The sequence below is a fragment of the Physella acuta genome, unplaced genomic scaffold (assembly GCF_028476545.2).
Source record: "Physella acuta isolate Inbredline_101_S28 unplaced genomic scaffold, ASM2847654v3 ptg000459l, whole genome shotgun sequence".
NCBI lineage: Eukaryota > Metazoa > Mollusca > Gastropoda > Physidae > Physella > Physella acuta.
In genome coordinates, this window is record NW_026731978.1 from 1 (window position 1) to 60,033 (window position 60,033).

Here is a 60,033-nt window from a genome sequence, read left to right on the forward strand (position 1 = left end):
TTAACACACTTTTAAGCGTATCCGATAATTTACCTAAACACGTATTGACAACTTTTTAACACATGCTTTGAAACTTTCAGACCAAGATGAAACAAGCATGGAGGATAACATAGACCATATCCTTGAACACGAACAGTTTATAAAAGTGGGGGACATTAAAAAACCTACAAAACCCGCCCCATCAGCTCAACAACGAAAAGAATCCAAATTAAATACCGAAAGCGCGGATCAATTGAATACGCGAAAATCCGCTTTGACGTTAAGCTCAAACTGCACCAAATCGCACAACCATCTGATCTCGAAGTACAATGTAACAAAACATCGGGAGTCGGACGTGGTTCTTCAATTTGACGACATGTCCATGATGTTCGAGGAAGATGAGCTCATCTCTGATTACACTGATGACGCTGTGCTGTCCAGAAGAAAGCGTAAAGTTGCGAACCCTATCGAGTATAGTGGCACCGGACCAATCGGTATGGTTCACTTTTTAAAAAAATGTCATTTTTTAAAAACTTGTTTTCCCCTCTACAACTAGATCATTGAGTTTTATGAGCCGGCAATACGGCCTATCTCTTGTGTAGCGAAAAGTCGTGTATGTGGCGTTTAATCAATTATACTCATTGAGACTGCATTCTAACGACGACTTGCAAATTAGTCTAATATTGTGTGCTATAAGGGTTAACGTTCACTATTCTTTCATTTGTCATATTCGGGCATAAGTCCATTCGCGATCATATATCAATTGTAGACCATATATATATATAATATGTTTGTTACCAAAATGCAGACAGGTACAAATACAGTCCCATAATAGTTATCGAATATAGCTGATAGGCATACAAATGACCACACTATCAAAGGTGTACATTGTTTCGTTCCGGAATATGATTTGAGAATCAGGGATATATTGTAATACGAGTAGGTCCATTATTGAAACCATTCGGCCTTAGGTTTTTATTCTAGCAAACAGAAAACCGGGTAGTGTCCAGCACACGATTTTTGTTTTAAAAGAAAGTACCTATACAACTTATGAGGTCTGCATATTGAAATAGCTTATTTTTAATCTATCAACTTATTCAAACTTGGCTAGAGGTTTTTGGAAAGCAGACAGCAACTAACTTCGTCATTAACTGATATTATTTTCCTTTGGGTCGTATTTATGTTGGTTTAATAGATATAGCTCGTTTTAGGCGAGCAGTATGTATAGAACATTTTTAACAGATTTTTCTCTCTTGTGCACCACTATATTAAGCTTACGCTGAGGTCAAACTTCAAGGCAATCTTGTAGGCGCGCAAGCGGATCATGATTCCGCAGAAAACAAGGCTTTCAGATCGCACATTGAAGTTGCTGTGAGTAGTGTTATGTAACCAGTTATTGTTTTTTTTAACCCACTATAACTGTAAAATGAAGAACGATTATGAACGAGTTTTTGGTGTTTTTTTTTTAACCTGTAACGTTCTAGCAGATTTATGCATAATTTTAAATATATTAGGTTAGGTTAGGTTTGCCTGTCGTCCCTCTAGGGCAGTCTAGGGTCATAGGCCGCTGACAAGAACTTTTCAGGCATCTCTGTCCTGGGTTAGTCTCTCCGACTGTCCCCAGTTGTATCCAATCTTCTTGGTGTCTTACAACACCTAGAGGCGTGACTTGGAAAAGACATGAAAAATTTAAAATACTTTTTTTTTTAAATAAATAGCTATCGATTAGTGAGTATTAAAACAAAACAAAAATCCAGTTCAAAACGTTGCAGAGTTTCGATCACAATACAAGTGAATTAGATAACACAAAGCAAACACGAAATTCATTTTTATAACCATTACATTTAAAACATAAATTCAACGGTTGTGTAATCTTTTTTTAACTGCACAGCTTATAACTTTAAATGTATGCGCTCGTATTGTCTGTCCATACAGATGATGAAGTTCTTGCAAACACTGCAACCAAACAAAAAATTCTCTGTAGAAGTTATGAGGTTGAGGTAAGTTTAAATATATTCCACATCTAGTTTATATATATATATATATATATATATATATATATATGTGTATATATGTATATGTATATGTATATATATATATATATATATATATATATATATATATATATATATATATATATACATATATATATATATATATATATATATATATATATATAATGATTTCGGTAATGTATCAATCATATAAAGACCTAATCTTTCCTATGCAGAACTACAAAATCTAATCTGATGATACATATATAAGCCTTTCTGTGAGAGTTTAAGCTGTATATTTATCCTTTATTTTGTTGTTCAATGTGCCACTTACTCTTAACACTTGTAAATGGTGTCCTGGCTTTATATAGTTTTTTTTAAAATCCCATCCTCTCCCTAACGTGCAGCGTTATTGCAAGGTGTCGGATGTTAATCATATTGGCTATTCAGTTTTGTTAGCATTTATTGACCACCCTCTAATCATAATAATTGTAACAAATGTTACTAGATTGGGTAATACCCTTTATAGTAATCCAGATTGTCGCTTCTCTACGCCAATAGTTACAGGTTTGATACAATAAAAAAAGAACAACTGCAATATCTTGTCCCCCATTCCGTATTGTATCAACACGTGTCTGTTGCTGTATTTAAATTGAATAAATAGTAAACTTAAAGAAAATGGCACTTTCTAATATAATTAGTTATATTTGACTTGGTGTCATCCTTACCCCTGCCCTGTGACAATGCTGATAAATGTGCAACTATAAAATAAATAAACAACAAATTACTAATGGGGAATTTAATAAAGTCCACTTTCGAACATGAAAGTCTAAGGACTAGGTGAATTCACCTGTTGTTGTGTTACTCTCATTGAAAGGGATAGTGTGGTCAGCACAGATGCCTTTACTTTCCCTATCGTGAGTCAGATATCCATCACAGCTGGGTGGACCCAGGGACATTCTTCTGAGTCGAACCCTGATTCAAACTCGAGCATTTTAGATTTGGGAGACGTGACTGCTAAACCATTCGACAATGCCGTTCTATCAGTTTGACAGTTACAAAAATAACATTTCTGAAAACGTCAAATGTGTAGTAGCTCTGTGCATTTAAAAAACAATTTCTACAATTTGTAATGTCTAGTATTAATAATGTACTTAATACTATTTTTTTCTCATAAATTGTAGGAGTGGCAGCATTATAGCTGAAGTAGATTTAATCTTTGACTTCCCGACTGTTGAAATGGCTAATTCATTGATTGAGATGCAGAAGCAAGGTTCTCTAAACATTAACGGAATAAATTACCGTGTTGAAGATATTCAAATGAAGGCCAGCGGTCAAACAACCACAGGTAGGTTCTAAGATCTCTGGGAACTGTGTACACACAGGTATGGCTCTATTTTGCCTCGAAAGACGATTATTGCATCCACAAAAGTAGAATTGTGGGAGCGCATACCAGGGCATTAGATAAAAGAGATAATGGGTTGCTGATGCATGGTGATTCCTCTCTGGAAACCTACGATCAGTACAAAAATAAGATAGCCTTGCTCTGGATAACCATTCAACAAGAGTAAACACACTATTAAAACCGACTTTTTTTGTGACCTCTGTCCTTTTCTTCACCACAATTTACAAAAAAACAAAATCAGACAAAAAACGCCCAAACACGGAAACGTGGTTCTTACTAAAATTTGGCACTCGAGCACCATATGACTAAACGAGCAGGTAGTATTCTTCTAAACCCACCCCCTCCCACTATTCCACACACCTCTCGTCCTCGGGCACCATGCCCCAACCCCTACAAGTTGCCCAAGCGTCTTTTAACACGTCACGTGTCTTTTTCATTTGGATTTCGTTGCATTTAGACAAGCCGAGTTGAAACTGTAGGGACAGCAACCTATCTATGAGAGAAAACTCCATAATCAACCGGAGTAGACCTCTTAGGCTATATGTTTACCAATTCTAGTTTCCTTTTGGCAGCTCTGGCGACACAGCTGATTCCAAGTCCTGTCCCTGTGTGGAGGGAGGGGGCCTGATGCAAATTCTGGCTTTTCTCAATTAAGAACACGGGCTTTGTTTTTGGAATTTCCACAATTTTTACTTAATGCTTTAATTCAGGGGTCTCCAAACTTTTCAGCCCGAGGGCCGCATTAACTATCAAATATCAGTTCGGGGGTCAAAGTTTCTTCTACGCATATATAATTTATATAGAAATATATACACATTTTAAATGCACTCCCCCCCCCCCCCCCAAGGATAAAAAGTCTGAAAGAAACACTGTCAGGTCTAAGTATGTACTCCTTGAGCAAATTCAAAAACCCACCCGCCATTTTTTGAACTTTTCTCTAAGGGAGTCATTTGCTTGGAATTCAATGGACCTCCATCTGCAGTTCATCTTAGCAACTGGTTACATATGCTTCAAGTGGGTTTTGAAACAGTCTCACTTCTTCTGCCTGTGAATCCTAGTCAGAAAACCGCTACTGAAACTGCAGCTGGAGGTCTTTAATGATCTCGCATGCAAATGTGGGGAACTCAGCTGTTGCTTCAGCCGTGAAGACCTTGCACTGCTGAAAGTACGTCAAGTTGTTGCCCTGTACTAGTTACAAAAACATGGAACAGCTGTCCAGCGACACATCCATTGCAATTGAAAAATAGCGGAACTTTTAACTATTTGAGTCATAATGTTTGCATCAATGTCTGCAACACGGAGGGCAATGGTAATTTATATAGAAAATATATACTTTTAACAATGTCCCCCCCCCCCCCCCCCCCCGAAAATTTCAAGTGCCCCCCTGGAGAAAAAAAGTCTGGAAGAAACACTGAACAAAAAGATCTCCGCGGGCCGGATGAGAGGACCTCGCTGGCCGCATCCGGCCCGTGTGCCGTAGTTTGGAGACTCCTGATTTAATTGGACTACGAAGCCATTCATATACCGTCGAATATTTTCTTACTGTTTTTGTTTTTAGTCTAATATTTTACCACACAGTTGTATGCTGACGAAAACCTTGGGTAGAAAAGTCAATTGTGCCTGTTTTTGTCTTAAATTTGTTAGGATACTAACGCTCCCTGTTTAATTACTACAAATAATCCTATTATTTGTTAGCATTGGTTGTCCTGGTATCGCTGTTTATTTCCCTTTAATAGATCCATTACACATTTAAAAATGAAAACAAAAAACAAAGCGTATTCATTCCTAAATAAGGCACTTAATTAAAAAAAAAGTAGAATCGATTGAACAAGTCTAACGGCAATGATCCAGAAAACTGAAATAACTTCAAAATATTTGTGCTGCAAATGCATTAGTTAAAGTATGTGATTCATTTCTCACCTTCAGTTCCACTCATATGTTACAACTGTATACCTGGACATCAGGTATGTGAACAAGGATCAGCAAACCAGTGGTCCTGCGTGTAAGTATAGAAAGAAACATATATTGAATTGTTAAAGTAGACTAGTTAAGTATAACAAATGTTCAGATAATAAAGATATTATAGCAGTTCGCTTTACAATGTAATTGCCACAATATATTTATAATTATTTTAAATACAAATTCGTTAAAGTCAATACCATCATTTACACTATTAATTATTTTTTTTTACATTTCCTCCACAGTGTTAATTCTAGTAAGTACCATCAAACCAGAAAAACTGTACTCAGTTACTGTAGGCTTATATAATATATTGTCATTAAAACATATTAAACTTTTATAGACATTTATCTATAACTTTGTTGCCTACATTTAGAAAAGTTGCCATATTTTAAACTTTTACAGCTTTCTTCTACTCTTATGGAAGAAGCCAAGGTGATGACACACTACAAAAAGATGCTGAGTTTGCCACCAAAAGAATAGAATTTCCCAATTTATTACCCTGGGATAATCAATTAGTGAGATTCATCTGGGTAGGCTTTTGGCATTTTGTCGCTCTTCGAGAGTGTTAATTATAGGCCAGCATCAATTTACTTTGACAGTTAAAGCTTCACAAAATAATTATTTTTAAATTTGATATTTATCTTTGTTTATCTAAAAATAGTTGAACAGTTATTGAACAAAAATGTATTATTCAGGCAGAAGCAAAATCTTTAAAGAAAAATTATGTATCCAACAAAATAATAATGTTTTAATAAATATGTGTATAAGAGATTTATAGTTTATTCATGTCTATAAGCAGATAAACCTATTGTTTATGATGAATTGTTAGCAGATTTATTTAATTTTTCTTGGAGAATTAAATATAATTATAAACTGTACATTGTTTTTCAGATTTCTGTAAATGGTTTAATTAGTATTGGAGAAGAATTTGCAAGTTATAATCCTGACAGAAACATTTTCCGAAGTAAAAGAGTGATTTATCCTTATTGGACTGACCTGGATAGTGTATCCTCAGATAGAGGGCAGGTGTTTTATCAGGTAAGTCTATTCAGAGTAATTTGTAAAACAATCTTTTTACACGCCAATTAAAAAATGAGTTGTTTTGTGTTGCATTTTTTTAGAAACTACTTTTTTTCCATTTTAGGTGTATACAAGTAGCAGGAGCGATGAGAAAACTAAACATGTACTGAACAGAGCAAGAAATGATGTTGAAAAATACTCAAGTCAATCTTTTACCCCATCTACTGTTGTTGTTGCAACATGGAATGACATCCCCCCATGGCCAGCATCCTCCAGTTCAACTGAGGTTAGCAAAATACTTAAAACTAAGTCATAGTTAAATACCCTTATATGAATGGGATTGTTGGTGAGTTTTTATGCTTAAAACTTGTATCACTTTTATACAAGCACATTTATTTGTATGCATTACAAAATATAAAATTTTTCTTCAACTATAATATAAAGATGTTAATAGATTTTAGTGAAATACTTTACTATTATAGCAACTAATAATTGCTCAAAATTGATATGCAAGATTTTACAACAAAATCATCCACCCACAAACATTATGACTTTTCAAACAGCTTCTAGTAAAATACCATTTATCATTCCTTAAGTAATGTTTTAATTAATTATGTTTAAATATATTAAAAATGTTTGCAGCGAGTTACTTTTCAGTGTATAATTATCACTGATGGCTTCACATCTTATACAATGTTCCTGTATGGACAAGGTGTCATGTCATTAAGCATTGCTAAACAACGAGCAGTGGAAGTTGGATGGGGTCGTGTTAACTTAGACTCCAGATATAACTACTACATTTTTGACCAAGTGACTGGCAATACTGGTGAGTTTTTAATAAGCAACACAAAATAGTTAGTAACCAATATCTTTACTTTTTAACATGTAACATTTGTTGCAATTATGTCAAGGATAGCAGTAAAAGGTGAGTATCATTCAGATGAAGGGTAATTTGCAAAACAATTCACCTAAAGCAAACCATTAGACTTACACAATGTCACATTTATACAGTGGTAATTATGGATGTTCAGCTATATAAAAGCATTGCAATTTAGATGAACGTATGAAGCAAACATTTTTAAATATTAGTATGAACTCATATTTTGATGTATGTGTTACTCTTTCGCAAGCAAATTTTCACAATATTATAATATACAAGTAGGTTATTTAAAAACAATTAATGATCCTGGTAAGTTTTATTTGTATTACTCTTAAACAGCATCTAACACAAAACAATTAATGATCCTGGTAAGTTTTATGTGTATTACTCTTAAACAGCATCTAACACCATTGGTTACAATGTATTTTAAAAGGCAGTGATATTTTGAGGTAATTCAATCACTTTTTATAATTAGCCTCTATGCTCAGCCTTAATAAGAAGAGGCATATTTAAAAAAAATTAAAGCTTTTTAATTTAAAGATTGTGCACATGAGTTACATAATATATAGCTTATCTATATATATAATTCTCTTCTGGGAGACATTAGAAAACAAGCTGCAAGCGCGCCTTACAGTCCCCTCTCTTTCTCTCTATCACTATGACTACCACCCTCACCCCCACCCACACATTGTCTGGTGAGCAGTGTTCACTCTAAATGTTTACAAATCGTAGAGCTGGGTTTAGTTACGGCTATTAGGGGCAGATAATTTAGTTTGATACGATTTTAAACTTAGAGGAGGTAACTAAGAGGAGGCTGCTTTCACGGAGGGGGGGGGGGATGGTAGGGTCGGGGTTTGGGGAAAGGGGGGGTTAGTGTTTTAAAGCAAATATTTTCAGTGGCAGCATTGGTACTGTCGAATTCACAAATTAGGAATTACTGAAAAGTAGAAAATAAAACAACTAAATAGCAGCGTATAATACGCCGCGGGTCGGCTCGTATGTATAAAATGTTATTTTTACTATATAAATTATTTTATAAATATTTTATCCTAATGAACACAAGTATGTAAAATGTGTGTGGTCTTTCCTTTAATTGATGCACCTAGCATCTGACCGAATTTCTAAATTGTTAATCCAGCCCTAGTTTTCAGGTTTTATTATATCTAGAATAGTGATCCTATTTCCACTAGTTAAGTGTAATTTTGGTTGTGTTAATGTTAGAAAAAACATAAACTTAGCTGATCATTATGCTTGCTATATACACATTTTAAAACAACACTTTAATTACAATAATTTCAGTTAACATTTTTAATGGACTTAAAATAGCTTAAGTAATAGATGGTTATATTAAAAGGAACACAAAATATCATTTCAAGCTAGAGTTATCAATAAGTTATGTTCTTCACTAATGTTTTTATTGATTACAGGTTTACCTGGAGCTTGGTTTTACAAAATTGGAGAGAAAGAAAATTTCAGAGAGAAGTGTGTGCAATGGTTTTCTGAAAACATGTGGAGCTATCAATGTAATTATTTTGTGCATAACTATCATGTTTGTGAAAATTTTTAAAGTTGTAGGCTAAACTCTCTAGGAATTTTACCAATGTTATCCTGATAAATTTTGAATTTACCATCTGACTTCTTTGTACCAAGCATAATAGTATGCTATATTTAAAAGACAATACAAATACTGTTAGTTTGGATCTTAAAATACCACACTACACTTGTGATTCAATATAAATTTATGAATAGATTAGCCTGTCTACCCTAATGAGACCTATGCTGCTAACAAAGGCTTTCCTGTCATCTATGTACTGGGCTAGTCTCTCCAACATTTTTCAGATGTATTCAATCTTTTTCTATGTCTTCATTGGTGAGCCTCTTTTTCTTTTGTCTTGTGGATTCCAGATGAAGGCCTGTCTTGTTATGCCGGATACAGGCTTTCTGAGTTTGTGGCAAATCCATCTTCCCTTTAATTTTCCCTTTGTGAATGTGTAGGCCCCGGCATGTAGAAAATATATCAACACTGTTGGTTTTATCTTGCAATTACTGTTGTGTGTGAGAAAGGAAGACCAGGCCATCCAGCTAGTTCCAGAATGTCCACTGTATACCATATTTTTCAATAGAACTATCTAAAAACACAAACTTCCACATAATTTTAGCATAAAATCAAAATTAGTCAACAAGAAAAACCTTCTCATTTCACTGCGGAGGGTTACATTTTATCATGTCTTATTTTATAAAAACTGTCATTAGTTAATGAATGTAATTAACATCTCTGCAGCATTGATGTGGTGGAACAGGGCTATACCTCAGTGTCCATGCAATGAATTTTCTGCCTTGTTTAGTGGGACATGGTTACCTTCCTTTGAACAGTCACAGTGTTATGATATATTTCCCAGTTTTGGACGTTTTGGGAGGGTTAGTATTATTTACTTAAGACAAATATACAATTCTGTGGTTAAGTAGCATTTTTTTACACATTGCTATATCAATTAGTTGATCTGCTATTTTATTTTATTTTATATATATATATATATATATATATATATATATATATATATATATATCTAATATATAAAGCTCAGTTCTGTAACGTGTGGCAAAAAAGTTTGTCGTTGACAGTTCTATGGATTTAAGTGTTAGATTTTTTATCGTGCTCATAGTCTAAATTTACGAGTCAAATAATTACCATTGAAAGTCTTTAAAAACAATTTTCACTCTATTTACTTAGAAGAATAATTTTCAATTATGAAGGCGACATAAAATTTTTAAAAAGTGTATCGACGTTTATAAAATTTCTAAAATTGTGTCGGAAATGTATTGACTGCACAGTTACTTCCCTTTAATAAAAAAAAATTTTTAAGAAGAAAGAATTTACATTTTATTACTTTGTTTTTGGTGTTAAGAAAAAAAATAATTACATAATTAGCGGGGATTGATTAAGTGCAATGTCGTTAGGTATTTTTAACACTGCCTTTTATTTATTCTATACACTGAACATACTGTTCAATATTTTTTTTTTAAATCAATAACATTTAATAAGCCAGGTCCTACAAATCCTATATGTTTATTTCTTTCCATTTACGGATAAGCTTGGAGTATTATCATTTTTGTTCACTAAATTGAAACAGGCGCGTCCGCCGGCGCCCTTGCACGGTTCGATTTGGCACCCTGGGCTATCATGTGAGCGCTATGCTGCATAATTTTGTTTTTAACAGTGCGATAGACTATGGGTAAGAAAGGTTACTATAGTCTTTAAGTGAATCAAATCCGGGCGTCCTCCGGCACCCCGACAGGGTGCTATTTGGCGCCCCGGGCCTTCCGGTGTACGCTATGGTATATACGTTCGCGTGAGTTCAAAAGACTATGAATAAGTTATGTACTATAGTCGTTTACTAAGTTCAATCAGGCGGTGACGTCATGGTGCGTCCTCTGGCGCCCAGACAGGGTGCTATTTGGGGTCCCGGGCCTCCCGTGTTCGGTTTCGCGCCTACGTTCATTAAAGTGAGTGCAAAAGACTATGAATAAGTTGGGGTACTATAGTCGTTTATTAAGCTGAAACAGGCGATTCCGCCCCGGGCTAGACTCTGAGCACTGTGCGTTTATGTTCGCGTTAGTGTTTTCTTTGTGTTTAGGTTGGGTTTGCGTTAGTGGTTGCGTTTTGATTTGGTTCGTTTTTGTTCTTTCTTTTTTCGTTTTCGTTTGTGTTTTATTTTCTTTACGTTTGTGTTTGTATTTGTGTTTGTGGTTGGTTTTGCGTTTGTATTTGGTTTGTTTTCGTTTGTTTTTTCGTTTGTGTTTTTTTCTTTGGGTTTGTGGTTGGTTTTGCATTTGGATTTGGTTTGTTTTCGTTTGCTTTTTCGTTTGTTTTTTTCTTTGTGTTCGTATTGGTGTTTGTGGTTGTGGTTGGGTTAGTTGTTAGGTTTTTGTTTTCGTTTGTATTTGTAATTGTGTTAGCGTTATGTTTGCGTTTTGTTGCTTTGGTTTTGGTTTGGGTGTGCAAAGCCGGGTTTATGATGATTACTAAACACACTGGTAATGGTCTTGAACAAAAAGGTTTTTCACAGAAGCCAGAGCAGGGCCTGGCCGGGACGGCTAGTATATATATATATATATATATATATATATATATATATATATATATATATATATATATATATATATATATATATATATATATATATATATATGTTTTATAATTGTCTTTTTTTGTTTCAAACAGCGATGTTGTTACAGAGGAAATAGTATAGAAAACAGAATGCCTATTGCTGGCAGCTTGCAGGTATCGACACCTTATTTTGGAGACTATTACTCACATGAATTGTTGGACAACCAGCCTAAGAGATGGTGCTGTGATCAATCAGATTTGTGTCAGCTATACTACACTGTCAGACCTCAAGCAGCATGCAGTCCATTCTTCCCGTTTAGAAGTCAGTAATGTCATGATACATTTTAATTATTTTAAACGAAAAAATATAAAAAAGTGCGTTGCCAAATTGGAAGACATCAGTGCCAAATGTGCCAAAAATCATAATTATATTGGAATCTAATTGAGCGTATGCCATTATTACTACCAGTCTGAAATATGTTTATAAATATATATTTGTGTATTTAAACATTTTTGAGAGATAGACATTTTAATTTTATAACAAAACAAATTGTGAATTCTGATATTGCAATGTTCATTTTGTATCTACTTTTATTAACACATGAGATAGCATGTTTGAATGGTAGAGCATATGGCTGGTAACCCGTAAGTCTTGAATTCAAATCCGGATCCTTGAGCTCACCCAACTCTGATGGGTACCTAACTCTTATGATCTCCCAGTTTTATTAGGTACCTAACACATATAAGTACAGGAATAAATAAACAGGGGAGCTTGCACTGTAGTCATTAATGCAGGGCAAATTTACTTCAGCTCAAAAGTTAAAAATTACTATGTGCTTTTTGTTTTAGGTTTTGGTTTTGGAGACCCACATATTGTTACATTAGATCAGTTGACATACATTTTTAATGGACTTGGAGAGTTTCAACTTACTCACATAGTGGGTGTTGCTATTGGTGATACAAACAATACAGATTTTAAAATGCAGGTAGGTAATGCAAAATGAAGGTTTTTTTAATTTACTTCTTTAAAAAAAATGTGAATGGCCTGTAGATGAAGGTACAAGGAGGGACACTTTTTATAAAATCTTTTAAAACATATATAATATTTAAATTGTAACAGAGTCGTACATGCAGAGCTTCAAACAGTAATGGAACTTTGACGGATGCAACAATTTGGTGTGGCCTTGCTTTTCGTACAACTTCTAATGAAACTGTGAGAATCGAAATAGTAGAAGCTCCTGAACCTTGTAAGTAGCCATTACAGGGCATACTTTGTATAGTAAGCCTATACGTTTTAGCTGAAAATTTTTTAAAATTTGCATGATATGTTTGTAACTCTGACAAACTTAAAGAGAATTGTTAAATTAAAGAAAACGAAAACTCAATTCAACTTGTTAAAATCCATTAATAAAATCATAAAATAAATTAGTTGCATCATAATAATTATACCTTTACATTTATAAAGCTTAAAATATAAATATAATATAGTTATAGAACTTTTTGGTATTATTCTTACACACCACAATTGTATTTTGCAGTTTTCTAAACATTGTGTTGAATCCAAACATGTAATCTAAAATACAAAAGATTTCAAAATCATATAAGAAAATAAAAATTATAGTGCTCACAGAAACAAAAGAGCGAAGAAACTTTTTAATTTAGAAGTGACTTACATATGTAATTTATGACTTTTATTTGATGGTTGATGTTATTTTCAAATATTCCTAAGTAGGGAACTGTAAACTTTTGGAATGAATAGCCATTTAAAAATATATACTGCATGTTAACACAGTTTGATCCATTCTTTCATTAACACAATTAATGTATTGTATATTTCAGATATGAGCATATATGCCAACAACCAAGATTTTTCTGTCGGATTTCGAGACAATGCCAATTTTACGGTGAAACAGCAGGGGCTTTACCTTAGAAGATTGAATGACTCTCTTAAAATATCTACCTCTGATAGTAAGTTTGATGTTGTAGGCTTATTGATGCCTGTTTAATGGTGTGTTATTTTATAAAAGTTTGTAGAAATAATAAGATTCACTATTTTTCTTATTTTATTTATAATCATAATATCTATCTTAAATTTACTAAACAAAATTTCAAGATCTTAAATAAAATCTGAATCAAGATTTTTTACACTTCCCTGAGTCGAAAAAAAACTTTGTTTTGCAATTTTGTCCATATGTCTATGTGTTTATGTGTATGTGTGTGTATATCTGTGAACAGGATAACTTGTGTACCGTTACAGCTATGTTGATTAGATTTCATATATAACTATTTTATCAAATGTGTTGATCTGTATCAACTTTTCAGCAATTTCTGATAATCGGAAGTGGAACTTTTATCCTTTAGATTTTTTAAATGCCTATGACTTGAATACTGTTTCAGATAGTTAGGCGAAATTTCACATAGAAGTAAAAAAGATCTCATTCTCTACCTTCTGTCAAATTTTGAGTAATTTCCTTTGACCGGAGATAGTACTTAATGCTATTTCCGATTTCTCACAAAAATGCATATGAATTTATAAAAGTACTAGTATTACGCACTATTATATTCACATTGTTTGCCGTTTACTTAGTGCAGAATTATTTCTTCTTGTTGCCATCCCCCGTAGTGTCGTATAAGAATATTCCAGAAAGTTTAGGGGAGATCACTTCCGCATTTTTAAAAATTACAATGTTTGCATTTGTAGGAATATAAAAAATAATTAAAAAAAAACCACTTTCTTAAAATTATTAAGATATACTCATTTTGATGTACAGGTATAGGTGTAACAATTTCACTGGCAAATAGAATGTTGGAATTTAGTCTTGAAATTGATAGCAAATTTAAAGGAATGCCTCGAGGTCTACTGGGAAATTTTAATGATGATAAATCAGATGAGTTCATCTTCCCCAATGGGACACAACTCTCAAACTCTTCATCTGAAAGGGCAATTTATGCATATGGATTAACATGTAAGTACTAATTCAATAACACAATTATTTGTATTATTTTTTGTTATTATTCTGTTTTCCAAATACTTAGTAAAAAAAGTTATGTTTGATAATGATTTTTTAAAAATATTTTGAAGAAAGTTTAAAATAATTTCAAAACCTTTTTAAAATCAATTTTCTAAAACATTACATATTTTTAAAAAGATATTTTTATCTCTATTATTTTTTTAATACATTTTAAAGAAAAGCAAATTTTTATTCTTTAGGCCCCTATATGATTTATCAAATAAAGAATCTTGTTTGCAAAAAGTTAACTTACTATTCTTTAAATAACTTTGCAGGGGCTATTACCTCCGCAGCTGACAGTTTATTTTTTTATGGATTTGGACAAAGCCCAGCCACATTTACAAATACTAGTTTTGTGCCCATATTTTTGGATGAGGTAAATGCTACTGTCAGGTCTGAGGCTGAGCGAGTTTGTGACAGTTCAACTAACCTCCCATGTATTTTTGACTTTATTGCAACAAGAAATGAACAACTAGCAAAAAGTACCATGGCAGCAGCTTCTTCATTTGAAAAAGAAGTCCAGTCAGTGTGTAAGTTTGTATTTAATTTAGTGGTCAAACAAAATAGAAGTTTGATGTTAAATTATCAAACCAAAGTATTCCTTCAATAAAAATTTTTATTAAAAAAGTAATTTGAATAATTATCACCATAATTTTTCCTTTTTGTTACGTTGCAAAACATTGGGCGTCTGTCAAAGCCTTCCAGTCCCCATGGTCTCCTGCCACTCTATTCAGCTGTTCCCTGTTTCTTCCTACCCTTTCAGCCTTCTTCAGCACACTGTTGCCATATCGTCCTAGGTCAACCATTGCTTCGCTTGCCCTAGGTGTTCCGTTCCAAGGCCTGTCTGGCATCCTTCCTAAGTGTGGGCCCAATATATTGCCATTTCTTATTGTGATTTGCCTTTCTATTGTTTCCTGTTCCTATATCTCCTATAGTTTCTTTTTTTTAAAATTGTTTTAATTGTCTTTGCCAGTTTATTTTGAATTTACTCCTTTTTTTGTACCTATTAATAAAGTCTGGATTGTGTTTGTTGTTACCCCTTATGTTTTCCATGATGCATTTTAACCACAAAATACTATTTAATTTAGTATTTTATATTTAAAATTAATCAAGTGCCATTTGTTACTAGAAATAAAATTTTGTAATAAAATATGTTTCTAATAAAAATTTTGAATTTCTAGCCAACCGTGCACCAGTTATCAATGGTACAAGCAACATTGTGGTCACTGTAAATGAGACCATCACTTTTGAGTTAGTTGGATCGGATGCAGATAATGATAATATCAGTTTTGTAAAAATTGAAGCTCCAGCTGTTGGCTTTAATTATATCTCAATCAATGATAGCTTTATAGCCAATTTTACTCCAAAAAATATAGAAGTTACATCAATTAGGTAACACTTTTATTTTTTTAAAACACCAGTAGTTAATCTTAATATTAAATTTAAAAAAACACCTTTTTATAACCTATTTAAAAACATGTTTGAAATTATTTTTATTTTCTCTTTAAAAAAAATCAACAGTATTGTAGCTACTGACAGCAAAGGTATTTCATCTGAAGTGATTAAGATGAGCATTACCATTTGCAGTGGGTGTAACGGTCATGGCATTTGTAACTTTACAGAGATACTTAACCAAGTTTCACCTTATTTTACTGTAGTTACATGTGAATGTAACCCTGGCTACGATGGTTAGTATAACTTGACAAATTAGTCATTCACTATAAGTATAATTACATTATATTTTTAAATCTCAAAACATATTAATTCAGCTAATTTTATCTTATACTGTATTGTTTTACAACATACCTAATAAATAATTGTCAGGAATTTTGAACAAAATGTATCTTATATACCATGATGTCTTAAATAGATAAACATCCTAGTTATTTAATATATATTTATATATACTATTTAAATAATATAAAATTTTTAAATAATATATGGCTTAATTGAATGACATTGCATGATTTACATTTAAATTGTCACTGCTTTAACTTTGCAGGTGACCACTGCGAGCATGACATGGACGGCTGTGCCAACAATCCATGTCCACAACAAACTACATGCACTGACATGTCTGCTGAGAGTGAATTGGCAACAGGAAAATCTTACTTCTGCAGCAACTGCCCAACTGGTTTTCAGTTAGGTCAAAATGGCACTAAGTGTGAAGGTAGCAGTTTCAAATTTTAGGTTAACTAGCCACTGGTCTTGTCAAAGACTACATTGTATAAAATCAGCTAATTATAATTTCTTTACATTTCTTGAAAATATTTAAAATTAACACCATGCTTATTAAAAAAGCTGGTCATTACCTCTAATTAATAATTACAATTGTATAGTGTTAGTCATACAATTTAGCCTAATTGTTTAAAAAAAATATTATTTGAAAGATAATTTCTTATAATCTTACAGATGTCAATGAGTGCCTAGTTAATGGAACAAATCCATGTGGCTTAAACACATACTGTACCAACACTTTTGGTGGCTATACATGTACATGTGTTGAAGGATTTAGGAAGTCAGGGGATAGGTGTGTGGGTAAGTTTGCAGGTCTACATATTTTACTCTTTTGAATAAAATGTACATGCTTCTTTTAATCCTTTTCTACTCTTTTTTTATGTACAGATATCAATGAATGTATTGAGAATCAACATAACTGTGAACAAGTGTGCATCAATCTGGTGCCTTTATTTAAATGTGATTGTTTAGAGGGGTTCAAAATATCAGGATCTGCTCAAAATAGCTGCACTAGACTAACCCAAATAGGTAACCTACTTTTAAAATATTTTTCATAGTTGTATGTTTCTAGTCCTAAATATATTGCTGATTTCTTTGTGTTGGTTTTAGTACTAGGAAAATTTAATTTTAAATCTTTTAGACCCATGTGCCAACATAAGCAGTCAACCGTGTGAATATGGCTGCACTAATGCCACTGGGGCACCAAAATGTTTCTGCAAAGTTGGGGAAAAGCTGTCTACTAATGGTTATTCATGTGAAGGTAATGCACATTAAATCTTTTCTTCTAATTGAACGTCTGATTCTCTTCGGTACAGTTTTATACTGCAGTTCACTTAAATTGAGAAATCCTTTGCCTTTTATCTTTTGGAACTTTACATTCTTATACATTATGTATTTAAACATAATTTAGTATACAAAGCAGAAGCAATAAATTGAAAACATCAGCATAAAAAGAATGGTTTATATAATAACATAACAGTTTAGTATAAACTTCACTAAACTGAGTAATTTTTATAACTTTGTTTTAGATATTGATGAGTGTGCTGAAAAACTCTGCTCACAAGACTGTACAAACTCAATTGGAAGTTACAGTTGCTCTTGTTTTGATGGCTTCAAAATTAGTGACCAAGACAAATTAAGCTGTGAACGTAAGTCGAAAATAATTAAAAAGTGTTCAGTTCTTTCAGGGCATGGGCTGATGATGATCACCATGGAAACAGCAGGAAATTTTTGGCCATTTTTTTTTTTAGACTTAACTCTTTCAGTTATAACTATATGCTAAATATTATAGTTTGGAAGTAAGCATTTTGGATAATTTTGTTTTCATCACCCAGGGGCTTCAAAATAGTTTCTAACCATAGATTCATTAAAATCGAATTCATTCATTCCCATACCTGCCACAGAAGTTTCACTCAAAAAGCAGCACAATGAAACACAACCCTGGATCAAGTATTTTCATGCTTATTTAAATTCTTGCTAATAACCTCCAACTAACCTCTCCTACAATTCTCTATCATTCACATGATTTTTTATACACAATTGTAACCTTCAGGTAAAACTAAGCAATGAGTGGGTAATTTCAACTCTTTAACTAAATCTCAAAGGTGTTAAACATTCTTCTATCCTAGCATATTCGACTTGTACTAACATTAATTTGCAAAACAATGCAATGTGTGAGTTATAATTGTCTATGCTCAGAATAAAAATAAAAATTTTATATTTCAGCTTGTACTGGTAATAAATATGGAAAGAACTGTGAACAGACTTGTGAATGTAGAGGGCGGTCTACTGCTTGTGACCGCATCAAAGGTTGTATCTGTGAACCAAGCTGGACAGGGACATCCTGTGAGATTGATGTTGATGAATGTTTTTTTAATTTGGACAACTGTAGACCAGACCAGATCTGTACCAACACTAATGGTTCTTTCACTTGCACTTGTCCAAGGGGCTATGATGATGTCAATGGAACGTGCTCAAGTGAGTGTTTTTTGCTTGACTTTTTTTTAATTCAGCATCTGTGTTGACCAAAGCATATTGCACTAAATTATATCTAGATGATGATTATAAAGACATGTTGGTAAAATTTAGGTAAGCCAATTAGAAAAATTGAATGACAAGTCAGTCAAAAATCAGAGTCACATGACCAGACCATGATAGAGAGGAAGCATCAGTCTTGGGGATATCTCAGTTTATGGTAGTTGACTTTTGTGGTGAAATAATTGGTCAGGAAGATCAGAAACATTGATAGACATAGACAGTGATAGGTGTTGGTGGATTTATTTTAGAGTTTCTATTTATACAGATGGCTTTTAAACAAACAAAAGAGATTCTTCCTTCTCTTCTTCTTCTTTGTTCTTAATTTTAAGTGCTGGAAGGGATCGAACTCGAGACTTTGGTTTGGCAACCATGAGCTTTTACCTACTGGACGACCTCTTTCCAACACAATGAAGGATTACGTGTCAACTGGTTATGCGTCGTTAAGGCCATTGTCTCTGATTTCAGCCTGCTTTTCTTTTTGGATTTGCTTCAATAGCCTTTGTCCAACCAAGAACAAACTACAAGGCAAAAGTTGTTTCATTTTTGGAGTTGTCTCTCCTAGAAGAGTGGCTATCCCCAGCTAATGAGCCTCATCTGCCCGAGGGTTCGAACTCGAGACTTTTCGGTTTAGCAACCATGAGCTTTACCGACTCGACCACGTCGACCCCTATGATGCACAATAACAATTCAGCATCATCATTCCTCTGGCCTTAAGATTCTAGTCTGTTTTATGGTGATGTTGTTTGTTGGTTTTCAAAAGGTTTCTAACCCATCCCCATTTACACTTTGTATTACAATGTCTATAAGGTTTTGCCCACTTTTACTTCTGTAATTGGAAATTTCCTCAGGCCACCTGATGTTCATTCAATATTTGATGCAGGTGTCTGTTAACAAAATTATGAAGTTTTTTGTTCTTTGTGTTTTGTTAGCAGAACTAATTTAGCAATGCTGTTAAACAGTCATGTTTTGGAAAGAATAGACAGTGCTCTTGATGCCAAGATTGTGTGGATGGTGTTGAATGAGTGCTGGTGCTGTTTTGAATGTATTAATCTGTTCCCCTTTTCTTGCTCACTACAATTCTTATAAATGTGAAGTAATTTTACCTTTAACATAAGGGGGAGCTACTGTTTGTTTTTATCAGTTATTATCGTAGTATACTTATTTATATTTTAATTAAAGAATATTTTTTAAGCTGTTGTAAAAAAATATTGTTTTTAACACAATAAATAATGTTTTATAAAATTATTTTTTTCCAGATGTTAATGAGTGTTTAAATCCTTTAAATGATTGTGCTAAAACCCTTCATAGTGTTTGTGTGGATAACCCTGGCTCATTTAGTTGCATGTGCAAGGATGGATATATTTTTGTCAACAACACTTGTCAAGGTATATATCTTTATTTCATTAATTGCCTATTCCTAGATATAACCACAGTGTCCCTTTTCTAAAATTAGTTTTAATATTAACATTTTCAGATATTAATGAGTGTAGTACAGAAGTTAATGGCTGTGAACATAACTGTGTCAATATGCTTGGAAGTTACAACTGTGAATGTTTCCCTGGATTTGTTTTAGGTTTAGACAGAAAGAAATGTTCTACAGGTAAGGTTGGGTATTTTTAAAAATCTTAATGTAAACCTCAGTAGGTTCTGTTGGCAGGTACAATCAGATAGTATTCAAGACTTGCAGCTTGAAAATTAGATTTATGTTATTTATGTACTTGTTACTTTTACTGTACAATTCTTTTCTACTAATCTTTCGCATATATTATGTTATTTTTTATATTTAGTAAATACATGATTTCAATGTTTATATTTTCAAATTTATTTTATTCAGATGAAGTTAAATTAACTTATTGTTTTCAGCTTTTGAGGTATGTGCAAATGCAAATCTAAATTGTAGTCATGGATGCACAATTATAAATGGAACAACTCAATGTTTTTGTGAAAGAGGTTACATTCTCATGGATAATCGCATCAACTGCATAGGTAGATCTGTTTTTTATAACTTGAATCATGCTGTAATATGGGTATTAAAATTAAAAATAATTTTTATGCAATTGCTATAAACCCTATTCATTATTAATTAGATACAGTAAACTGCCATTTAACATGTTTTGATCCCTGCCATTATTAAAATAAAACAAATAAACTCCAGTTTCATTCCATTTCAACACTACTATATGCTTTTCCTAACACATGCTAGTATCCCGCTTTAATACCATTACACATTTGTGTCAGTCAGAACCTGTTTGTTAGTTATAATAGCCTGTCAAGTAAAAATTTTGACTTAACATCAACTGAAATTTTATCACCAGTCATAGAAATACAATTGTAAAATGGGCTTAAATTGATTTTCTTTTGTGGACAGATATTAATGAGTGTGAAACATCAGAGAACATGTGCTCTGACAACTGTACAAACTCACCAGGATCTTACAATTGCTCATGTCCTAATGGAAAGAGGCTTCAGAATGATAGACGTACTTGCCAAGGTATACTAGACTGCATATTGAGCAGAAAGTACAGTAAATTGTACAATGTAAAAATAAAATGAAAAATGTACAAATCAATACATTACTTGGTTTTCAGTTTGTGATGATTTCCATTGGGGCTATAACTGTGAAAATACCTGCAGCTGCAACCCTGTAGGCACCTCAAAATGTGACCCAGTAAATGGATGTATTTGCATGAAAGGCTTTACAGGAATTACATGCTATGATGATATTAATGAATGCAGCAATGCGACAATTTGCCCACAAAATTCTGTTTGCAATAACACAGTTGGATCATACCACTGCAGATGTCAGGTTGGGTTCAGGCTTGAAAACAACTCCTGTGTTAGTAAGTAGAAATGACAGTCAAAAAAGTTGTTAAAATATAAATCATTTAGAAAAATTACTTTTCATAAATTTACACAGGTTAGGTGAATGTTTTAAATAACAGCTCATATATTCCTAATGGTTTGTTGCAAACTATTTATCTTCCATGTTTTCTTCAACAACAATGCTCATGTCCTATCTATAAGGCATTGATTCAAATCAACTGGACAGACATCTATCAAATCATATATTTAATAATTTATTTAGGTCTTTTAATTTATGATCAACATTAGTAAGGTAAAAGCACTATTATATTTTATTTGATTATAAGCATCATGTCAATTGCTATTTATTTTAGATATTAATGAATGTATCACATCAAGACCTTGTGACCATATTTGTAATGACACCTATGGTAGCTACACCTGCTCTTGTCACAGAGGGTTTCAATCTGTTGGTGATAAATGCATAGGTCAGTATTACATATCAAATGCAAGCAGCACGGTAAAAATTAAACTCTAAAATGTTTAAAAGTGTTTTGATTAAATATAATTCATCAATAATCAACTAAACTATATTTTGAAAATAGATATTGATGAGTGCAGTAATTCAACACTGAACACTTGTGAACAAATCTGTAGAAACACTCAAGGTGGCTATGCATGTGACTGTAATGAGGGTTTCGTTCTTAATGTTACAACAAGAACAACATGCAATGGTAAGTAAATATTTCAATAAGTGAAATAAGTGTTAATCCCTTCCAGCCCAACTTTTTGTGATTGCAGAGAAAAAAAAAATCTATTGAGTTTCACTTATTATGTAGTATCAGTGTTATTTTCTTTTATAAACAAAACTTATATAGTTGTGCACAAGTTTATTTATGCTAACATTAGACTTACTTAATCATAATTTAATGCTGTCACAGAAAAAAGACAATAATAACAATCTAAAATCATATTTAAAAAAAAAATACTTTCAGCTTGTGATGCAAGTTATTTTGGAAAAGACTGTGCCAACCAATGTAAATGTAATATGACCAACACAGTTGATTGTAATGATGTTACAGGGTTTTGTACTTGTAAGGCTGGATGGAGTAATGACACATGTAATACAGGTACACACAAATCAGCACTTATAAAATGTGATTAGAAATGTGTCATTTTAAGCTCTAAAAATATTAAAATTCGATACAGGAAATGAAAATACTTGTATTTTATTACAGCTTGTGATGAAACACATTTTGGAAACAACTGCTCCAACACTTGCAGCTGTAATATGACAAACACATTAGACTGTGATCATGTGACAGGAGCTTGTACATGTAAACCAGGCTGGAGTGGGGATACATGTAATAAAGGTAATCATACATTCAGTTATTATAGATTCTGGTAAAAAAATACTTTAATAGGAGTTGACTTATAAGTTTGAAAAGGATGGCTTGGCATAGCAGTAGAGAACTAGTCTGCTATACCATAAGTCTCGAGTTCAAATCTGGGTTCAAGTCACCTGAGTTCATTAAGCTCTGATTGGTACCAAATTTATGGTAGGAAAAGTAAAGAATGCTGGGCATAGTGCTGACAACACTATCCCTTAATATGCAGAGTTTGAAGAAACAAGTAAACTCTACTTCACTTGCCCCATGGAATGTCATGTTTGAAAAGGGAACTTTAATTTTAAAAGCTGAATACTAAAGAAATAAAAGAACCAATACACATCGCATTTTCAGAGTGTGATGCAACTCACTATGGTGAAAACTGTTCCTACGCATGCAGCTGTAATATGACAAACACACATGAATGTGATGATGCAACAGGAGCTTGCACGTGTAACCCAGGATGGAGCGGGAATGACTGCAATGCAGGTGAGAAAATAAATAGTAATTTTTTTTTTCAGGTAATGCAATTTTAAAATTTCTAACACATTTTATTTGTTAAATGCTATCCCATCCCCCCCCCCCCCCCCAACCCCCCACAGCTCACAACCAGTCATTTTTTTTATCCTATTAATATTGCTTGATTAGCATTGGTATAATTAAAGTCATTTGAATCTAACAAACAAGTTTTATGCTGTATGACTTTGCATTTAGTGCAAATCATAAGTTTTTTGCACCATTTAATAAGTAATAAAACAGATAGTGTATTGTATTTACCTCACTGCAGCTACCATTTGTATTTATCTGTTACCATTTGATGATCATTGATTCACTTATGTTTAATATTAACTTGCAAACATTTGTAAAAACAAACACTCTCTGCAAATTAACAGCTTGTGATACAACCCACTATGGTACAAACTGTACACAAATATGTCAATGTGTTGAGGCAAACACTGCTGACTGTAGTGACATAAATGGAACTTGCACATGTAAACTTGGTTGGACTGGCACCAAATGTGACACAGACATTGATGAATGTGGGAACACAAGTTACTGTCCAGACCCACATGATTCTTGTTACAATGTAAATGGCACTGCCCAATGTAGATGTGATGAGGGATTTGTGCTGTCAAATCTTACTTGTCAAGGTATTTTACAATTTCAGCCAAACTTTTCTTGTGGCTTCTTGTTCACTAACTTAGTTCCAACTAATATGAAACAAGTGGCTTTTACTATAACATTTTTTCATACAGTGTTGATAGCTCTGTATGTTTTTTTGGCCTGCAAGCTGTTAAAAAAATATATTTTTATATATAAAACAAAATCTTATTGATATATTGATGTTGCATATTGCTTCAATACCAAACACTCCTAAGAAAAAAATTCATCCACATCAACAGCTTGTGATACAACACATTATGGTACAAACTGCTCCACACAATGTCAGTGTGTCATAGCAAACACTGCTGACTGTAATGACACAAATGGAGCTTGCACTTGCAAACAAGGCTGGAATGGAATCTTTTGTCAAACAGACATTGATGAATGTCTAAATTCAAGTTACTGTCCAGACCCACATGATTATTGTTACAATCTAAATGGCAGTGCTGAATGTAGATGTGATGTAGGGTTTACAAAACCAAGTTCTAGTGCACTTTGTCAAGGTACTTCAGCCAACTTTTCTTTTGGCCTCTTGTCCACTAACATTTTACCACTTTGAGCAAAGCATGCACTTGTAAAACTTTCTAATATTTAATATTTTTTTTTTGCAATCTAATGATCTAATCTTTTACTATATAAAAAATCTGACACCAAAAATGTTAACCAATAACTAGCTTTAGTAGTAATTTATCTAACACTGTAGATTGTTGAAAACTAAAACATGCAGACTCTTTGTGACCATGCTAATCATTATTATTAACTTTAACACGTTACTAATGTACTGAGACTTGCACACAAAGATTTTTTGTTGTTGCTAAAATCATTTTAATGTTTTAATTACAAATATATAGGGTCTATACGAACTGTAAAGCAAAGACTACTTAACTAAGTACATTTATATATCACATAAATTATCACAGTATTTAATGTATAACTAAAACAACAAGTGTTGATATTTTTAATATTTACATAATTGACGGCTGTGGTCTAGGCTACTCTAGGCTAACAGAACGTACACACTAGAAACTAACAGGTGCTTATCAATTGTTTTTTTTAAGCACAACTCCACAAACATAGTGTGAGAAAGAAATATAAAAAATTACAAGTTTAAAAAAAAATGTTTGAATTTTACACATTACATACTGTTAAAAATAAATTTTAAGAAGATTGTATTTTTAAAACCAGGACAGAAAAAATATGAAAAAAGCTTTACATTAATGTGTCTGACAATACACATTTCTACTTTAAAAATAGACAAATGTTTCCACATAAACAGCAACAAAATGCAACTTTTCTACCTGTATGGCAAAACCAGTTAAATTTTCTCTGCTTCTGAAATAATAGTGTGTACACTGTCTAACTACTTTTCATTACATGTCAGTTTGCAATGGGACACATTATGGTGTCAACTGCTCACTTCCATGTGGCTGTGTACTGAGCAACACAATTGACTGTAATGAGACAGATGGGTCTTGTAGATGTAAAACTGGTTGGACTGGCACCAAATGTGACACAGACATTAATGAATGTGGGAACACAAGTTACTGTCCAGACCCACATGATTCTTGTTACAATCTAAATGGCACTGCTGAATGTAGATGTGATGTAGGGTTTACAAAACCAAGTTCTAGTGCACTTTGCCAAGGTACTTGAGCCAACTTTGCTTATGGCTTTTTGTCCACTAATGTGGTCCTAACTTAAATACTGCATTAAGCTGTATATAATAATTGGCTTCACTAACAAGAAGGAAGATTTTTCATACTTGATTTATGGCATTTCTAATGTAAATAAAACATCATTTCTCCAAATCAACAGCCTGTGATGCTACACATTATGGTACAAACTGTTCAAATACTTGTCTCTGTATTGTGGCAAACACTGCTGATTGTAATGACACCTTTGGAACTTGCACATGTAAAACTGGTTGGACTGGAACCAACTGTGATCTAGATATTGATGAGTGCAGCAACTCTAGTTATTGTGGCCAACATGAAGAATGTCACAATTTGAATGGTTCTGCTGAATGCAGATGTGTGTCAGGATATCAGAAACTCACACCTGGTGCTCTGTGCCAAGGTAGTTGTTCAGACAATTTCTTACTTTTTGTTTATAAAATGTTTTCTAAATGAATTGAATCTGTGGTGTACATTTGTTTTGTCGTAAATATAATTTGTTGAGATTTTATTCTCTACATATGCCTACATTATTCAGATGCATTAGCTGTCATGTACGTTGTTGCAGATGTTATGCAACTTTTCTACCTGTATACCTAAATGAGTTTAATTTTCTTTGCTTCTGAAATAATAGTGTGTACACTGTCTAACTACTTTTCATTACATGTCAGTTTGCAATGGGACACATTATGGTGTCAACTGCTCACTTCCATGTGGCTGTGTACTGAACAACACAATTGACTGTAATGAGACAGATGGGTCTTGTAGATGTAAAACTGGTTGGACTGGCACCAAATGTGACACAGACATTAATGAATGTCTAAATACAAGTTACTGTCCAGACCCACATGATTCTTGTTACAATCTAAATGGCACTGCCCAATGTAGATGTGATGATGGATTTGTCTTTTCTGCTCTTAATTCATCATGTCAAGGTATTTGAGTCATTTATTTCATGTGGCTTCTTGTTGACTAACATAGTTCTAACTCTTGTAGCACAAGCAGTTTTTGTTGCACTGTAAAAAAAAACAACACTTGTATACTTGTAATTTATTGATTTGTCTAATAGCAAAGAATTCTCCATACATTTACTAAATAATATCACTAACTCAAACTTTTATTTGCTTAGTAAAAACACAAATGTGTCTTGTTATTATTTTGATTAATCTATAGCAATTATTAACTAATATATTTTAAAAAAAAACCCAATGAAACCTTAAGTTAAAAATAATATATTTTGTTTATCTAATCAAAACCACATTGTAACAGTACAACTCTGAAATAATAAAACAATGTATTCATTGCAAACTATGCTAAGAAATCCTTTAATGTTTACACATCAACAGCTTGTGATACAACACATTATGGTACAAACTGCTCCACACAATGTCAGTGTGTCATAGCAAACACTGCTGACTGTAATGACACAAATGGAGCTTGCATTTGCAAACAGGGCTGGAATGGATTCTTTTGTCAAACAGACATTGATGAATGTCTAAATTCAAGTTACTGTCCAGACCCACATGATTATTGTTACAATTTAAATGGCAGTGCTGAATGTAGATGTGATGTAGGGTTTACAAAACCAAGTTCTAGTGCACTTTGTCAAGGTACTTCAGCCAACTTTTTTTTTGGCTTCTTGGCCACTAACATTTTACCACTTTGAGCAAAGCATGCACTTGTAAAACTTTCTAATATTTTTTTTTTTTGCAATTTAATGATTTAATCTTTTACTGTATAAAAAATCTGACAACAAAAATGTTAACCAATAACTAGCTTTGGTAGTAATTTATCTAACACTATAGATTGTTAAAAACTAAAACAAGCAGACTCATTTTGACCATGCAAATCATTATTATTAACTTTAACACCTTACTAATGTACTGAGACTTGCACACCAAGAATTTTATTTTTTATTTTTGCTAAAATCATTTAAAATGTTTAATTACAAACATATAGGGCCTATATGAATTGTACATTTATATATCATATAAAGGATCACAGTATTTAATGTTTAACTATAACAAGTGTAGATATTTTTAATATTTACATAATTGAAGGCTGTAGTCTGTCTAGGCTGCTCTAGGCTAACAGAACTTACACACTAGATACTAACAGGTGCTTATCAAAAGTTTGTTTTTAAGCACAATTCCACAAACATAGTGTGAGAAAAAATTATAAATAATTACAAGTTTTAAAAAAAATATTTCAATTTTACACTTTAAACATGTGATAATTTTACTAAGATGGTATTTTTAAAATCAGGACAGATAAAATATGAAATAAGCTTTACATTAATGTGTCTGATAATACACATGTCTACTTTGAAAATAGACAAATGTTTCCACATAAACAGCAACAAAATGCAACTTTCCTACCTGTATGGCAAAACCAGTTAAATTTTCTTTGCTTCTGAAATAATAGTGTGTACACTCTCTAACTACTTTTCATTACACATCAGTTTGCAATGGGACACATTATGGTGTCAACTGCTCACTTCGATGTGGCTGTGTACTGAGCAACACAATTGACTGTAATGAGACAGACGGGTCTTGTAGATGTAAAACTGGTTGGACTGGCACCAAATGTGACACAGACATTGATGAATGTGGGAACACAAGTTACTGTCCAGACCCACATGATTCTTGTTACAATCTAAATGGCACTGCTGAATGTAGATGTGATGTAGGGTTTACAAAACCAAGTTCTAGTGCACTTTGCCAAGGTACTTCAGCCAACTTTTCATCTGGCTTCTTGTCCACTAATGTTGTCCTAACTAAAGTACTGCATTAAGCTGTATAAAATAATTGGCTTCACTAACAAGAAGGAAGATTTTTCATACTTGATTGACGGCATTTCTAATGTAGATAAAAAATCCTTTCTCCAAATCAACAGCTTGTGATGCTACACATTATGGTACAAACTGTTCAAGTACTTGTCTCTGTATTGTGGCAAACACTGCTGATTGTAACGACACCTTTGGAACTTGCACATGTAAAACTGGTTGGACTGGAACCAACTGTGATCTAGATATTGATGAGTGCAGCAACTCTAGTTATTGTGGCCAACATGAAGAATGTCACAATTTGAATGGTTCTGCTGAATGCAGATGTGTGTCAGGATATCAGAAACTCACACCTGGTGCTCTGTGCCAAGGTAGTTGTTCAGACAATTTCTTTCTTCTTGTTTATAAAATGTTTTCTAAATGAATTGAATCTGTGGTGTACATTTGTTTTGTCGTAAATATAATTTGTTGAGATTTTATTCTCTACATATGCCTACATTATTCAGATGCATTAGCTCTCATGTACGTTGTTGCAGATGTTATGCAACTTTTCTACCTGTATACCTAAATGAGTTTAATTTTCTTTGCTTCTGAAATAATAGTGTGTACACTGTCTAACTACTTTTCATTACATGTCAGTTTGCAATGGGACACATTATGGTGTCAACTGCTCACTTCCATGTGGCTGTGTACTGAACAACACAATTGACTGTAATGAGACAGATGGGTCTTGTAGATGTAAAACTGGTTGGACTGGCACCAAATGTGACACAGACATTAATGAATGTCTAAATACAAGTTACTGTCCAGACCCACATGATTCTTGTTACAATCTAAATGGCACTGCCCAATGTAGATGTGATGATGGATTTGTCTTTTCTGCTCTTAATTCATCATGTCAAGGTATTTGAGTCATTTATTTCATGTGGCTTCTTGTTGACTAACATAGTTCTAACTCTTGTAGCACAAGCAGTTTTTGTTGCACTGTAAAAAAAAACAACACTTGTATACTTGTAATTTATTGATTTGTCTAATAGCAAAGAATTCTCCATACATTTACTAAATAATATCACTAACTCAAACTTTTATTTGCTTAGTAAAAACACAAATGTGTCTTGTTATTATTTTGATTAATCTATAGCAATTATTAACTAATATATTTTAAAAAAAAACCCAATGAAACCTTAAGTTAAAAATAATATATTTTGTTTATCTAATCAAAACCACATTGTAACAGTACAACTCTGAAATAATAAAACAATGTATTCATTGCAAACTATGCTAAGAAATCCTTTAATGTTTACACATCAACAGCTTGTGATACAACACATTATGGTACAAACTGCTCCACACAATGTCAGTGTGTCATAGCAAACACTGCTGACTGTAATGACACAAATGGAGCTTGCATTTGCAAACAGGGCTGGAATGGATTCTTTTGTCAAACAGACATTGATGAATGTCTAAATTCAAGTTACTGTCCAGACCCACATGATTATTGTTACAATTTAAATGGCAGTGCTGAATGTAGATGTGATGTAGGGTTTACAAAACCAAGTTCTAGTGCACTTTGTCAAGGTACTTCAGCCAACTTTTTTTTTGGCTTCTTGGCCACTAACATTTTACCACTTTGAGCAAAGCATGCACTTGTAAAACTTTCTAATATTTTTTTTTTTGCAATTTAATGATTTAATCTTTTACTGTATAAAAAATCTGACAACAAAAATGTTAACCAATAACTAGCTTTGGTAGTAATTTATCTAACACTATAGATTGTTAAAAACTAAAACAAGCAGACTCATTTTGACCATGCAAATCATTATTATTAACTTTAACACCTTACTAATGTACTGAGACTTGCACACCAAGAATTTTATTTTTTATTTTTGCTAAAATCATTTAAAATGTTTAATTACAAACATATAGGGCCTATATGAATTGTACATTTATATATCATATAAAGGATCACAGTATTTAATGTTTAACTATAACAAGTGTAGATATTTTTAATATTTACATAATTGAAGGCTGTAGTCTGTCTAGGCTGCTCTAGGCTAACAGAACTTACACACTAGATACTAACAGGTGCTTATCAAAAGTTTGTTTTTAAGCACAATTCCACAAACATAGTGTGAGAAAAAATTATAAATAATTACAAGTTTTAAAAAAAATATTTCAATTTTACACTTTAAACATGTGATAATTTTACTAAGATGGTATTTTTAAAATCAGGACAGATAAAATATGAAATAAGCTTTACATTAATGTGTCTGATAATACACATGTCTACTTTGAAAATAGACAAATGTTTCCACATAAACAGCAACAAAATGCAACTTTCCTACCTGTATGGCAAAACCAGTTAAATTTTCTTTGCTTCTGAAATAATAGTGTGTACACTCTCTAACTACTTTTCATTACACATCAGTTTGCAATGGGACACATTATGGTGTCAACTGCTCACTTCCATGTGGCTGTGTACTGAGCAACACAATTGACTGTAATGAGACAGACGGGTCTTGTAGATGTAAAACTGGTTGGACTGGCACCAAATGTGACACAGACATTGATGAATGTGGGAACACAAGTTACTGTCCAGACCCACATGATTCTTGTTACAATCTAAATGGCACTGCTGAATGTAGATGTGATGTAGGGTTTACAAAACCAAGTTCTAGTGCACTTTGCCAAGGTACTTCAGCCAACTTTTCATCTGGCTTCTTGTCCACTAATGTTGTCCTAACTAAAGTACTGCATTAAGCTGTATAAAATAATTGGCTTCACTAACAAGAAGGAAGATTTTTCATACTTGATTGACGGCATTTCTAATGTAGATAAAAAATCCTTTCTCCAAATCAACAGCTTGTGATGCTACACATTATGGTACAAACTGTTCAAGTACTTGTCTCTGTATTGTGGCAAACACTGCTGATTGTAACGACACCTTTGGAACTTGCACATGTAAAACTGGTTGGACTGGAACCAACTGTGATCTAGATATTGATGAGTGCAGCAACTCTAGTTATTGTGGCCAACATGAAGAATGTCACAATTTGAATGGTTCTGCTGAATGCAGATGTGTGTCAGGATATCAGAAACTCACACCTGGTGCTCTGTGCCAAGGTAGTTGTTCAGACAATTTCTTTCTTCTTGTTTATAAAATGTTTTCTAAATGAATTGAATCTGTGGTGTACATTTGTTTTGTCGTAAATATAATTTGTTGAGATTTTATTCTCTACATATGCCTACATTATTCAGATGCATTAGCTGTCATGTACGTTGTTGCAGATGTTATGCAACTTTTCTACCTGTATACCTAAATGAGTTTAATTTTCTTTGCTTCTGAAATAATAGTGTGTACACTGTCTAACTACTTTTCATTACATGTCAGTTTGCAATGGGACACATTATGGTGTCAACTGCTCACTTCCATGTAGCTGTGTACTGAACAACACAATTGACTGTAATGAGACAGATGGGTCTTGTAGATGTAAAACTGGTTGGACTGGCACCAAATGTGACACAGACATTGATGAATGTCTAAATACAAGTTACTGTCCAGACCCACATGATTCTTGTTACAATCTAAATGGCACTGCCCAATGTAGATGTGATGATGGATTTGTCTTTTCTGCTCTTAATTCATCATGTCAAGGTATTTGAGTCATTTATTTCATGTGGCTTCTTGTTGACTAACATAGTTCTAACTCTTGTAGCACAAGCAGTTTTTGTTGCACTGTAAAAAAAAACAACACTTGTATACTTGTAATTTATTGATTTGTCTAATAGCAAAGAATTCTCCATACATTTACTAAATAATATCACTAACTCAAACTTTTATTTGCTTAGTAAAAACACAAATGTGTCTTGTTATTATTTTGATTAATCTATAGCAATTATTAACTAATATATTTTTTAAAAAAACCCAATGAAACCTTAAGTTAAAAATAATATATTTTGTTTATCTAATCAAAACCACATTGTAACAGTACAACTCTGAAATAATAAAACAATGTATTCATTGCAAACTATGCTAAGAAATCCTTTAATGTTTACACATCAACAGCTTGTGATACAACACATTATGGTACAAACTGCTCCACACAATGTCAGTGTGTCATAGCAAACACTGCTGACTGTAATGACACAAATGGAGCTTGCATTTGCAAACAGGGCTGGAATGGATTCTTTTGTCAAACAGACATTGATGAATGTCTAAATTCAAGTTACTGTCCAGACCCACATGATTATTGTTACAATTTAAATGGCAGTGCTGAATGTAGATGTGATGTAGGGTTTACAAAACCAAGTTCTAGTGCACTTTGTCAAGGTACTTCAGCCAACTTTTTTTTTGGCTTCTTGGCCACTAACATTTTACCACTTTGAGCAAAGCATGCACTTGTAAAACTTTCTAATATTTTTTTTTTTTTGCAATTTAATGATTTAATCTTTTACTGTATAAAAAATCTGACAACAAAAATGTTAACCAATAACTAGCTTTGGTAGTAATTTATTTAACACTATAGATTGTTAAAAACTAAAACAAGCAGACTCATTTTGACCATGCAAATCATTATTATTAACTTTAACACCTTACTAATGTACTGAGACTTGCACACCAAGAATTTTATTTTTTATTTTTGCTAAAATCATTTAAAATGTTTAATTACAAACATATAGGGCCTATATGAATTGTACATTTATATATCATATAAAGGATCACAGTATTTAATGTTTAACTATAACAAGTGTAGATATTTTTAATATTTACATAATTGAAGGCTGTAGTCTGTCTAGGCTGCTCTAGGCTAACAGAACTTACACACTAGATACTAACAGGTGCTTATCAAAAGTTTGTTTTTAAGCACAATTCCACAAACATAGTGTGAGAAAAAATTATAAATAATTACAAGTTTTAAAAAAAATATTTCAATTTTACACTTTAAACATGTGATAATTTTACTAAGATGGTATTTTTAAAATCAGGACAGATAAAATATGAAATAAGCTTTACATTAATGTGTCTGATAATACACATGTCTACTTTAAAAATAGACAAATGTTTCCACATAAACAGCAACAAAATGCAACTTTCCTACCTGTATGGCAAAACCAGTTAAATTTTCTTTGCTTCTGAAATAATAGTGTGTACACTGTCTAACTACTTTTCATTACACATCAGTTTGCAATGGGACACATTATGGTGTCAACTGCTCACTTCCATGTGGCTGTGTACTGAGCAACACAATTGACTGTAATGAGACAGACGGGTCTTGTAGATGTAAAATTGGTTGGACTGGCACCAAATGTGACACAGACATTAATGAATGTCTAAACACAAGTTACTGTCCAGACCCACATGATTCTTGTTACAATCTAAATGGCACTGCTGAATGTAGATGTGATGTAGGGTTTACAAAACCAAGTTCTAGTGCACTTTGCCAAGGTACTTCAGCCAACTTTTCATCTGGCTTTTTGTCCAATAATGTTGTTCTAACTAAAGTACTGCATTAAGCTGTATACAATTATTGGCTTCACTAACAAGAAGAAAAATTTTTAATACTTGATTCACAGCATTTCTAATGTAGATAAAACATCCTTTCTCCAAATCAACAGCTTGTGATGCTACACATTATGGTACAAACTGTTCAAATACTTGTCTCTGTATTGTGGCAAACACTGCTGATTGTAATGACACCATTGGAACTTGCACATGTAAAACTGGTTGGACTGGCACCAAATGTGACACAGACATTGATGAATGTGGGGACACAAGTTACTGTCCAGACCCACATGATTCTTGTTACAATCTAAATGGCAGTGCTGAATGTAGATGTGATGTAGGGTTTACAAAACCAAGTTCTAGTGCACTTTGCCAAGGTACTTCAGCCAACTTTTCATCTGGCTTCTTGTACACTAATGTTGTTCTAACTAAAGTACTGCATTAAGCTGTATACAATTATTGGCTTCACTAACAAGAAGGAAGATTTTTCATACTTGATTCACAGCATTTCTAATGTAGATTAAAATCCTTTCTCCAAATCAACAGCTTGTGATGCTACCCATTATGGTACAAATTGTTCAAATACTTGTCTCTGTATTGTGGCAAACACTGCTGATTGTAATGACACCATTGGAACTTGCACATGTAAAACTGGTTGGACTGGAACCAACTGTGATCTAGATATTAATGAGTGCAGCAACTCTAGTTATTGTGGCCAACATGAAGAATGTCACAATTTGAATGGTTCTGCTGAATGCAGATGTGTGTCAGGATATCAGAAACTCACACCTGGTGCTCTGTGCCAAGGTAGTTGTTCAGACAATTTCTTTCTTCTTGTTTATAAAATGTTGTCTAAATGAATTGAATCTGTGGTGAACATTTATGTTTTGTAGTAAACATATTTTGTTCAGATTTCAGTCTCTACATATGCGTACATTATTCAGATGCAATAGCTGTCATGTACATTGTTGAAGATGTTATGCAACTTTTCTACCTTTATGCTTAAAACAGTTACATTTTCTTTGCTTCTTAAATATGAGTATGAACACTGTCTAACTACTTTTCATTACATGTCAGTTTGCAATGGGACACATTATGGTGTCAACTGCTCACTTCCATGTGGCTGTGTACTAAACAACACAGTTGACTGTAATGAGACAGATGGGTCTTGTAGATGTAAAACTGGTTGGACTGGCACCAAATGTGACACAGACATTGATGAATGTGGGGACACAAGTTACTGTCCAGACCCACATGATTCTTGTTACAATCTAAATGGCAGTGCTGAATGTAGATGTGATGTAGGGTTCACAAAACCAAGTTCTAGTGCACTTTGCCAAGGTACTTCAGCAAACTTTTCATCTGGCTTCTTGTCCACTAATGTTGTCCTAACTAAAGTACTGCATTAAGCTGTATATAATTATTGGCTTCACTAACAAGAAGGAAGATTTTTCATACTTGATTTATGGCATTTCTAATGTAAAAAAAAAACATCCTTTCTCCAAATCAACAGCTTGTGATGCTACCCATTATGGTACAAACTGTTCAAATACTTGTCTCTGTATTGTGGCAAACACTGCTGATTGTAATGACACCATTGGAACTTGCACATGTAAACCTGGTTGGACTGGAACCAACTGTGATCTAGATATTAATGAGTGCAGCAACTCTAGTTATTGTGGCCAACATGAAGAATGTCACAATTTGAATGGTTCTGCTGAATGCAGATGTGTGTCAGGATATCAGAAACTCACACCTGGTGCTCTGTGCCAAGGTAGTTGTTCAGACAATTTCTTTCTTCTTGTTTATAAAATGTTTTCTAAATGAATTGAATCTGTGGTGTACATTTATATTTTGTAGTAAATATAATTTGTTCAGATTTTATTCTCTACAAATGCGTACATTATTCAGATGCATTAGCTGTCATGTACATTGTTGCAGATGTTATGCAACTTTTCTACCTGTGTACCTAAACCAATTTAATTTTCTTTGCTTCTGAAATAATAGTGTGTACACTGTCTAACTACTTTTCATTACATGTCAGTTTGCAATGGGACACATTATGGTGTCAACTGCTCACTTCCATGTAGCTGTGTACTGAACAACACAATTGACTTTTCTGATGGCTTCTTGTTAACTTATATTATTTTAACTGGGGTAACCTGTTATTTTTTTATGATTTTCTAATAGCATTGCAACCATGGTCTTATTTATCTTTGTTAATGTGTACATGTTCTGGGGGAAAAATAAAGCTATATTAAAAATTAAAAATAAATAAAAATATATAAAAAATAACTTTTGGCAGGCTTGTTTTCTAGACATGTATAGTATACACATCATTACTACACTATATGGCTAGGTGGTTGAAATCATTTATGGAAGAAATATCAGTAACAGAGTATGTATATGCCTAATGAATGATACATTTATAAGTGAAAAATATTTTTTCCAAATTTATTTTGTGAGGATTTAATAACCTTAAATGAGCCAAAATAAAATACATTTTTCAGTTTGTGATGCAAATCATTATGGATCAAACTGCAACAAAACTTGCAGCTGTAATATGACAAACACAGTTGACTGTGATGATGTGTCAGGTGATTGTACATGTAAACCAGGATGGAGTGGAGCCAATTGTAATACAGGTAAACATTTGCTATCAAAAATTGTTGTCCACAAATGATTTCAGAATGTTTAAGCTTCATTTTCATACCACCCATTTATAACCATAGCTTCAGAAAAAGAAACACCATCTCATACATCTAAAACCTGATTGTAAAGCCTAGAACATTTACATATCAAAAATCCTAATTAAACTATATTTTACGAGCCGACCCGCTGCATATCATACGCCCCTATTTAGTTGTTTTTCTCTACTTTTCAGTAATTTATAATTTGTGAATTCGACAGTACCAATGCTGCCATTGAAAATATTTGCTTAAAAACACTACCCCTCCCCACCCACGTGAAAGCAGCCTCCTCTTAGTTACCTCCTCTAAGTTTAAAATCGTTTCAAACTAAATTATCTGCCCCTAATAGCCGTCACCAAACCCGTCTCTATGATTGTAAAATGTAAACAGAGTGAACACCGCTCACCAGATCATGTGGGGGTGGGGTGGGGGTGATAGTGATAGAGAGAAATAGATCGGACTGCAAGGAGGCGCTTGCAGCTTGTTTTCTAACTGATCCCAGAAGAGAATTATATATATAGATAGATAGATGTACCTTGGTCATTTAAGTTAAAAATAATTTATAACCCATCATTACTACACTGTATGGCTAGGTTGTTAATTAAAACCATTTATGGAAGAAATGTCAGTAACAGAGTATGTATATGCCTAATAAATGCTAAATGTATAATTGAAATTTTTTTTTTCCAAATTGATTTTGTGATGATTTAATAACCTTAAATGAGCTAAAATAAAATACATTTTTCAGTTTGTGATGCAAATCATTATGGATCAAACTGCAACAAAACTTGCAGCTGTAATATGACAAACACAGTTGACTGTGATGATGTGTCAGGAGATTGTACATGTAAACCAGGATGGAGTGGAGCCAATTGTAATACAGGTAAACATTTGCTATCAAAAATTGTTGTCCACAAATGATTTCAGATTGTTTAAGCTTAATTTTAATACCACCCATTTATAACCATGGCTTCAGAAAATGAAACACCATCTCATACATCTGAAACAAGATAGCAAAGCTTAGAACTTTTACATATAAAAAATGCTAATTAAACTATATTTTATGTACCTTGGTCATTTAAATTAAAAATAATTTATAACCCATCATTACTACACTGTATGGCTAGGTGGTTAATTAAAACCATTTATGGAAGAAATGTCAGTAACAGAGTATGTATATGCTTAATAAATGCTAAATGTATAATTGAATTTTTTTTTTCCAAATTGATTTTGTGACGATTTAATAACCTTAAATGAGCCAAAATAAAATACATTTTTCAGTTTGTGATGCAAATCATTATGGATCAAACTGCAACAAAACTTGCAGCTGTAATATGACAAACACAGTTGACTGTGATGATGTGTCAGGTGATTGTACATGTAAACCAGGATGGAGTGGAGCCAATTGTAATACAGGTAAACATTTGCTATCAAAAATTGTTGTCCACAAATGATTTCAGATTGTTTAAGCTTAATTTTAATACCACCCATTTATAACCATGGCTTCAGAAAAAGAAACACCATCTCATACATCTGAAACAAGATTGCAAAGCTTAGAACTTTTACATATAAAAAATGCTAATTAAACTATATTTTATGTACCTTGGTCATTTAAATTAAAAATAATTTATAACCCATCATTACTACACTGTATGGCTAGGTGGTTAATTAAAACCATTTATGGAAGAAATGTCAGTAACAGAGTATGTATATGCTTAATAAATGCTAAATGTATAATTGAAATTTTTTTTTTCCAAATTGATTTTGTGACGATTTAATAACCTTAAATGACCCAAAATAAAATACATTTTTCAGTTTGTGATGCAAATCATTATGGATCAAACTGCAACAAAACTTGCAGCTGTAATATGACAAACACAGTTGACTGTGATGATGTGTCAGGTGATTGTACATGTAAACCAGGATGGAGTGGAGCCAATTGTAATACAGGTAAACATTTGCTATCAAAAATTGTTGTCCACAAATGATTTCAGATTGTTTAAGCTTAATTTTAATACCACCCATTTATAACCATGGCTTCAGAAAAAAGAAACACCATCTCATACATCTGAAACAAGATAGCAAAGCTTAGAACTTTTACATATAAAAAATGCTAATTAAACTATATTTTATGTACCTTGGTCATTTAAATTAAAAATAATTTATAACCCATCATTACTACACTGTATGGCTAGGTGGTTAATTAAAACCATTTATGGAAGAAATGTCAGTAACAGAGTATGTATATGCTTAATAAATGCTAAATGTATAATTGAATTTTTTTTTTTCCAAATTGATTTTGTGACGATTTAATAACCTTAAATGACCCAAAATAAAATACATTTTTCAGTTTGTGATGCAAATCATTATGGATCAAACTGCAACAAAACTTGCAGCTGTAATATGACAAACACAGTTGACTGTGATGATGTGTCAGGTGATTGTACATGTAAACCAGGATGGAGTGGAGCAAATTGTAATACAGGTAAACATTTGCTATCAAAAATTGTTGTCCACAAATGATTTCAGATTGTTTAAGCTTAATTTTAATACCACCCATTTATAACCTGCCCTTATAAAAAATAAAGACCTTCTCGGAATTAACTCTAAAAAAAAACAATAAAGCTTAGGGCTTTTCAATATAAAAATGCTTAATTCAACTATAATTGATGTATCTTAGTCATTTACATTTTTTAAAATATGCACTATAGCAGAGTTTGTTTATGCCTAATGAATGATTAATTATTAATTCAAAACATTTCTTTTTCTAATATTAAAGTATGAAAATTTAAAGGTATTCAATAAGTAAAAAATGAACTATTTCAGTTTGTGATACAACTCATTTTGGAGCAAACTGCAACAACACCTGCAGCTGTAATATGACAAACACAGTTGATTGTGATGATGTTTCAGGTGCTTGTACATGTAAAACAGGATGGAATGGGCCCATGTGCAATTCTGGTAATAATTTATTATTTATAATTATGTTGTACATAAATGATATCAAACTGTTTAAGAATAATTTTACCCATACGTTAGTATTAGTAAGTCCTCAAAGAAAGAAAATGTATCTCATAAATCCTGAAATAACATCAAGAAGCTTAATGATTTGCCATATAGTAAATGCATACATAAAGTATACTTATTATCAGCTTTCTTAATTAGATCAAATAAAATACAGCTATAGCTTACCTTAAGCTCATTACATGCCTCATGGTTACAATCATCCATGAAACAAATATAAGCAGCACAATATGTATATGAGTGATCAATTGAAACTTGAAATGTATATTTTCAAAGTTTATGTTGTGACAATTTTAAATAATAATTTATTAGTCAACATACATTATATTTTTCAGTTTGTAATGCAACTCATTATGGAGCAAACTGCAGCATCCCATGCAACTGTAATATGACAAACACATTTGACTGTGATGATGTCTCAGGAGCTTGTACATGTAAACCAGGATGGAGTGGAACCATTTGTAATACAGGTCAATGTTTGCTCTCAAAAATTGTTTTCTATAAATGATTTCAGATTATTTAAGCTTAATTTCAAAACCACCCATTTATAATCATGCCCTTAGAAAAAGGAAGACAATCTCATACATCTAAAACAAGATTGCATAGCTTAGAGCTTTTCCATATAAACAAGGCAAATTAAACTATTTATCTTGGTCATTCAAATTAAATTAAATACATAACACTTTATTACCATATTATATAGCTAGGTGGTTAAAATCATTTATGGAAGAAATATCAATAGCAGAGTATGTATACGCTTAATGAATGATACATTTTTAATTGAAACATGTTTATTCCAAATTTATTTTGTGATGATTTATTAACCTTAAATGAGCAAAAGTAAAATACATTTTTCAGTTTGTGATGCAAATCATTATGGATCAAACTGCAACAAAACTTGCAGCTGTAATATAACAAACACAGTTGACTGTGATGATGTGTCAGGTGATTGTACATGTAAACCAGGATGGAGTGGAACCATTTGTAATACAGGTAAACAATTGCTATAAAAAATTTTTGTCCACAAATGATTTCAGATTGTTTAAGCTTAATTTTAATACCACCTATTTATAACCATGGCTTCTGAAAAAGAAACAACATCTCATACATCTAAAACCTGATTGTAAAGCCTAGAACATTTACATATCAAAAATCCTAATTAAACTATATAAATGTACCTTGGTCATTTAAATTAAAAATAATTTATAACCCATCATTACTACACTGTATGGCTAGGTGGTTAATTAAAAATCATTTACAGAAGAAATATCAGTAACAGAGTATGTATATGCCTAATAAATGCTAAATGTATAATTGAAAACTTTTTTTTCCAAATTTTTTTTGTGACGATTTAATAACCTTAAATGAGCCAAAATAAAATACATTTTTCAGTTTGTGATGCAAATCATTATGGATCAAACTGCAACAAAACTTGCAGCTGTAATATGACAAACACAGTTGACTGTAATGATGTCTCAGGTGATTGTACATGTAAACCAGGATGGAGTGGAGCAAATTGTAATACAGGTAATTGTATAGTTTTTTGTTAAAAATGTAAAGTAATTCATTTTAAAAATGTTGACAGAATCCAATCTGTTGATTTCTTTACTTGTCTACTATTATCTGACTTCTATCTTGTACTAGAACAAGGCCAAGCCACTACGATTTGAAAAATATTAAATTAACCTATTAGCCTGCATTATTAGAAATGTTGTGTTTATTTTGCAAGTAAAACTGTAAAAAAAAATACATAGTAATAATTCCTACATTTTTGCTTGTTTTTTTTACATAAAAATTATACATAATTATAACATTTAGCCTGATTAGCATTGCAATAAGAGCATTTTTGAGTACATATCGAATTCCAAACCTCAAAATTTCATAGCCAATCCATTCCCGGTGTTTGGTTAGCTTTACTTTTAATTTCAGTTACATGTAAACATTACTGATGACAAATCTAACGGTGCTGCATCAAACACACTATTGGCAGTGATAACATCAACTGAAATTACACTTGTAAACCCCGTTGGACTGGCCCCAAATGTGACACAGATTTTAATGAATGTGGGAACACAATTTACTGTCCAGACCCACATGATTCTTGTTACAATCTAAATGGCACTGCTGAATGTAGTTTTGATATGGGCTTTGTGCTTTCAAATCTTACTTGTCAAGTTCCTCAGCCACCCTTTCTTCTGGCTTCTTATTGACTAACCGTGCTCTAACATTTATAAAGCATCATGTTGTATTTTTATGGATTCACAAAAAAAACATATTTCAAAAATGATAATCCACTACAACCTTAATTAAAGAAATATATTTTTGGACATAACAACTTTTGATTCAAACCACTAAAAAACTTGCAGCAAAAATTTAAAAATGTGTACCATTTTGTTTTGATTATTTATATTTTATTTATCATTCAAATAATGTGTTATATTAATGTATGCCAAATATTTTGTTTCATCTTTAGCTGAAATTGCAACATACCATGCTAGGATTATCATTAACTACGATTTCCCAGACAATGATACATCTTTAGTAGATAATACAACAGAAAAATATTGGGACCTCAAGAACAAAATTGAAAATCATGTAAGCAGCTGATTAGAAGAATACTTTGGAGAAATAAAATTTCTCTGATTAAATTAGTAAAAGTTTTTAAAATTAGGATGTATAAAGTGTGTATTTAAAAGCATTATCAATTTTTTTAGATGCATTTTTGAATTATGTTTTTTATTGTTTAAAACTTGAGTAATTCATATGTTAAATTTTTTGCTTTTAGCTCAACAATTTAGGTCAGTTATTGGGTCAAGGCAAATTTGTTAGAACCATCGTAATTGGAATCCGGTAAGTAAATCGTTTTCTAATGTGATTATATTTTTTCTACAAACACATGTTATATAATTATACGGTAAGTAAAGTGTTTGGCAACCTGCACCTCAACCTGTTTTTGGTTTCTTATTAATGTAAATGTTCTCTAATTTACAACTCGTATTAAAAAATATCTAAATAAAACAACAATGTATTAAATTGGATGTAGTCTAAAGTTATATAGTAACAGAAATTATTGAGTGCAATGTCCCTAATATTAAGTATATGTAGGGTCATTAGATTTAGTATATAAAAAAAGCTGAAACACAGTATATAGAATGATTATGCCAAAAAATAAACATTAAGAGCCATGTATGTAAAATATGTCAGTGTTAAGTCAAATTCAATTTTCACTTAGACCTATGCATTTTTCTATATAAACATGAGATTATTTTATATGAGTCACTTTTTCTTATATTTGTTCCAAACTATTATACTAATATGTAATGCATTGACGATTCTAATAAGAGTAAATTAATGTGACATTAGTTAGATGGTGAAGCACCATTTTAGACATGTAGAAATATAGGGTAGATGCAATGGATTTCAAATTATTTTGTGATATTTGTGAGTCAGTTTAAGGCACATCAGTTTAGGGGCGTATCTTTATGCCCTATTATCATATATGTTACTTGCACAGCTGGTCAGAGGTATTTGTTAAAGATTGGTGAAATTGTGATCACCTTGTAGGCGTAAGACCATGTTCTAACATCAGTCTTGATTGTTGGCTCAGAGTTGTTAAGCACAGATCTTAACATACAAATGAGATAAAATCATTTTATGGTGACTGGATAATCAAATATAAAATTATTTCTTCTTTTCACAGCAAAGGATCACTGATTGTTGATACAATGATTGAAATGAGTAATAAAACTGAAGAAAACCCAGATATCTATGCAGCAGCTGTTTTATCAGGATATGTAGTGTCAGCTACTTTTGAAATAAATAACAAGACCTACCCTGCTCAGGTAGTCACAACACAAGAATACAACTGTAAGTTTTTATATTATTTTTCTTCTAAACAGGATAAAATACATGTACTTTATTGAAAATATAAATGTTCCACTGTCCTTTACTAAAATAACTTTAAAACTAGAATCTGAAGAAGACAAGCTTAGGCCAGCATTTAAACATGCTCTTTAAAAACTTAATTATTATTTTATGATGGAAACCCAAGCCTGAGTATGCAAGATTTACAATTTCATTAGCAAAAAATTTGTTTTTCAGATACCAAAGACAGTAGTGTGTGTGATATATTCAATGCATTGTCAGGTTGTGAAAACAACTCTGTGTGCATTGTTAGTGAAAATAACCTACCAGTGTGTCCATGTAAGTAGCAACATGATTATTTTTTGGCTTCTTGTTCACACCATTGTTTTAACTGGAGTTACATATTCAGTTTTATGATTTTTTTTTATGGCATGGCAACCATGGTCTCAGTGATCTTCATTAAAATATATTTTGTGGTTTTTGTTCAAAATTCTATAGTCTATATTACTTAATATATACTTTTTGCTCTTGACTCAACTTAATTACTTTGTGTCATTTAAAAACATACATAATTTTTAAACGTCTACTACTTTTTTGCATGTTCTGTATTTTTTAGATAATTCATTGCTGAATTGTAGTCACCATATCTACGCCATTCTCCATTAAAATAATAATGTTTGTGCCCACATTATACATCTGCTTTTTCTTTTGGTTACTCTTTCTATTAATAATCAAGGCCTATATAGTAATTGCTTCAGGTCAAAGGATATGTGTGTTTTCTAAAATGTTATACAAAATGTTCAGTAAGTGTGAATGCTAAAGTATACATGTTCTGTGGAGAAAATGATTTCAGAAATAAAAAAAATTGGCAGGCTTTGTGTTCTAGACATGTGTAAATGTGGTGCTTTAAATGCAATATAATATTAATACAAATAAATTATGTTCTTCAGCTTGTGATGCAACTCATTATGGAGCAAACTGCAGCTTTTCTTGCAGCTGTAATATGACAAACACTCAAGATTGTAATGATGCGACTGGAGCTTGTACATGTAAACCTGGATGGAGTGGGGCTATTTGTAATACAGGTAAAACTAATTGCCCATTCAGTTTTGAAACTGATATATTGATGTATACATTTTTTTTCTACTTATAGGTGTGGTTTAAATAACTTTTAAAAATTAGCCTGGCAAGAAATATCTTAAGTATAAATTAATAGCAGTCTCTTTTTTTATTCCTTTATGTCTGTGATCATGTATTACAACTGAGCTATGTTGAAAATTTTGGAAAAACAATTATTATAATATACAAAGAAATAACTGAATTATTTCTTAATGTTTTACACATTTAATGTAATCATTTATATGTTTTATTTTATGTGTACTTTTACCATGTTATCTGAAAATTTAACATTAAATTTTCACATTTGTTTAATGTAGTGCCTACTCCACCCTGTCTGAACTTATATCACAGCGTTTTAACCATCATCAACTTGGCTCATATTTATACATATTGTTGTAATTGAAGCAGCACAATTAATACATTTTTTAACTCTTTTAGCCTGCGGTCAAAATATGTATGGAGTAAACTGTTCTAACACCTGTAACTGTGTAGCAACAAACACCCAACAGTGTGATAGATTTACAGGAAAATGTACTTGTAAACCTGGATGGTTTGGTACAAATTGCAGTACTGGTATGTTTAGTAGTTACAGATTTTTATTACATTTCTTTGTTTGAAAATCCTTTGTTTGAAAACATTTTTCCTCCGGCAGAACATGGTGAAAGGTTGTTACATTTGTTAACTGTTGATGTGATTTTTATAAACAAGTGATTTTAAAATATTTTATTTAACAGCTGTGACAGCTGAGGCCAACCATGACCTAACCATTGGTCTGGCTGTTGGCATCCCATTGTTTGTGATCCTGGCTGTGACTGTGGCAGTCATTGTGTGGTGTTGCATCAAGAGGAAATCTGCTAATCAAACACAGGGCAGCACTCCTTCACTAGATCGGTCAGTTGTCAAACACTTTATTCCTGCCTTTTTCTGTAACTATTATAGTTTTTAATGTCAGAAATAAACAACACAATCATGGATTCATTGTGCCCATTACTTAAATCTTTGATTAAATAAGTTGATTCAGTTAACTTTGGTTAACTTATTTAAATCACATTTGAAAGTTTATCAGTATAGAACTATCTCTAACACTATGTTATATTTGCCATTAATTTAAATAACACGTCTTTGAGCATTAAAGAGTTGCAAAGACAAAAGCAATGTTACCGCGAATTGATTTTCTACATTTTAAGAATCTTCTACAAAATTATCATTAGTGTTGAAGGTGTATTTTGAGGATACCAACTTTAAACTTTCACCTTATTGATTTTAATAGCTATTGTGATTTCAACATTATTATGGCGTTCTTAAAAAAAAAATTAATTAAAGCTATTTTAATTAAGATCCATGTAATAAAAGTTTCATTACAGGCATACTCCAAAGACTATGGCATACTTATTATTTGTTGTTATAAATACAATTTCTAAATATTATGTAGATTTTAACAAATATTCTACATAATGTTTATTAGTGAACTAATTATATGCCATTTAGAAGCTCTTAACCTAAAATAGTGAAGCATAAAACTGATACTGATATTTTCTACTCAACAGTGATGCACCATTTAGAAGTATATTCGCCACCCAAATAGCCACCAAAGGCTCGTGGGGCACCCCATCACTGTACTCACCTGATGCTTACTCTGAAGCTGGAACAAGTGAGGGCAGCAGGGATGGTAAACTGATTAGAGGCAAGCGCTCAGGATTCAAAGACTCTGCCTGGTATGATGGTCAAGGGACATCAGCTAGTCGGGACACCATGAAGGAAAGAAATGGTAAGTTATTCTTTTCCTAGCAGTATAGAAACTTAATCTTGTAGAAAACTAGATTGAACAAAGAAGGATTTTAAATGTTAAATTTTAAAATGTATTCTGGTTTTCAATTATTTATTTATTATTATTATTATAATTAGAAAAAAATTTAAAAAATATATGAATTATTGGAAAAGTCTAAATGTATTTAACACTTCAAAAATAACTCAAAGACACATTTGTTTTTAATTAGAGATTTTCAAAACATGTATTTAACATACACTTCTGATTTTTAGTGTTAAATACACAACTAATTTATTTTTCCAGCACCCAAACCTGAAGGCCAGACTGCAAACTTTTCTTGGGAATACATGTTTAAACTTTTGGAACCTCACAAGGATGTAAGTGACAAGTCCCTATTAAACATCTAATTATTGACTGCTACATTTACTTGATGACATAATTGTCTCTTTTTTTATCTTTATTTGTGTGTATGTGGTTGTTTTGAACTACTTTACTACTTTATGCATGCAAGTGTTACTAAAACTGTTAGAATGTGTTTCCAATAATCAGTTGACTAAAAATCTTATGTAGCCTATTTTCCTACTGAAGGTATATCAAATTACTAATTAAATATTTCTTTTTCATAGTTTTTCCTTTAGTTTCTTGACATTGAGCAAATGACACATATTGCTATAGTTTAGAAGTTAGATAAGGATAAATTAATTTGTGATGCTTTTTATTTTCAGTTTGAAATTGTTAGACCTAACTACAGCCCATCACCAAACCCGGCATACGTAGTAAGTTATATATTTTTCTACTGGCATACACATTCCTTTTGCACAATTAATTTACTTAAACTTTTCCAAAATGTAGAGTTCCAACACAAAAATATATCACGCTATAATTTAATGCCTATATAACTTAATATTATGTGCCTATGTTAAAGTATGCTTTGTTTACATCTGTATTTTTCCTTCTCCACAGCCAAAGAACAAGAAGGGCGACTCTAACGCATAACGTTGTTACCTTGTGTTGTTTCACATTCAGCTGTTGAATATGCTGTTGATATCTGGTCATAATCTCATTCCAAAACATTGCAACTGGTTTTGCTAATGTACTTTAACAAATGTATGCATATGTTGATAAAAAAATGGTCTTTTAAAATGAATTTTTTAATGAAGTTGCATTGAAAATTTTGTATGGTGATGCTATAGCTCATGAAAAGGGATGTGAATCTAAGATAGCACTTGAAACCATGATACCTATTGTGGCAATGTCTGTGGTTGATTTGTTGCTGCCTATTATGTTCTTCTAATATTTATTGATGAAATTGGTTGGAAAAGAGGCATGAAAAGACTTCAATTGTGAGTAAACATAAGATATACATTTTTCATAAGGATTTGTTTCATTTACTAGATGTCAGATAAATAGGTTTGCAAATCACTGACTACGTTGAGCTACTATTCATTGATGCCACTAGGTAAAATATTTATTCACATTAATTTTGGTGCCCTAAGAACAGACTAGTTTTGGTGTTCTATTAGGAGGCTATTTTAATAACCTCTTGTCATGCTAAGATTAGTGTCTGAAGCCACACAATAATCATAAAGTCTCACTAGTTGTTTTGTCTTTCAATACTTAAAAACTTAACTGACCTCTGATTGTTTTAAACTATTTTTTTTTCTCTATTTATATTTTATCCATAAAATAAAACTGGTATGAATACATTCGATTCCTTTTTAAAAATATGAAAACAATTTATAAGAAACAGATGAACTCTACTTTATTTGCCCCATGTGTCTTGGGCATAAATGGGAAATGATGATGATTTATATGTAACAGATCTCCACTTTTTATATCTGTGCTTTAATTTAAAAACAAATTAAATGTATTATACTGAGTAAATGTGTTTAAGATTAAATTGTGATCGATTTTTTGGTGATTCACAACAATTGCAAGCACTGCTCTCTATATTGTAATGCATTTACATGTTGATAAGTGTTCAGAAATTCTGTCATTAGTTGATCATCTTCAAATCTTTTTTTCAAAAATGCAAAACATTGTCAACTGTTTGATTTAGAATCTGTTCGACCATATTGTGATTTAAATAATATTTGGCAATAATAATAATTATAAACTTATATCCTGCTTTTTTAAATTTTATTTTCAGGGATTCCTTAATTTAATAGCTAGCCTTAATGATGTGCTTTAGCCTTAGATAATGTGGATTGTTTCTGTTGATGAGTTATTCTTTGTTAAAAAAGATGGTCTTTTTCTGTCTTTTTATAATACAAAGAAGACTACAATTCAAAAATCATTTTGAAGTTAATTTAGGCTATAATATCATCTGTTCATCAACATTTTGTCAATTTGAATATTATTTGTCTTCCATTTGGTTTGTTAATGTTGTAATTTATTTGAAATCCATTATGTTAGCAATATGGCATGATCAAAATTATACATATATATTTTACGTGTACATACATTGCTCATTGAATGTAATAATAAACTATGCAATATATACATATTTATTTTCATTTACATTATTTTCTTTATATTTTTGGAAATATTTATTGAAACTACTTTTGATGTAACAGTGTAACATGTTAATAAATGTAAGTGCTGACTGTGTGATAATAAATGTTTAGTGTATATACATATTTCTATACATTATAGAACTGATATTATGTTTAATCATTTTCTTGGTAATGGAACTTATTACTTTAAAAATTAAAATTGTAAAAAAAAAAAATCCAAAAATACTATTTTTAGATTTTTAGTTATGTTTATAAACTATTTAAACTTGATATAATGTCAACAAAATGATTGTGTTATGTAACATCATATTTTTATATCTAGCTACCACATATGGAAAAAGAAAAAACATATTAACCAACTTGATTTAGTACTTATTTTTTTTGATTTTTCAAATGTAATATCAAAATAAATTTGATTGAAAAAAAAATTAAAATCAATAATTATTACACCTTGTATATTTATAACTAAGTTTATAACTCTTCTTTCCTTATTAATCAATTTTTTTTGGTAAAATTGAAGTTTAGTTCAGTTTATATTTAACATTCATACAAAAGAAATATTTTTGAATATTTGTTTGAAAATTCTAGAATGTGGACTAATAGATTATTACATCTTGTTGGTTTAAGGCCAAAAAATGTTACTTTTGACAAATATTCTACATGTTGCAACTGTTTTTTAAACTGATTTACCAATAAAAGAAGAATTTTAAATTTATTTTTTGTTTAATAATTCTTCTATACACATTTTTTTAAAATAAAGAAGTTTATTTAAAAAAAATGTTAGTATTGATGTCAGTATTTCACGATCAATGGGGTTGTCATTCAAAGTTTGTATTTTTAACCAATTTATTTGGGATACTATTCAGAATCTAACAAGTATGGTATTACTTAAGAAAACTTAGATTGCATGGTATAGTGCTTCATCATTGACCACAATGTCTCCAGCTTTAATATGTCCGTAGTATGTCCCCAAGTCCACCCAGCCCTGTGTGCCCTACTCAAGTATTGGAATGTTAGCAAGGCTGAACATTATGCTAACCTCACTATCCCCTTTTCTTGTTTTTAAATTCTTTTTTTATGAATAACTATCCCCTATAAAACTATTATTAAATATTCTGAAGATATTCAAGTTAATGGATGGTGCGTGTTTTCTTTTTGCACATTTTGAAGTTTTGTAAAAGTAACAAAAGTTATTTGGTTTTAATGTCCATACAGTATATGAAACAATATATAAAGTTATTATTTATTTATTTAAAACATGTGTTTTGCCGGAGTCGTATATATATATATATATATATATATATATATATATATATATATATATATATATATATATATATATATATATATATATATATATATATATATATATATTGATGGGATGAGTGTAACAAATACAGGCCTACTTGTTCTCTTTTTAAGCATTACACAGAGACACAATATTTTGTAACCACTATCCTAAGGTGTTTATTCTTCCACAGAAGAACTTGTTAAGACCTTTGTTGACAAGCATGTGACCCTACTCCAGGAGACCAATCCTAAAGCCCAAGAAGTTGTAATAAATTCACACAATACAGACGTCTTTGATACCGGTGCAGAGTAGGGTTTCTTTCACACATTTTGCTCGGTGTGTTGGGAGTGGGGGCATTAGGAGCCAGGGGGGGGGGGGGGAGCAATTTTTAAAAAATATTAAATTTAATTTTGTTTCTAATTGGTCCAAGGAAGACCTCTGAGGAGACCGTGTTCCACTAAACCCCCCCCCCCCCCCCCGTATCTCTCAAATCGGAGACAAAGTCATTTATAACTAAAATAAGATAATCTTACAACCACATGATCATACCTATTGCTGTATTAGTAAACGTGTATTTTGTACAACCAATGTCATTTTACCAGGCCTATAGTTATGGAATGGACATTGTGCACAACCCATTGTTTCACAAAGTGTAATGTATTCAGTCTAAAATGTTTGAACGGACACAACCAATGAGTAGTTTTGAAAACAAGGATTATGATACCATCGTCTTCTGAATAATTTACAGCACACACAATACTTTTATGTCATGCAGTTGAATAAGCAAATCCTATAGGAATACAAGATTCCGCATTAGACTTAGAGATTAGTTAAGCAGATGAAATAGAGTTCATATTCATGACCTCAGCATATGCAGGAATACAGTGCACAGCACAATGCCCAGCGCCTATACTCTCCACAACGTTCCACTGACTGAAAACCGGATTCGAACTCGAGACTTTGAATAGGAATAGCGCAGGCGATTAAATATTAATAAAAGTTTGTATAGGAATAACGCGGGTAATTAAATATTAATAAGCTAAGATGGGGTGTTTGGATAGCCGAGTAGGATAGGTCCTCATTGATTCCTTTCACTGATCTGTTCACACTCCGTGCACCTAACACGAACCTGTTTATGATGTAATCAATTGTACTCCAAACCAATCAAGCACACTATTCTTAAACTAAGGGTTAACAAAACATGTTCTTTCTTTTCGATATCGGTTACAATCTCTTCGGTGTATGCAAATTATGCATTAATGTTTCTTTTGCGTTTTGTTTTCCAAACTGTCTAATCAGAACCATTATCAGGGTTTCTTACATACGATGTTCTCCGAAGAAAGAGAGGGAGAGGTGGGGAGGGGGGGGGGGCGAACTTGAAATTTCTGATTGGGATACTTGACAATGCAGGCAGCGGACTATTCCTAACGTATACGTTTTCTATATAAATCATGGGTTCTCATGGGGGGTCGCGAAGGGCTTGCTGGGGGGTCGCCAACTGGTAGAATAAACCCTAGCAATGAAAAAAAATATATATTTAGAAGAATTTCTGAAATTCGGCTTTACTAACCACTGGAAACGAAATAGAGAAGAAACAATGCGTACTGTGAAAAGTTGTTCTCAGTTATGAGTCTGTGAAACCTTCAAAACTAAAACGTCATTTTGAGACGAGTCATTCGGATAACGCCAAATAAGATAAGGAGTTGTTTCGTCTGCGTGAAGCTAGCTGTAAACGTTAGAGACTTGATCGAACAGGAAGTTTTCACCAAGAAAACAAAGCGTTAGTGCAAGCATAATATGAAGTCGCATTTAAAAATTGCCAAGCAAAAAAACCTAACACAATACTGAAATAGTCTCATCAACCCTTCTTGTTGAGGATCGTGCAATTAATTCTTGGGTATTACAGTGCAGTAAAGGTGCAACAAATATCTCTGTCTAATAATGCTATGCAGCGGCATATATAAGACATGTCCGTAGATCTTAAAAAAACATATTTTGAATGAAAACAAACTTTCACTATTGTTTGATTTTCAAGTTGATGAATCCGCGCCACGTGTCGTGTTAAATGAAAAACTGCTCAAACAATTTTGGTGTAGTATGTACCGTTCATACACAAACGTGAAATCGATTGCCTTTCGAGTTTTAGTTCCTTTTGCGTCTTCTCCAATTAAAAACAAAACAAAGAAATAAATTAAATGCTCAAAATGACATGAGGTTGACGTTAACAAAAATTTAACCGCGATTGTTAAGACTAGTGAATAGCATGCAATTTCACCCATCAATTATCAAGAATAATTAATATTGAGAGTCTACAAACAAATCGTATTTTAGTGCTTATTAATTTCCTAACTAATTTCGGCTTTTTTAATTCTATGGGGGTCGCTGGTCCCTTATTTTTTTTTATAAAAGAGGGTCGCCAATCGAAAAAGTTTGGGAACCATTGATATAAATGTACGCTACTTTTCTATTGGGAAGGGGGGGGGGGGGGCAGGCGTTGGAAATGGCCGGGGAGGGAGAGTGGAACGGCAATGCCTACCCGGATAGATGAGATAAACACAGACAACAATTTATTTATTTATCAAATGGGCGACAGGCTATTGTTTTATATGCATATCTAGTGGATCGATTTTATTTTTTTAAACACATGTACACACGCACACGCACATACTGTGCGCATATGTATATATATGTATGTATATATATATATATATATATATATATATATATATATATATATATATATATATATATATATCAAGAGCGGGTTTCGATTTTTTAAGGTTTGTTGGCACTAGCTTAAAAAAAGTTATGAGGTGAATATATTTCCATATGTACATCTTCGATACATGGGTAACATTAAGCTATCTCAAATATAATCTAACAACCACAACACCGACGTAATATCCACAACGGTAATAATTGCTAGTTATATTCTTCCCCTCCCCACCCCCTTTAATTTGTTACAGCAACCGTTTAGTTTATCATTTGTTGATTTTCCCATTAAAAATGTATAGTAGCCCCGCCCCTCATTGTTTCTCCACTTAGACGACTCTTCGGGTTACGTATCTTCCAGCACTTTGATCTCCTAGCTACAAGGAGATCGTGCAAGCTTTACTACTTACTAAATAAGTTTTTTTTTTATTTCACTAAGGAGAGTTTGTACTGCACTGATACAACATGCATCTACTTCTGTTTTTGTGGATTTCGTGTAGTCTTCCAGTCTTCTCGACAGGACAGTGCTCAAACACTGCTTTAACATCGTCAGAGTTTAAAGCCTCAGACGTGACGTACAATGGTTGTAACGATACATCAGTAGCATCAACGAATAAACGATCGTTATTAGATTGTGCCTTGTCGTGTCTCAACAGCAAAAAATGCGTGTACTTTACCTACACGAAAACCAACAACACATGCAGAAATTGCAATGCTGAGAACGTGAAAGGTCTAGTCTTTGATGGTGGCAGCGGTACAGTGGGTACTGGTTATACTTTACGTCAAGGCATCCTACCAACACAATCATTGTCAGCGACTTCAGAATTTCTGAATTTGATTGTGCCTTGTGGGTTATTAGTTGGTAACGTGGTAAGTCGTGATTTTAAAACTAGTTTGTGTAGTCATTACTCTTCGTAAATGTATGTTATAACAATGTATATCATGTATTTAGATATCATTTGTGAACTATTAAGTCATAACATTAGATCTTCCTTATAAATAGGTGAAATATTGATGAAGCCTATATAAAACACAGTATTAAATGACTTCCTATTCCGTCATCTATTCTTTTCTATTTTCCTACTCTTTTCAAATCGCGTAATGCAACAGAAATTTTTATAAATAACTTATTTTTAAGTATTATGCTGGGATATACATATTGTATTGTGTCATGATGCTTGAGATATTGTTTTTGTATTTCATTGTATTGGGGCGTGAGGTTATAAATATGACATTATTCTATTGCATTGTCGTATTGCAAGAATGTGGATTTGTACAATTTGTAAAGTTGAGTTCATCAGCTTCAGAGACCTCGACATTTGAAGGGATAGTATGATAAGAAATATGTCTAGCCGCCTTTGTTTTTCATAACGAGAGTTAGGTACCCATCAGAGATGGGTGAACTCAGGGACACTTTACTGACTGGATTCCGGATTCGAACTCAACTTTCGGGGTAGCAGTCTATATTTCTACCTCTAGACAATGCTGTCTTATATTGATAAAGTTATTAATATTGTACTAAAATGAAAAGTTTGTATATTTATTTTTTGTTTTGTATTTTTTGTTTGTTTGTCTGTTCGGTTACATGAGAGCATCTGCACTATGTGTAGAGCTGTAAAATGCGTATTTTTGTAGATAATAAAGTTCTTTTTTTACCAAACTGTTTAAGACAAATTTATTTAAAGACGTTATTTAATTTATTGATATATTTATTGGTAGAAACACCACTTTAATTATAAAAATTCTGAACAATTACTGTATATTGACGTCACTTGATTCATTTACTTATTTTTCACAACAAACATGGGGGCTTCCATAGAACACCATGTTGCCCATTCAAAAGTTTTACGCATTATAAAGGTTAATTTTCTGTCAGCTATAGCTTTAACAATACTTCTGTTTGCTATTTGTTTAGATTTCAAAACTATTATTAATTTTCATTAGGGTACGCCAGTACTTCTAATTTGAGTATACAGTACATTTCTTTAAATCTACAGATAAGCTGTCGGAGGAAGATAAAGTAGATCTACATCTAGATCTAGGCAAAGCAAATTTAATTAGTTAAAAAGAAAAATTATCAAAACGCAATACATAATTGAGTTTTTTTATTAAACAATTTTAGTCCTTAAATATTTTATATAAATCTATGCTTTTTAGCTTCACATATTATCTAATTCGAGAATACAAGCAATTCATCTAGAGCTACGGATAAACTAGACTTAAGCCAGCCGTATATTCTAGATCTTTATCTAGATGTAGATTGTAGCTCTATCTAGATTCTATATAAAATTTTAAATCGCGATGGAATTGGTTAAATAAGGATGTAATCTAAATTTATTATACGATGCTAAGTAAACTAACACGATTAACTTGCACTTATTTGTATGTGTCCAACTGGCCGAGATGATACCTGTTTCTGTGATCTCAGAATAATATGAAGTATTTCTTCTTCTTCTTCGTTCTTAATTATTAGTGTTGAAGGGGATCGAGATTTATCTGCCAGTTGGTTTGAACTCGAGACTTTGTTCGAATTTATCAACCATGAGCTTTTTGCCGACTCGATCACGCCTTCAACACAATTAAGCGTTACGTGTCAACTGGGTATGCGCCATTGAGGCCATTGACTCCGATTTTAGCCTGTTTTACTTTTTGGGTTTGCTTCCATAGCCTTTGTCCAACCAAGAACAAGCTACAAGGCAGCAGTTGTTTGATTTTGGAGTTGTCTCTCCTAGAAGTAGCTGTCCCCAGCTAACGAGCCTCATCTGCCCGAGGGTTCGAACTCGAGACTTTTCGGTTTAGCAACCATGAGCTTTACCGACTCGACCACGCCGACCCAGTGTATGAAGTGATAGTGAGGTCGAACCCACGCTCAGCCGAAATCGGTGTTTTTAAAAGACAAAAAACATTTTGTCAGAGGTGTGACGTCTTTTTAAAATGTGCTGTCTTGCTTTTTGCGACGATGTTTGACAGTAGGTAGAGGAGGAGAAAGATAAAAATCGTCTAACAAACATGATGTATTTTATGAATAACCCCCGAAACCCAAAGTTATCCAAGGATTACAGGTAGTCTAGTACTTTATTACATTTATTAAATCTTGGTTTCTTTTCAGGTTGTGCTGAGGGCGGTATGTTTGAACAACACAGAATTAGTCATAAACATTCAAGAAAACGACAACAATATATCTCTGCATCTACATTACAGTATTCAAATGAGTTTAAGAATGTCACCTCTTGGGTTTAACTACAGGTCTAACGGTGTCTGGGGAACTGAATATGTCCCTGCGTACAGCACTTTCCCTTTCACAGCTGGCAAGCAATTTGACCTGCATATTCTAGTGGGGGGAACTGGCTTCGTCATTTTCATCGACGGCAAGTGGTTCTGTAACTTCACTTACGTGGTCCCGATAGCAATAGTAAGATATGTGAACGTCTTTGGCGCTATCCAACCTTTGGAATTGAGTGTTTAAATTTTTTAACTTTACATGTGCATTGTACTTTTAAATGTTGATACATATGTTTTTGTCATTTTTCTATAAATACGTACAAGTTAAAATAATATGTACTTTCTGTCGTTTTTATTTTATTAGCACATTGTATGTAGTATATTACTGTAACAACACGCTTCCTCCATATACACTAGTAAGCGCCCTTACAAACCTGGCGGTTCATGTGGCAGGTGAAGAAGAGTTAACCTAGTTCAGTTACAACGATATATAAAAGGATAATGTAGTAAGAACTATGCCCAGCCACCTTTACTTTCCTATCGTGAGTCACGGTACCCATCAGAGCTGGGTGGACTCTGGGACACTCAATGAACAAGAATCCGGATTCGAACTCGAGATTTTCATGTTGGAGTCGTATGCTCTACCATTCGACCACGACATCCCTAACTCACCTTTAACGTGTTTAATTCACAATACTTCAATTTAGATACATTCTTAAAAGTTTAAATGAAGAATTGTTTTCTGATATTTCGCGTGGATTTGTAACACTTTCACCGTCGTATTTTGTAAAAAAAAAAATTCTTTAACTTCCTCTATATACACCACGTCACACGGAGTTTGACAAGGTCCATTTAGAGTCTCCTAAAAAAGAAAAGCACATAAATTATGCCGCGCGAGACTATTTGCATTTTGTTCCATTCAATTTACACTACACAATTCAATTTTAAAATTATAAAATTCCATTAATGGTAAGCTAGTTTTCATATTGATCGTGCGTGTATATTTTAAACTAAGCACTTTTTCACACATAGGCCGGTTTAATTCACGATGTAATTTTTTATAGGTTGAAACGTATTTCATATATTCTTATACACAGTATTATGCTTTTTAGACGTTCTAATTTTGTTATATTAAGAGTAAAATTATTACATTTGTGATTGACAAAAGAGCAATGTTCTCGAATATGCAGAGAGAATTTTTGTGTTTCTACAAAACTATCTTATTAAACAATACTAAGTCTTCTCAATATGTTGAGGGAAAGTAGTATTCGGGTTTAAAATGCAGTGGTATGTTTTAATGTTTTGGTTTTTGGACATGGTGAAAGAAAATTTCATTTTTGTGAGATACAGTTAGAAAATATTACTAACTCTATCATACACAATTGCTAATTAACTCTGTGATTAAAACTATACTTTTTTAAATTACAAAAGCAAAACCATTGCTGTTTAGAAATTTCAAGTATCGTCTCAACTTTAGCGGCGAATTAATTTCTCACAACGAAAATGTTCTATTGAATATAACAATAGAAAATATAATAAATAATAAAATGGACAATTTGCAAAAAATCAATAACATTTTATGAGAGTTAAACCTAAATTTCTTTATACAGTGTAGATGACTCGCTGTTTACCCAATGTCTAGAGCAGGGGTTCCCAACCTTTTTTTTACTCTAGAGCACATTCTAAAATATCGGTAGGGTGGCGGGCACCACCTATTTTAAATCGACAAACTCCTTCCATAACTTGTCATTTTCCCATAATTTATTTTCTTATTTTCTTATAGTCATAATGTATTAATAAATAATAAACAAAAATGTTTCAAAATAATAAAATTATTTGGCATTGTTTTCAAATTGCATACACACAGAGAAATATATTTACAAAACGTAAAGAAAGTAAACAAAACACATAAATACAAAGAAAACATTTAATTAAAAAATATAATAAAGTCAATGTGATCTTTGGCACTGCATTTCATTGGCCAGAGCTTCATAATTAGGAGCGTATGACGATAATCCTGTTAGCAGACAATCATAAAGATGCTCATTGGTCTCTGTCGAATAGTGAGAGGCGGGCACATATGAATCGTTCAGGGTTGGGAACCCCTGGTCTAGAGTTTGATTTATGCACTCTGAAGAACTTGATATCGAATGTCGTACATAATTTGTATGACGGTAGAACAATTTACCGCAATGTTGGTGTCCATTTCTTATAAAATGTATAGGGGACACAATCCTGATATACAAACACGAATGCATTTTACTAGCAGTTAACTAACTTTAAGATCTGTATTTATGGATCATTTGTTTTCTCAGCAAAAGAAATCGACTCGTTTTTATTGTTAACACTCTATTTTGTTACATTGTGTAACATTTTATTTTGTAAAGTAAGGTATGGTGAAAGACCAAATATATTAGTGGATCCTAATTACCTATTGCAATATATATATATATATATATATATATATATATATATATATATATATATATATATATATATATATATATATATATATATATACAGATACTAAGTCAAAAACATTAAAAAATTTTTTATATAAATAAAAAGCAAGAATGATTTCTCATAATGCCTAAAAGTATTATAGAAATCTGCAAAATGATTAGGGCGATATAGCCCGTGATTAGATCATTTGAGCTAATTACTTCTAGCGCTAAACTATCTTTGCAAAACAAATCTCGCGATATCTGTCAGTATACTTATGATCAGCAACGCCATAGCACGCTGCGATCACATGATTTTACATCACAGCAATCAAAGTACTTAAATGTAAGGATATTTTTATTAATTTATGTTATGCTATTCAATTATATTTTATCCTTTTAAAGGATAATGAACACAAAGTCTGTGTTCCAGTTAGATTTTGAGAATCAAACTTTTCTGTTTACTTTGTATTTTGCTTTGAAACTTGATATAGAAGCGGCGCAATAATGAAATCACGTTCCAAGACAATATATATATATATATATATATATATATATATATATATATATATATATATATATATATATATATAATTCTCTTCTGGGAGACGCTAGAAAAACAAGCTGTAAGCGTGCTCCCTACCACCCCCACCCCTACATAGTCTGGTGAGCTGTGGTTCACGCTAAATGTTTTCAAGCAAAGCCGGGTTTAGTGACGACTATTAGGGGCAGATAATTTAATTTGAAACGATTTTAAACGTAGGGGGGAGGGGGTAACTAAGTGGAGTTTACTTTAACGGAGGGGGGGGGGGAAGGAGGGGGGGGGTATCGTCCTTAACGAGCTACTTATAGTGTTTTAAAGAAATATTTTCAGTGGCAGCGTTGGTAGTGTCGAATTCACAAATTATGAATTACTAAAAAATAGAAAAAACAACAACTAAATAGCGGCGTATGATATGCCGCGGGTCGGCTCGTATACTATATTATACATATAGAATGGCATTCGGAGTTGTTGAATAATTCAGTTTAATTTATATGAGACTTCCTAGTTTTTCATACGCTTTCAGATTTTCTGCCTGTCTACACTAGCTATTTAAAAAAAAAAATTAAATCATTATAAAAGCTGTATAATAGGAAATTGTACATTCATTTTTATTCTTTCGAGAGTGGGCTAAAATTTCAAATATTTGTGTTGAGCCATATTGAACGATTACACATTTTTAGTTGTGTACAACAGTTAAAATAGGAGAGTATTTATGTCGTCTCGATGAAAATACTATTTGTTTTTGAAAGTGTAAGGATGACAGACGTTTTACAAAGAATAAACCTAGTAAAATCAAACGCTAGACATGATTTCTTGTATACATGATTGAGCACAAAAAAAACATTTTTTTTCCAGTACGCGATGTTTCCTTTATCGTTTTCAAAAACATCTTC

At 32.3% G+C, this 60,033-nt stretch overlaps 1 protein-coding gene across 1 annotated transcript; it reads left to right on the forward strand.

Moving 5' to 3' along the window:
- Positions 1 to 80: 80 nt before the first annotated feature.
- Positions 81 to 49,622, forward strand: LOC131943528 (G surface protein, allelic form 168; the record flags this gene model as incomplete). The annotated part of the gene is given in 74 exon segments (XM_059303703.1): positions 81 to 473; positions 1,253 to 1,350; positions 1,915 to 1,979; positions 3,158 to 3,321; positions 5,305 to 5,380; positions 5,583 to 5,593; positions 5,743 to 5,870; positions 6,232 to 6,378; positions 6,485 to 6,646; positions 7,003 to 7,186; positions 8,668 to 8,763; positions 9,522 to 9,658; positions 11,463 to 11,670; positions 12,198 to 12,334; positions 12,469 to 12,595; positions 13,188 to 13,316; positions 14,120 to 14,314; positions 14,635 to 14,889; positions 15,541 to 15,751; positions 15,881 to 16,047; positions 16,362 to 16,529; positions 16,772 to 16,897; positions 16,985 to 17,125; positions 17,238 to 17,357; positions 17,626 to 17,745; positions 18,323 to 18,574; positions 19,891 to 20,019; positions 20,109 to 20,234; positions 20,498 to 20,620; positions 21,003 to 21,125; positions 21,223 to 21,474; positions 21,811 to 21,924; positions 22,042 to 22,170; positions 22,432 to 22,566; positions 22,675 to 22,809; positions 23,179 to 23,313; positions 23,718 to 23,975; positions 24,228 to 24,491; positions 25,370 to 25,633; positions 25,804 to 26,064; positions 26,333 to 26,596; positions 27,008 to 27,271; positions 28,557 to 28,817; positions 29,086 to 29,349; positions 29,761 to 30,024; positions 30,875 to 31,138; positions 31,309 to 31,569; positions 31,838 to 32,101; positions 32,513 to 32,776; positions 33,629 to 33,892; positions 34,063 to 34,326; positions 34,496 to 34,756; positions 35,027 to 35,290; positions 35,463 to 35,723; positions 36,460 to 36,594; positions 37,388 to 37,522; positions 37,921 to 38,055; positions 38,455 to 38,589; positions 38,990 to 39,124; positions 39,466 to 39,600; positions 39,999 to 40,133; positions 40,522 to 40,656; positions 41,056 to 41,190; positions 42,137 to 42,258; positions 42,449 to 42,513; positions 43,364 to 43,530; positions 43,765 to 43,866; positions 44,478 to 44,612; positions 45,085 to 45,219; positions 45,381 to 45,537; positions 46,194 to 46,414; positions 46,718 to 46,791; positions 47,140 to 47,190; positions 47,378 to 49,622. Coding segments are annotated over 74 exon segments (12,626 nt in total), but the record flags the coding sequence as incomplete, so codon positions are not given.
- Positions 49,623 to 60,033: the final 10,411 nt, after the last annotated feature.